Here is a 72,089-nt window from a genome sequence, read left to right as displayed (position 1 = left end):
AAAGAACGACTAGCCGTGTTTTTGACCCGACCATTACTTGGACGGACTACACTTCAGGAAAGGGAGGGAATGTGACCGAGCCCTGGTATCTGAGCTGCCTACATATCCTTGGTTATACAGGAATCAGGCCACGTGTAGTTCGGGAATGAGAGAGATGGTAGAGTGTACCGAGGTGAAGAGCCGATCGAGGTTCCGTTCCGTTGAGGTTCCGGTCCGCGGTCCTGTCATTACAACAAAAATGAAAACTGAAAAAGACTAACTAAGCCTATCAGCTACTAATTACAAGGATTCCTATCTTTAAGTCTTCTGAAGCTTGGTCTTGAGTCTTGAATGGTGCTTCATACAGACTTTGGATTTGAACCTTGATACTTGCTAGTTGTAGGCGCTAGTTCTTGAGCAGACCACATTTGTTCTCCACTTCCGTATTTCGGATTCATTCATTTTTCTCTTTTTTCTTTTTCTTCTTTTTTCTTTTTGTTTTTTTTGTGACTAGTTTTGTTGACCCTCTCAGACTGTTGACTCGCATTCTTGGGGCGAGATTCTTGTTGCTTCTATCTTGGATTGAGTGCTGGGGATTTTTGTTGTAATCCTTCTGCTCTCCAGTGGGTCACTGCTTGATTTTGAAAAATGTTTTCTCCATTCCGCAGGCGGGTCCCTGACAATCAAAACAAACAAAACAAACAAAATTTCTTAACCCAGTTTGTACTGGGAAGGTTTGTGAGTCGTTAGCAAAATTGTAACTCACTGACACTGCTGATGCAATGATGAGAGTAAACTAAAGACTAGGCTAGGATGTGCCTCTCCTCTGAGCAAAACCAAAACTCTTGCTAGAAAATGTGTCTGCTAAAATAAAAACCTCAATGACTCAAACTAGAAAGTGTGTCTTCTATGGTTGAATCAGAATGAGCTAAACTAGGAAGTGCGTCTCCTAAGGGTGAAAACTTCAGTGACTAGAACTAGGAAGTGCGTCTCCTATGAATAAAACCTCGATTAGGAAGTGCGTCTCCTACGGGTAAAACTAAACTTTGAAGAAGTGCGTCTCCTGTGGGTACAATAAACTTAGGAAGTGCGTCTCCTATGGGTACAATAAACTTAGGAAGTGCGTCTCCTATTGGGTACAATAAACTTAGGAAGTGCGTCTCCTATTGGGTGAAACTGTTCTTAGGAAGTGCGTCTCCTACTGGGTGAAACTATTCTTAGGAAGTGCGTCTCCTATTGGTACAATGGATCTAGGAAGTGCGTCTCCTATTGGTAAAACTTAGCTTAGGAAGTGCGTCTCCTATTGGTAAAACTTGGCTTAGGAAGTGCGTCTCCTATTGGTGAAATCAACTTAGGAAGTGCGTCTCCTATGATAAACTGAACTTAGGAAGTGCGTCACCTATGATAGAACTGAATTTTAGGAAGTGCGTCTCCTATTGGTACAACTATTCTTAGGAAGTGCGTCTCCTATTGGTGAAATTATTTTTAGGAAGTGCGTCTCCTATTGGTGAAATTATTTTTAGGAAGTACGTCTCCTATGGGTGAAATGAACTTAGGAAGTGCGTCTCCTATGGTGAAACTGAACTTTAGGAAGTGCGTCTCCTATGGTGAAACTGAACTTTACGAAGTGCGTCTCCTATAGTGAAACTGACTTAGGAAGTGCGTCTCCTATTGGTGAAACTGAAACTTAGGAAGTGCGTCTCCTATGGTGAAACTGATCTTAGGAAGTGCGTCTCCTACTGATGAAACTTGCTTAGGAAGTGCGTCTCCTACTGGTGAAATATTTCTTAGGAAGTGCGTCTCCTACTGATAAAACTTGCTTAGGAAGTGCGTCTCCTACTGGTGAAACTTGCTTAGGAAGTGCGTCTCCTACTGGTGAAACTTGCTTAGGAAGTGCGTCTCCTACTGGTTAAACTTGCTTAGGAAGTGCGTCTCCTACTGGTGAAACTTATCTTAGGAAGTGCGTCTCCTACTGATAAAACTTGCTTAGGAAGTGCGTTTCCTACTGGTGAAACTTATCTTAGGAAGTGCGTCTCCTACTGATAAAACTGAAACTTAGGAAGTGCGTCTCCTATTGGTGAAATAAACTTAGGAGGAAATGCATCTCCTATGGGTAAAGACGTGGAATGTATGCCTCTGTTATCTGGGCGGGCTCCCAATTTCAACACTTAAAAGTAAAGACTGAATGTATTCCTCTGTTATTATGGGCGGGCTCCCAACTCCAACACTTAAAATAAAAGACTGAATGTATGCCTCTGTTATCTGGGCGGGCTCCCAATTTCAACACTTGAAAGTAAAGACTGAATGTATTCCTCTGTTATTATGGGCGGGCTCCCAATTTCAACACCTAAAAGTAAAAAGACTAAATGTATGCCTCTCGTTATACAGGTGGGCGCCTGGTTTCAACACTTGAAAGTAAAGACTGAAATGTATTCCTCTCGTTATACAGGTGGGCGCCTGGTGGTAAAGATATGAAACATGATATGCCCGCATTATACTGGTGGGTGACCTAGAACAGAAATGAAAAGACAAAAATGTATTCCCGCATTATACTGGTGGGTGACCTAGAACAGAAATGAAAAGACAAAATGTATTCCTCTCGTTATTCAGGTGGGCGCCTGGCGAACAATAACTTTGAAAATAAGATCCTATTTGAGGGCGGATGAACCCGACATATCCTATTGAGGGCGGATGGACCCAACATATCCTGTTTGAGGGCAGATGAACCCGACATATCCTATTTGAGGGCGGATGAACCCGACAGATCCTATTTCAGGGCGGATGAACCCGACATATCCTATTTGAGGGCGGATGAACCCGACATATCCTATTTGAGGGCGGATGAACCCAACATATCCTATTTGAGGGCGGATGAACCCAACAGATCCTATTTGAGGGCGGATGAACCCGACAGATCCTATTTGAGGGCGGATGAACCCGACAGATCCTATTTGAGGGCGGATGAACCCAACAGATCCTATTTGAGGGCGGATGAACCCGACAGATCCTATTTGAGGGCGGATGAACCCAACATATCCTATTTGAGGGCGGATGAACCCAACATATCCTATTTGAGGGCGGATGAACCCGACAGATCCTATTTGAGGGCGGATGAACCCGACAGATCCTATTTGAGGGCGGATGAACCCGACAGATCCTATTTGAGGGCGGATGAACCCAAAATATCTTTAAGACTTGAAAATGTCTTACCTCGAATACTTGCTGGGGGTTGGGATGAATTTTCCTTTTCTACCTTCCCCATTTTTATTATTATTCTTTTTTTTTTTTATTCCTTTTTTGTTTTGTTTTTGCATAGCATCTTCCTTTAAAGACTACCTCCCTTGATTTACTTACCTGTTGGGGGGTAAAATGTTATCAGCTGGGGGTACCTGACTTCCAGAAAATTTTCTAAATGGAAGGAAAATTTTCTGCCACAGTTTGATAATATCCCTTGTGGCATGCGTTTCTGCCTCAATGCCATTTCCCTTACCTGTTTCAAATCAAACAAAATTGTTAGTTTAAAACATGGTGGTTGGTTGTGATACTCCTACTGGGATGGCTTTCCCTTGCTCTCTTCCTTTCTCTGTGCTCCACCACTTGTTGGGGATGATATTATGTGCTGGGGATGACCCCTTCCTGCTGGGGGATATCCCTCTTCTTTTGTGGCATAGCTTGGAAACTGGCATTTCCCCGACCTTTTAGTCTAGTATGGATTTCGCCAAATCATGCTCACTGCTTTCCTCGCTTTGTTCATGGGCCTTGGCTTTGAGGTTTATAACCTTGGGTTTGACAAGTATATCTCTCTTGACGCCCGTCAATCCTTTTGTCAATTCCCTTTGCTGGGGATATCTTTTTTGACACTGGCCTCGCGCTTGTTCCTCGCTGACTATACCATTTGGATATACTAGTCAGATCTCATCTTGGAAAGCTGATGGCATATTTTGAAGTCATTTCATACTTGTTCTGACCGGACAGACTCTATTGGGGCAAATTTTTTATGAAAGGAGAAAGATAACGGAAACAAAATAAAAGACAAAGGAAACGATGACTCTTTTACAAAAGAAACTATAAATAAAAATCTATCAAACGCAGATACCGACTCTAATGGCCATGACATGCGTATGTGGCCTATCCTTTACCGTCAATCATCTTTCAAGATCTTCAATTGGTGATTCCCCATCTGATTCTCAATCTTATTCGACTTGTAGTGCCCGAAGGATTTTCACTATCAAGTCTCTCTCATTTCTGGGTTCTTCTCTCAGCTTTCATCGCCTTATGGTGCCTGTGAAGGTTTTCACCAATAAGACTCTCTCGTTTTATATCTCTCTCCAGCTGGGGGGATTTGGAGTGTTGCCGGTATGACTCTTTCTGTTGGAGGTTAGAGTCCTTTCTGCTGTGGAACAAAATGTTATGTTCGCCGGTAAGACTCTTCGTTTGTCCGACTTGGCATTTTTTAAAGACTGATCAGAAGGTCTTTCTTTGGACCGTAACGTGGGTTTTGGATAGGGCTAGAAAAAAAAAGGTATTAAAGGCACAAAAATGCATTAATTTTGGGTTATTAATTACAACCTTCGGAATTAGATTTATTTACAACAACCGCAACCTCTGCCCCAGTTTCTTGCTTGGGGATATCTTAATTGTTTTTTATTCATTTTTTTTCAAAACTATGACCGAGCCGTGAAGCGCCTACGTATCCTCTTTGAGGAATCAGGTCAAACGTAGTTCCCAATTCCTCTTTTTTTCATTTGACTTTCTTTTTTTTTCTTTTTTGTTATCACTTTTCTTTTCGTTTCCCTTTTCTTTTCTCATTTCTCCTTTCTTTTTGTCGTTTTTTTCTTTCTCTTTTTTTTTCTTTTATTCTTCTTTTTCCATTTTGCTGTTTTCTTTTCTTTCTTTTCTCTTACCTGCCATGCTTGCGTATTTTATTCGTTGCTACTAATCCCGAACGAGGGGTATGAAAGAAAATAAATAAGGCTCAAAAGGGGTAACGAGGGGTAAAGTGTTTGGGTAGCAGAACAAAATGCCTTCGTCATTCCAGTCTTCAAAATATGCCAAGTGCAAACAACACGATTTAAATTTGTAGTCTCTTCTGATGGTGCTGGACTTGACAATTATATTCAACATATGTTTGTTCATTTGTCACTTCTAACGCACCGTTGGGCGACACTCTAACTCTCATTATCTTGAACAACCCTCATGCCAGCTTGGCGAATCTTGCTTTTAACGGTTTTTCTTTGTGCTCAACTTGCCCCCAGTTCCACATGACTCGGGCTCTGAATAATCTCAAACCGTTCTTATTTTCTTTAAATGGTCTGATCGTCTTTATAGGGTTTTATGATTAACTTTAAAGACTAGGCCCAAAGTGTGTGCGCATGTCATGTCACTAGAATCGGTGCTGAATAAAAATGACATAAGGACTAAACAAAAGATGACTGGATATAATATAAAACTGAATTTTTTTGCATTGGACTGAACAAATGGTTTTAAAAACAAAGCAAACCGGAATAAAATCCTAAAAAACTTGGACAAAACTTAAACAAAACCGCTATGACAAAACGGAAAGATAAGCGGAAAGACATTGACACAAAACAAATCCGAATTACAATCCTAATAATCCGAACAACGGAAATGACAACAAAATAGACCATCAAAGATCCTCTCCGGTTGACCCAAAATGGAGTGTCTTTCCAACTATCCAAGCACGGCATCTCCGGCTGACCCAAAATGGAGTATCTTCCAACTGCAAAGCATGACATTTTAGCCATTGAGCTCTATATCAACATTGCCAAGACCATCCCCAACTTCAGTATTATCAACATCAATCAACAAGTTCTCAAGATGATTCGCCTGCTCCCTGTCACTGTCGTCGATCACAATTGCCCCTTCCTGAATCATTCTTTCGATTTCCTTTTTCAAAGAACGACAATTTTCAATGCTATGTCCTTGGACATTAGAGTGGTACATGCATCGTACAGCAGGATTGAACCCTTTTACATATGGATCTGGAGTATAGCCAAGGAGCGGCTCAATCAGTCCTGAAAGCTTTAGCTTTTCAAACAAACTTGCGTAGGACTCCCCAATTGGCGTGAAATTGTTTCCTTGCCTTTGTTTTCCCCCATGCCCCTGTTTTCTAGGGTCGTTGGGTGCTTGAAAACGTTGTGAAGGCAAGAATGCATTACGTGGTGCTGGCTCTCGCCAGCGGGGGTGACCTGATGGTTGACCCTGCGACCGGACCTTGTTCGGAGGATAATATTGAGGCGGATTATATGGAGCTCGGGGGCAGGCTTGGGCATGATGGTCTGAAAAGAGTGGCTCTGATGGTGGATAGTAGGGCTGTGGAAGGTTGTATGGAGTGTGGGGCCTGGGCTGGTAGTGAGAGGAAGGACCTCTGAATTTGGACCTAGTACCTGCTTCGACTGATGCGACCTCGCGCGCACCTCCCGTGCCGCTCTGAATAGCCTGGGTCGTTGCCTTGAGCGCTGAGTAATTTAGGATCTTGTTAGACCTTAGGCCCTCCTCTATCATGACCCCTATCTTTACCACTTCATTGAAGGATTTCCCAACCGTTGTCACCAAGTGACCAAAGTAAGTTGGATCAAGTGTTTGCAAGAAGTAGTCCACCATTTCTCCCTCTTTCATGGGAGGATCAACTCTGGCCGCTTGTTCTCTCCAGCGGAAACCAAACTCACGAAAACTTTCCCCGGGCTTCTTTTCAGTCCTCAGCAATGTGAGACGGTCAGGGACTATCTCGAGATTGTACTGGAAATGACCTGCGAAAGCCTGCGCCAGATCATCCCAAGTATACCATCTGCTGGAATCCTGCCTGGTATACCATTCTAGTGCCGATCCACTCAGACTTTGGCCGAAATAAGCTATCAGCAGCTCATCTTTACCACCTGCCCCTCTCATTTTGCTACAGAATCCCCGCAAATGCGCCATGGGATCACCGTGCCCTTCATATAAATCAAATTTAGGCATCTTGAACCCAGCCGGGAGTTGGACGTCCGGGAAAGGGCATAGATCCTTGTAGGCCACGCTGACCTGGTTGCCCAAACCGTGCAGGTTCCTGAAGGACTGCTCCAGGCTTTTGAACTTTCTCAACACCTCATCCTGTTCAGGGGCTTTAAACGGTTTTTCGATCTCTGCCGGTACCTCCAAGTGTGGATTGTAAGCATGTGGTTCGGGGGCATGGAATGCAGGCTCAGGGGGATAGTATTGCGTATCGTGAGCCTGAAACAATGGCTCACTGGTCGTTCTGTGCAAGGGGGCTGATGTGGGTCCCACAAAAGTGGGAATATCGGGTGTGGGGAGAGGTTGATGGGGTGGTGGAGCCTGGGAATCATGAGGGCTTCTTTCTTGATGGTAACGGGGATTTGGGAGGCTTGTTGAAGGGCCGGAGTGAGGGTATTCCGGCATGTACCCCAATGGCTCAGGGCTCTTTTGTGCTTTGGCTAGAGCTAGCTGCATTGCATTCATATCTAGTCCCATCCTTTCTATCTTTCCCATCGCTTCCTTTAACAACTGGCTCATCGGCCTTTCTTCCTCAGTACTATTCTCTGAAGTAGTCATGCTTGTTGTTATCGGTCCTTTGGATCTAGTTTGGTAAGGGTGTGTTGCCAGAATTCTTTAACAACTAACTGTTTGAGATTCGGAAAACAACAAACTTGTTAGCGTTTAGAGTGTAACAGAATTGATAACAACACATTGAGGATGCAATGCCCCTAGGCAGTTAACCGTTTCTAACATGCTTTGCTTCAAACAACATGCGTCATCCCGGCTTGCTTATTTGCCCCTTTGAAGTACTTTGGGAACCCCTATATTTATTCTATTCGTATTTTCTTTTTCTTTTTTTTTTTTGTTGTGGTCGAATCTTATGGAGATTGCCTACGTATCATGCCCCCGCATGAATCAGACCTTGCGTAGTTCGGGCCAATAAAAATAAACAATAATGAACATTTTTTCTTTTCACTTTCATATTAAAACAAACTGGGTTTCAAAGGTTTAAAGATGACCTACAAACTTGAAAATCAAACAACCCACCTATTTTAATCAAAAGGTTTACAAACTTTAAAACAAATGGCCAACTTCCTTCTTCCATTTGCTAATTTTAACCAAATGGTTATTTTTGCGAATGTGGCCCCTTCCGAATTTCACATGAATTTTGAGGCCGGGGAGGATTATTTTGACACTTTACAAACTTGTCCATTCTTTTACGAAAATAACCTTTCGACAACTGAAAGATACTCTAAGCTATTTCGGCAAGAACGGTTTAAGACGCGGCCGAAGCTGGCTCGGCTATTTTTTCATTTTTTTTTTGACTAAACATCCAAACGGCATTCACCCGACCGTTGACTCTTTGTTTTTTTAAAATTATGATAAAAACTTGGTGTTGCAAAACACGGCCCTTCAGCGTCTCGGGGACGAAGCTTTCTTAAGGCTGTGTGGGTCCATATCTCAAAATGACCCAAAGGTGGCTGTTTATGCCAAGTCAGCCTTCCGGCGTCCCTTTCGGGAACATTCGGCTATTTATATCAAAACAGCATCACCTGACTTATTTATAACTCTTTTTTCATCGTTTTTCAAATTAGAAAGTCAATACTGCAAACACGACCTTTCAACGTCTCGGGGACGAAGATTTTTAGGCTGTGGGGGTCAACTGGACCAAGTCTTAAAAATGACCCAAAAGTGGCTGTTTATGCAAAGTCAGCCTTCCGGCGTCCCTTCCGGGAACATTCGGCTATGTCTTGATAAAACAGCGTCACCCGACTTCTTTATGAAATTAAAATTTGACATTACTAGACTTATTTATGACGAATTGAAAATCTTTGACATGTTTTTTTTGTTTTTCATTATTATTTGTTTTTGGATTTTTAGCAAAAAGGTGGGGTTGGACCCGATGAGGGTTGCCTACGTATCTCACATCCGGTGAGAATCAAACCCGCGTAGTTCGGGCAAATAAACTGTTTTTGAGAGGACCCTTTTCCATTTTCTATATTTTTTTTTATATTATTATTTTCACAACAATCAAATAGACTATTATTCTATTATTTTTATTTATAACAAACAAACGAATTAACGAAAAACATAAAACATTCCTTCTTTTTTGAGAAGGTGAGGTTGGACCCGATGAGGGTTGCCTACGTATCTCACATCCGGTGAGAATCAAACCCGCGTAGTTCGGTCTGATCATGAATAAGTAAATGAACTAACATTTTTTTTTTATTGAAATTTGTGAAAGAACTGCTTCAAAAGAAGAAATGAAGTATTTTTTTTTTGATTGATTTTCTTTTGAAAGAAAGACTTGTAAAAATTCCTTTTCTTTTGATTTGAACTTTGAGAATTTCAAAAGTAAAAGGAAGATATTTGTTTTTCTGAATTTGTTTTTATTCTAAAGAAAAAAGAAAATATTTTTTGGAATTTTACTTTTAATAAAAGAAATGCTTCTAAAAAGTATTTTTTGAATTTTGAATTTTCTTTTCAATTTGAAAGAAGAATCAAAATATTTTCGGATTTATTTTTTTATTTTTTTATTTTTATTTTTTTTTAAAAAAGAAAGCATTTTTATTATTTTTGTTTTATCAACAATGGAAAATAAAGATATTTATATTATTTTTGCGAGACATATCTTTTTGGAATTTTACTTTGAATTTTCTTGGCAAGACAAATACCCTTCGTAGCAAATAAAGATATATATATCTTTCGGAAATAAAAAAAAAATTTGGATTTATATATATATATATATATATTTGCGACAAATAATGAAAGACTCTTTTTCATTTTCATTTTCATGGCAAGACAAATTATTTTCCTTTTCTATTTTTTTGAAAAACAAGACAGAACAACGACTCTTTTTTTTTTCTATTTTTCCTTTGCTTTTAATAAAACAAACTAATAAGACATTCTTATTTTCTCAAAATTTCGGCAGAGTTTTGACAGTATTGGGGTATTGGTTTTTTTCAAAAATAAACAATCAATTCCCTAACCGCTATTTTTCGATTTCACAATATTCATAATATTCAAACACCGGTCAGCGAGACAAAATAAATGCACGGAAAACAAATAGGATGCATCAGGATGGTCTTTTCATATCAGGTTGCTAGTCCTAGACGGACCCAACCCCTGTGTTGAGTCCCCTAAGTCAAATGCAACGTGATGCAAATAAGCGTTCCTACTAGGGATCCGGCATGAAGTCACGTTATTCTATGTTCAAAACCTGGGTCGGTGTTCTAGACAGTGTACCCGAGCGGACAACTCGAGTTGAGGAAGGAGCTCCTTTCCGGGAACCAAAAGGCCAGCCGGCTTAGAAACTTTCCGAGCCTCTTTTATTTAGGGTATGACACTAACAGAATAGGGAGTCTCAACCAGTGAGCACATCCCCGGAGGTAAGAAGAGAAAGGTTTCGGCACAATTTATATACAGTTCAGATAATATCAAAGCGGTAAAAGCAGCATTTAGCACATTAGGCTCAAAACATGTAAAAATCAGATAAAGCCAAATATAACAATTTATCTAAGCTCGAATTCTTAACCCTGAACCAGTGGTTCTGGGTTTTATCCCCAGCAGAATCAGGTGTCACACCTCCTTTTTCCGCACCCGAGGGGCGCAGGGGAGTTTTTTCCAATTAAAGGACAATCGAAACGGGATTTATTTATTTATTTCAGAGTCGCCACTTGGGAGATTTAGGGTGTCCCAAGTCACCAATTTTAATCCCGAATCGAGGAAAATAATGACTCTATATTATAGTCTGCATACCAGAAATCCGGATAAGGAATTCTGTTAACCCGGGAGAAGGTGTTAGGCATTCCCGAGTTTCGTGGTTCTAGCACGGTCGCTCAACTGTTATATTTGGCTTATTTATCTGATTTTTAATACAATATGAACTTATGTGCAAATTTATCTTTTAACCGCTTTACTATTATTATTTTTAAAAGAAATGTGAACATCATTTAAAACACGTCTTTGGACTACGTCACATGAAATGCACCCATAATCCGGAACACATTTTATTTGATGTTTTGGGATCGGATTTGGGTCGCATGAAATGCACACCCGAGCTTAAGAAAGTAAATTATTAAAGACGCGCCTAAAGAGACTATCGCGTTATTATTTTGCGGAGGCCGCAAAATTCGCTAAACGACCCTCCTGAATTCTAAGTAATTTTGAACACGTATTTACTGAGGGCCCCGCAATTTGTGTTTTTATTCGGCGAGGCTCGTCTCATTCTTATTTTTTTTAAAAGGAATTTGCAACGTCATGGAAATGCATCTCATGCCACGTCACAGTCAATGTACCCGTGATTAGAGACACATTTCGATTTCGTTGAGATTTGGATTTGGGTCACATAAATGTGCACCCGAGTTTAAGGAGATAACATTATTAAAGGCGCGCCTAAAGCAACTAGCGCATTATTATTTTTGGGTAGGGCCGTGAAATTTGCTAACGGCCCGTCCCGGAATCTAAGTATTTAATACATATATTTTTGTGAGGGCCCCGCAATTTGTCCCTTTTATTTGGCGAGGCTCGTCTCATTTTATTCTTTATTATTATTTTTTATTATTATTATTTATTTTTATTTTTTATATATTTTTAAAAAAAGGATGCCATTTTTACGCCTTTAACAATGATAAACCTTACGGCTTCTTCCCAACTACAATCTCATAACTTGTCAAGATTTGATAAAAGAAGTTAAGCGAATGAGTGTTTCGGGCGTAGCAACAACAGGCACTAATACTAATTTTGTCCAAATAAACTAAGGCAATAATAACATAACACATTGAATGTAAATAATAACAATACTAATCTTGGGACTACTAATACAACTAAATCAAATGACATCAAGTAAACAATAATAACATAACACAAAAATGAACTAAAATGCATACGGTGAAACATAGGCAGAAAATTTTCATACCAATTTTTATATTGCATCTCAAACATTCAACGTAACGTTTCCCTTTGAGGTTTACTAACCTGAAAAAAACAGAAAATGGATAGAGCCACGGACCAACCCTCTACATCGACCTCGACGAACAACCTCGACGTACCGGACCTCGACGAACAAGAGACGACCTCAACGGACTGAAACAGAAAACTCGGACCAAGACTGTCGACGACCCGAGGCGTTGGCTGACTGCTGGTTCTATTCTTTTCGACGCCGCATATTGATACGAGAAGTTAAAGTAGAAGGGATCGCTTGGGCAAGGCGATGAGGCTGCAATGACGGGAAGCTGACGTGAGGGAGTCGGACGTTTGGTGATGTTGGTGGTTTTGGACGTGAAGTTGGTGGTTTTCGACAGTAGGGGTGTCGGCGTTAATGGAGGCGGGCGTTTGTGACAGTAGGTCGATGGGGATGGTGCGTGGGGGTGCCGGACTGACGATGCAGCGAGCAGCGGCTCGATGGAGCTGATGCGTGGGGGCTGCCGGTGGTTTTGGACGGTGGTGTTGGGTGGTTTTGACGATGCTGGACTGGTTCGTTAATGGAGTGTTGGTGGTGGGCTGTTCGGAGGTTGACGACGCAGTGGTCGACGAACTGGGCTGTAGTTTTGGACGTGGTTTTTGGGTGCGACAGTAGGGGTGGTGGTCGACGATGGCGGAGATGGTAACGACGATGGTGGTCGTTCGGAGGAGTTTGGGAGGAGACGGGGTTGGACGGGTTTGGGTTTGGGGTCGTTTTGGCGTTGGTTGCCGGTGGGTTTTGAAGCTGGGGGCAGTAGGGATCGTTTTTTTTTTGTTGGGTTTGCTTCTTCTTCTTTTGAAGAAGAAGATGATGATGAACAGTGTCGAACTTTTCCCAAAAATTCAAAAAGTCCCTGCTCCCCTGTTGGCTTTCGTCCGTGTTTTGTATTGGCATGCCCATGAAAATGAGCCCCACGCGTGGTGGGGTTCGAGGCATATGTCCCCCACGCGTGGTGGGGTTCCCCACGTGTCCTGGACACGGTTTATTATGGGCTAGGTCCGAAAATTAGGCCTAAAACCGGGTAGTTTGAACCCGAATATTATTCTTTTGCCCGGACCCGAGAAATAGAAACACGTTGCTTAACTAGTCCTATGTAAGCAAAATAACTACCAAAAATAAGACTAGTATTTAAACAAAACTATATCTTTTTAAATATTTTTCAAGGTTTAAAATAGCTACAAAATATTAATAAAACTATTTTTTGTAATTTTCATTTTTAAATATTAAGATAAAATATGAGGTAATATTTTTGTATTTTTTCAAAGTTAAAAATGCCTATAAAACTCTAATAGAATTATTATTTTTGTATTTTTTCGAAATTATATAAGGTATAAAAATAAAGTGCAATTTTTGTATTTTTCAAGTTTATGAGAAATACATAAACTAAAATTTATATATATATATTTTTTTGAAATTTTCTTTTTGCAACGAAATAAAGTAAAAAATAGTTAAAATAGCTATATTAGTCCTAAATTAGATATTTTAAGCTAAGAGCGTAAAAATTCCCGGGGAGGGTCAAAAATCACGTGCTTACAAAGAGTTGGAACGAGTTTATCAAATTGATGAACAACTTCTTGAAAATTGTATATCGTTGAAGACTTGAATACTTCAATTCACCAACTTCACAATTTTTCACAAATTGCAATAATAAAGTAAGCAATTATAGAAGAAAATTAGAGAGAGATTGTTGATTTTGTGAGTATAAATGAAAGAATGAGGGGGTATTTATAGTTGAGAATAGGAAAAAAGTGTAATTATAAAAAGTTTGGGGTTAAAACAAAGTTTGGTGGCCAAATGACTATTTTTTAAAAAGCCAAACGGCTAAATTGCAGGCCAACGACTAGTTTTTAAACTTCCAACCGTTGGACAATTTTTTTAAATTTTTTTTTTTAAAAAAATAGCCGTTAGGCCCGGTTGAACCGACTCGGGCTCGCGGTCTCAACCTGGAGGACCGCCCCACAGTGGGCTCCTAGCACCGTTTGGGACCGAACCGTTTGAACCGGCCCATTTGGCCCGTGGTCTCGCGGTCATGGGGCGGTCCCGGGCTAGGCCCGGCCCACAATACAACCTTAGTTCCATATAACTGTGTAGGGGGATCTACCGAAATCCCACATCCGTAATCCCAAAAGTAAACAGACAAGGGGGAGCTACCGGAATCCCACATCCGTAGTCCCAATGTAAATACACAGTAGCAGCAGGAAATATTCAGAAATGCCAAATTTCATATTAAAGCAAACAAGTAATTCTAACCTAGCATGCTGCACAGAATTCAGGTAAAACAGTTTGAGCAAATAAAACAATTAAATCACTTAGACATGCTTTCCTAAGCTAACAATAGGCTTAATAGTGCAAGTAATAAAAACAGGAAAGGAAACATACTAGTAATTACTTAATAAAAACCGTATTTCCAACAATTAGCACAAGTACGCACTTGTCACCTCACGTACAAGGCATTTCAATTATCAATAATACCAAATCCTAAGGGGAAAGGTCCCCCACACAAGGTTAGGCAAGCCACTTACCTCGAACCAGCTCAAAATCAACCCAAAACCACGCCTTTGCCACGAGTACTCGACTCCAAATGGCCCAAATTTATTCAATTCAATTGCATAATGTAAATAACACTTCAAGTAATTGATTCTACAATTAAATTCTAAGGTAATACGCGAAATTAGGTAAAATGACCAAAATGCCCGTCGGGCCCACGTCTCGGAATCGGGTAAAATTTACATTTCCAGAATTTTCACACTATCACGAGTTCATTCATACCAAAAGTACCAAAATCGGACTTCAAAGGGTCTCTCAAATCATCACTCAAAGGTTTCTAATTAGTCAAGCCCTAACCCCCAATTTACCACTGATTTTCCTTAATTTTTCATAAATTGATAAAAATTATCCCAATAACGAGTTTAGGGACCAAAGACCTTACCCCAATGAACTCCTCTGAAAATCCCTCTTGAAAAGTGCTCCCCAAGCTTCTTCCCGTTTGAAAAGAGGTGAAAAATGACTAAATTTCACGAAGGCAAGTATTTATATGTTTCTGCCCAGCGATTTCCGCATCTGCGGTCCCGCTTTTGCGGACCAATGGTCGCATCTGTGACAATCACTAACTCAGCCTGATTCCGCCCCTACGACTCCCCATTCGCAGATGTGGTACCGCTCCTGCGGAAATTCTACCGCTTCTGCGGCTCCTGCTGAACCTCCCCATTTCCACTTCTGCGATGTCAAATGTTGCTTCTGCGGCTCCTCACCTGCGGGACCCAACCGCAATCAGTAGCTTCAGCTGCTTCAAACCACTTCTAAATCCTTCCGTCAACCATCCAAAATCATCCCGAGACCCCTGGGACCTCAACCAAAAGCACAAACAAGTCTAATACCACTGCCCAAACTTATACCAATCCTTAAAACACCTAAAACAACATTGATGAAGGCTATAATTACACATTTTAGTTGATTATTACACTCTAATTTACTGCACTTTAGTTGAGTTTGCGCTTTAATCGCTAGTGTTTTGCACTAACGGTGTGTTTTATGCCTTGTAGGAGTGATTCCGAACTATATAGATATCATAGAATGAAATTAAGTAATTTGGAGCTTTGAAGTCTGAGTAAGAGCTCAAGGAATTATGCAGGGATCGCGTTCGGAGGTCAAATTTGATAATTAAGTACGAACGAAGACTCGAAGAGGCATATTGCGCACTGTCTAGTAAAATACACATAACCTTTTGCGCAGAACTCTATTTGGGCTCCATAATATATGGTTGTAAATATAACTCAAAGGGCTACAACTTTTATGTTTTACGTTTTTCCAAATTCCAAACGGAACAGGGTGAAAAACCGCGGTTACGGTAGGACCGCGACAGAGCAGAGCTACAGATTCAGAGGGCCTATTTGGCCGTGGTCCCGGTGTAACCGCGGTGGGACCGTGGCAGGACGCGTAAATTTCAGGGACCAAAGTGCAAAATACGGGATTTTAAGCCCTAAACCTATATTAAACCAAGGAAGCCGGCCAAGAAAGAGAGGAGGATAGATTTGAGACACAGATTCGACCTAAGGAGGCAAGAACGCATTGGGAGCAAGGCGGAGAATTCTTCCACGAGTTTTTCCTTCCTCTTCCTATTTTTCATTGTTGGTTATGACTTTTAGTATTGTAGTTTTACATACTATTATGAATAGCTAAATTGTTATCTAGAGTTTTGATAGAACCTTTTGTAGGATAAATTCTTGTTATGTTTTTATAAAATTGAGCCATAGCTTTTCTCTATTTGTTCAACTACGTTTATATTCTGGTTGATTGAAGAGCTCTCAATTAGCTGTGCCTATTTAGTATGCATAACTCGGGAGAGAGTGAATATTTAGGTAAGTGTTGAACAACATCACTCCCAAAGTATAAGAGGGGTCTATAACTGCAGGTTTAAAGGCGGGATTAGGAATAACGAAGCCTTGGGTGCGATCTGAAGTGAGCTGTATTAAAAGCCAGCTAGCGTAGCTCGGGAGAGTGTGTCTAGTAAATTGTCGTAATGACTCGGGAGATATTTACGGTAGTAAGAGTGCTCATGATCGGTAGAGAATACTTAGGCGAAATTATAGAAGACATAGCGGGAGCGATTCCGACAATTGGGGAAATCATAACTCTAGACCTCCTTAATCTTGTCTCTAACCCTTAGTATATTTAGTAGTTAATTTAGTATTTTAATTTGTTAGTTAATTAGTTAAACACAAAAATCTAAATATCTATAAGTTAGAAATTGTTCAACCTTGTCTTCTTGGTGACAGTGAACAGCTGTAGCTAAACCTTAGTTCTCTGTGGGATTCGACTCCGGACTTGTAAACCGGATTATATTTGCAACGACCGCATTGTCTTTTTTATAAGGCATAGTTGGGCATGATCAAATTTTGGCGCCGTTGCCGGGGAACTAACGGTGTAGATGTGGGTGTACATATTGCTAGGTTTCAAGTTTGAACTTTTATTTTTATTTTTTGTATTTGATTTTTTTTCTTTTATTTTTTGTCTTACTTGTTGATTTTTTTTTAAAAAAAAAAACATGACATCATGGAATTATGAAAGTTTTGATGTTGGTAATTCTACTTTTAATCCTCCTTATCCTACTTTTTAAACTCAATAAATCTTTAATATCTTAAGTAAATTTTAATTTTATTTATATTTTAACTTACTCCAAAATATAAATAGTCATAACTTATCTCAATTTACGTATCTTTATATTTTTATTTTTTCTATTATAATTTTTTAATTAATTTTTTACCTCCATACTTCTAGCTAATATAGAAGAAAATCTATGAGTTGATCAATATATAGATACAAATATATATACATATAAATATAAATATAGATATATAGATTAGATTTGTCGATAGATTAGATTTGTCTAAGATCTATTTAGATTATGTATAAGATTCATTAAACTACTTCCATTGATTATGTTTCCATTTATAATTTTTAATTATTAATGTTGTCCTAAAATTGCCAAGTGGCTTCATTTTAGCTTGCCATTTGGCTTAACCACAATGCATACTACTCTTCTTTTAATATAACTAGTATTAGTACCCGCGCGGTGCGCGGACACAAATCATGTTAAACTGTGATGTTGGTTATTTGAATCATGTGCAAATAACCTTAAAATATAAACCTCTCAGATAAAAATTATATAACATTATATTAATTATGAAGTAGGATATGAAATTATTGTTCAAATCTCGTAGTGCACAACCTATTTTGTTTTTTATTTGTAGCAACCTAACTAATTGATTTTAGTACTTGCACTTCGTTTTGCTGTCAGTATCAAAGAATACTAAACATATCATGTTGCGATCTGTCTTGTTTGAGCACATTAGATCATATTATTTTAACAAACTTCTTACTATCACTTTGTTTTTATCTAAAAGTTAAATATGTCTTATTCATCACATTATTTTTATGCAAATTCTTTTTTTTTCTTATAGTTATTGTATTATTTATTATTTAAAATTATTTTACTATCATATAATTTTTTATTATCTTAATTAATATCTTTCTTATTATTCTTTTAATAGTCTTTAATAACTATAAATATTTTATTCTTGAAATTTGGTATATTTTTATGCATTCAATTTTTTTAATCATTTAAACTTATTGTAATATTTTTAAATATAATTAAATTTTTTAATTTATTTATTTTTAAATTAATTTAATGTATAAGTATCCTCACACTATCTCTATTGTTTTACTACATTCTCTTCCCTACTATAAATTTTAATTATTTTTATATTAATTTTTTACCTTTAACCAGAATAATATCATATTTTATTTTAAATTGTAAAATTGAATTAGTCTAAAATATTAATACATATATTTGATGATTATGTTACAAATATATTGAGTTCTCTTATAACTATTTTTGTATTAGATGCAGTTATTTTTTTTTAACTTTAAGATACAAATTTAATTTTTAATTTTCATTAGTAAAATTACCTATATTAGAAAGTTATTTATATTATTAAAATTTTATTTTAATCATAGAAAAATAATTTCTTAATTGTTTGAACATATTATATATATGTAGTAATATGTTTATTGTCATTTTATTTCTTTACATAATATTTTAAAAAATAAAAACTTATGAAATAAAAAAAATCTCATCTCAAATTCAAATAATTCTTATCATTCTATTTTCTAAATTGGACCGCATTTTTAAAATATTATACTATATATTCAAACTTAAACTAACTGCACTCAATTCAGATATTAATTATAGAAAAATATTTTCTTTATTGTTTGAACACATTATATGTTAATGTTGTAGTAATATTTTCATTATCATTTTATTTCTTACGTAAATTTTCTTTCTTTTTTAGATTTAATACAAATTTAATCTTTAATTTTTATTAGTAAAATTACCTATATTAGAAATTTATTTTCTATTTTAATATTTTTTCATAAATAAGACTTCAATTTCGTGATATTATCCATAGTTTGGACATTCTAATTGTAGTTTTAACAAATTTCTAATTTCAAATTCAAATAGCCTTCCCCTTTCATTTCTAATAATAATTTTTTAATAATTTTGCTAATTTTTAATCTATTATATAGTCTTATTACGTTTTATGTGGCTTTTCATTAACTTATAATTTTTTTTAATATCATTATAATCTACTATTCTTTAATATAATATAGATAAATATATAATTTCTAATCATAAAATAAATATTTATTTTGTTTTAAAAATATTGCTCGAAAATTTTAAATTATTTAAATTTTAATAAGATTTTAAGCATTGTATATTTAATTTATTTTATTTTTTAAACTTATGATTTATAAATATCTCATATTATCTCTAATTTATTTCTATTATTCAATATTTTTAGTTTTTGATTTTATCCATTAGACTTGAGTTACGTGGACTTATCCATATTATGAATTTTCTTATCATAATATAAAAAACTTTCCCATCTCAAATTTAAATAAGTTTTACCCTTCTTCTCTATGATAAAAAATCTGAATTTTTATTTTTTCTCTATTTATTATTTATTTTTGATATTATATTATTAAATACCTAATATTATTACATTGTCATGTGGATTTTTATTAGCTTGTTTGAATTTAATATTTATTTCTACTACATTCATTCTAATATAATATAGATAAAAATTAAAAAACTTTCTCAAATTCAAATAAGTTTTATTATTCTATTTTCTATATTTGACTACATTTTTAAAGAATTATGTTATACTTTCAAACTTAAACTTACTGTACTCAATTCAAATATTAATAAAAAAATATTTTCTTAATTGTTTGAACACATTATATCTGAATGTTGTAGTAATATTTACGTATAAAATATTCGTTTGCCCGATTTATCAATATTAGTATGACTTTATTATTCTTATTTTTAAAATATTTTTTTACTGATTATTTAAATTTTTTCTTACCTTATAAATAATTTATATACTTTATTTAAGATCTTATTTTGCTGCTTGAATTTATTTAATTTTTAAACTCAATATATCTTTAATAACTTAAGTAAATTTTAATTTTATTTTATATTTTAACTTACTCTAATGTATAAATAGTCGTAGGTTATCTCAATTACGTCTTTCTATATTTTTTTATTTTTTTCGATTAGAATTTTTAATTAATTTTTACCTCCAATATCTCTAGCTAATAAAAAAAATAATCTATGGGTGAATCAATATAGATATAAATATACTTATAAATATAAATTTAAATGTAGATATATAGATTAAATTTGTCTAAGATCTATTTAGATTAAGTATAAGATTCATTAACTACTTCCATTAATTATGTTTCCATTTATGATTCAAATTTTTAATGTTGTCTTTAAATTGCCAAGTGGCTTCTTTTTAGCTTGTCACTTGGCTTAACCACATGCTATCTTTAATAACTTAAGTAAATTTTAATTTTATTTTATATTTTAACTTACTCTAATATATAAATAGTCGTAGGTTATCTCAATTACGTCTTTCTATATTTTTTTTATTTTTTTCGATTAGAATTTTTAATTAGTTTTTACCTCCAATATCTCTAGCTAATAAAAAATAATAATCTATGGGTGAATCAATATAGATATAAATATACTTATAAATATAAATTTAAAGTAGATATATAGATTAAATTTGTCTAAGATCTATTTAGATTAAGTATAAGATTCATTAACTATTTCCATTAATTATGTTTCCATTTATGATTCAAATTTTTAATGTTGTCTTTAAATTGCCAAGTGACTTCTTTTTAGCTTGTCACTTGGCTTAACCACATGCTTCACTACTCTCCTTTTAATATAATATAGATATAGATAATATAGATAATATAGATAATTCTAGGCTAGACTTTCTTCCTTTTAATAATATATAGATATAGATTAGGTAAGTTCCTATTCTTATAAAAAGAAAAATTATTTTTGGTAGTGGAGTTAATTACAGTTGTATTGTATGAATTGAGAAAGGACAAATTAGACTTCCAAGATCTTCAACTCCCACGTGTGTTGCGGGTGCAACAACCATTTTGGTTCAACCAATACTGCTAGACCGGTTATAGCCAGTCACAATCTATTACTTTCTCAAATTGCTAAAAAAGAAGCAGAAAATTCACATCACCACAATCTTCCTTCCTCTCCGATCTGTGTTCACCACACGCCTTCATCGCTTGTGGCGGCCTTCTGCAACCTCAAATCATCGGAATTCGGAAGTTACCAACTTTTCCGGTATCCCCAATTCCATTTCCAATTATTTAATTATCTTTTTTCTCTTTCATATTCCATTGTTCCAATACTTTCTGCTTTTTTTTTTTTTAGGGGGGGGGTTTGGTGGGTGTGTTTGTGTGTGTAGGAATTAGAATAAATTATAGGGATACTGATTTCTTCTGTATGCGTTTAGCTGAGATTAGTTTTTGGTTTTCTCTTTTTCCTTTTGTTATTTCAAATGATTTGGGATATTGGTGTATTTTGATTTTTGAGCTCAATTGTAGTTGATGGTATGACAACAGGGGGAAAAGAAATTAGTTAAAAAAGGTAAAAAGTAAAAAGGGGGGGGGGGGGGGGTGTGGGACAAATGACAATAGGGTCTTAACTCTTTTAGTGTTGAGGAAGTTGAACTTAATTGATTGTGCTACCATGATTTACTCCCACTTGCTGTTAAAAGGAAAAATATCGGCGGATTCATATAGCTGATCCCTACTTGTTTGGGACTGGGACATAATTGTGTAAAAGTTGCAAACTTGTGTGGACGAAGATTACACAGAGAGGAATAGATGTCTTAACATCTAGTAAAAGAGTTCAAAAGATACATGGAGCTTTACAATCTAGTTGATAAAGGGATTATCTTGAAGGAGCCTATTGCTGAACACCTCTGGGAATACCAAACTAGGTGTAAAAGACTGCTGGAACATTGACCTATATGCGTTTGCCCAGCAACTCGGTAGAATACGGAAAGCACCTGCATTTTCTAGTTTTAGGCATGATTTGATATATGATTGTCCAGTCCCATATAATGTGACTCATTCAGGTATCTAACTCTTCTCGCTATAACCGATAAAATCTCCTGACCCCATTTAAACACCCTCTCCCCACGCACGCGCAAAAGAAAAGGCGAAAAAAGGAAAGAAACAGTATTTGGAAAATAAAGGCATGTTTCTTACAAATTATTGGAACGATAAATATCAATCAACCATGTCTCAAAGCCAAACTAGTTGGCATTGGCAGTTTGAACAATTAAATAAGTATGTAAAGTCTCGTAAAGTTCCCCTTTCATTTGGATCTACCATGGTTTTGGGGTGTTTGGTGGAGAGAGATGCATAGCGTATTCAACTTATTGTATGTGAAGTCAAATGGATAAATAGGTTGAGATAATGAAGACTTGAAATGAGAAGAAAGATAGGAAAATTAGGATAATAAAACTAGCTTGAGACCTCAAAGCAAAAAGAGATGAAGTAAGTTGGCTGAAATGAAGAAATGAAGTAGATACAGCTTAATGGCTTGGAGCTATACTGAGAGAAGTTTCAATTAATTGAAAAATATACTCCAAATAAGTCTATGTAATCATAGTTATGCTGTCTGTGAGAAAAAAATTATGTTAACAACGGAGTGAAAATGGATGCATGAAATAAGTAAAGAAGAAGCAGCAGTCAGAATAGAGAAAAACCTCAGTGAAGAACTGGAAGACTAAATAATAAAATCTAGTTAAGGTGAATTTGTAATTTGCCCCAGAGTTGTTAAAGCCACGCTTAAAGCGCTCTTAATCCCTGAAGCGAGGCTCAAAAAATGTTGAGCGCTTCGCCTCGCTTAGCGGACACTTCAGTGTCGTCATCAAGGCTTTAAGGCATACTTTTTGATGTAAAAGAAGAATCTATGTTAAATTTTATTAATTTTGGCCAAGATCATGTTTTAGAGCTCAAGTCCAAACATATGGACTTATTTTCAAGAAGCACAAGAAGTCCAAGAAGCTCGAGATTGATTTCAAGAAGCCAAGATTCTTTCCTTCTTAAAATAGGATTTAATTTATTCCTTTTAGAATAAGGATTTTCCTTCTAATAGGATTCTAGTTTCTTTTCCTTATAGAATAGGGATTTTACTTTCCTTGTCTTTAGTTATTTTATTTCCTTATTAGAATAGGAATTGTAGTCATCAAAGAAGAGACCCTAGGTCTATATAAAGGGTTCTCATGCCTTTGTAGAGTAGAAATCACGTTTTTGAGGCTTGCCCTAGTTTTAAAATAGAGTGTTTTTCTCTATTTTGTCTTCTTTATCCTTGTTTTTGGTTCCAAGCAAGGTGGTGATAGTCTTTATCTTGTTTTCAATTGCGTGTGGTGTTTCTTTATCACGTTAATTGATTTCAAGTGGTGACTTTAGGAACTTTTCATTGAAGAACACGTTTCTTGATATAAATTCGTTATTTTGATATCCTAGAATCAGAACTTTTATTGAACCACTACAACTTCAATATTTATTTGTTTTGAACGAGTAAATAGTCTTTCTTATAGATCAAATTTTCATCTTTCACCTCGTTTTTTGAATCATCATATTCCGAGTTCTCAAACTTGAGATACGTTGTTTCTTGAAACCGGCCCACAAACCACGTTTTCGTTTCAAGATCTTGATCCTGGTCGATTGGTTCTTTGTTAACTCGAAGAATCACATCAATTTGGTATCAGAGCTATAACCTACAGGTCCAAAGGTTGAGAAATCATCATGTCTAAGATTCAACCAAGAGGAAGATTCTTGGTTCATGAAGATGAAGAAACGAGACAACATGAATCTCTTTTCTATACTAGATGTACCTCCCATGGAAAAGTTTGTTTGTTGATCATTGATCGTGGGAGTCACGTAAATATTGTTTCTGAAGAGATGGTTTCTAAACTCGTCTTGTCAACCAAACTTCATCCATATCCTTAAGCATTGAAGTTGAAGATGATGATGGTTTAGAGGTAACTTGTCAATGCCTAGTTTTTTTTTCTATTGGTAAGATCTATAAAGACAAGATTTGGTGTGACGTAGTGAATATGGATGCTTGTCACTTATTACTTGGAAGACCATGGGTGTATGATAGGTGTGCTAAATATGATGAAGACCTTAATACCTATTCTTTTACAGAGGATGGACGTAAGATTATTTTAGTACTGTTGAATCCCAAAGAAATTGCTAAAAAACTGAAGTTCAATGATGATTCTTTTCTGACCAAATTACAAATAATTAGTCCAATCAATAGAGGAAAGTCTTTGAACGTTAGTCCAATTAAGGAGGAGGAGCATGAACCGGATCTACAAGTTGAGGATTTACCTCCAAAGTTTGATGATGATCCGTTGGAGCATCCCATATGTGAGCTTAAATTTTCTCCTAATAGAGATGCTCAACATAATATTAATTTGATTGTCTTTCAAACGCGGCAGCATATTGCATTAATCCAGAAGTCCATGAAATTTTGCAAACACAAGAGGAAGGGTTGCTTAAAAAAGAGTCCATAATAGAAGGTTTGAGTTCATATTTTGTTCCAGTTTTTTCATGCCCCCAAAGGATGAATATATTCAAGAATATGTAAGAGATCTCAACACAAATTTCATTAATGATTATGATCTAGTTAAATATGAGAGCGTTATTGTTGATGAATTCTCAAGAAGATATACTTCAATCTCCAAGCTTGATCCAAAGGTACTTGAGTTTGATTCTTCTAAGGGTTTTCGTTGTGCTAAATCGAATTTTCTTAGCATATTCCATAAGTACCACATTGACATGGAGAAGTTAAGGATTCTCGAAGATCAAAAGAAAATAACTTATGGTTATGAATTGGTGTGTCAAAATCAATTTAAGAGGATTCATTGCAGAAATATTGGTACGAAGTTACTATTGAGAAAGTGAGATTTAGTTCGGCCACATGCTAAGCTTTGTTACAATACGATGAAGATCTTTGACAAGTTAGAAAAATGCAACTTAGAGCCCGGAGAATATGAGTTCAATCAAATAACGGTAATTGCCAATCTTGTGCCATTTGTGGAGCCTTTAGACTCGAGGACGAGTCTTTCTCAACTAGGGGAGAATGATGTAAAAGAAGAATCTATGTTAAATTTTATTAATTTTGGCCAAGATCATGTTTTAGAGCTTAAATCCAAACGTATGGACTTATTTTCAAGAAGCACAAGAAGTCCAAGAAGCTCGAGATTGATTTCAAGAAGCCAAGACTCTTTCCTTCTTAAAATAGGATTTAATTTATTCTTTTTAGAATAAGGATTTTCCTTCTAGTAGGATTCTAGTTTCTTTTCCTTGTAGAATAGGGATTTTACTTTCCTTGTCTTTAGTTATTTTATTTCCTTATTAGAATAGGAATTGTAGTCATCAAAGAAGAGACCCTAGGAGACCCTAGGTCTATATAAAGGGTTCTCATGCCTTTGTAGAGTAGAAATCAGTTTTTGAGGCTTGCCCTAGTTTTACAATAGAGTGTTTTTCTCTATTTTGTCTTCTTTATCCTTGTTTTTGGTTCCAAGCAAGGTGGTGATAGTCTTTATCTTGTTTTCAATTGCGTGTGGTGTTTCTTTATCACGTTAATTGATTTCAAGTGGTGACTTTAGGAACTTTTCATTCAAGAACACGTTTCTTGATATAAATTCGTTATTTTGATATCCTAGAATCAGAACTTTCATTGAACCACTACAGCTTCAATATTTACTTGTTTTGAACGAGTAAATAGTCTTTCTTATAGTTCAGATTGTCATCTTTCACCTCGTTTTTTGAATCATCATAATCCGAGTTCTCAAACTTGAGATACGTTGTTTCTTGAAACCGGCCCACAAACCACGTTTTCGTCTCAAGATCTTGATCCTGGTCGGTTGATTCTTTGTTAACTCGAAGAGTCACATCACTTTTCCTAGCCAATGAGCATAATCCTGAAGAGGCGATATGAAACGATTGATATTTCACTTTAGCGTAAAAAAATTTCAATTTCTTTTCCACATGTTTGTTATTCATGCTTATAATTATTCGTCTTGGACTACATATACATATTTGTATTTTTTGTCCCTTGCGCCTTTTTTCATTAAAGCTCATGCTTTATTTGCGCTCTCGTCTTAAAGCCCAATGGACCTTAGAGCTTTTTCGCGCCTTTTGCCTTTGATAACATTGATTTGCCACGAGTTTTTGGTAATTATAATCCAAATCCATGCTACTTCATTAGCTTAGATTTGGTCAAAGTCCTCTTTTTTCGAAAAGAAACTTATAGGGTTGATCTCAAATGTCTCAGGTAAGAAGTGGTTTTGGAATGGATTATAATTACTAAAAACTTGTGGGTAAATATTAAAACTCCCAAAATGCCTGTGTGTTGTTCTGCACAAACTCAGGTTGTTTAGTTCAAACAATCTAAGTGAATTTGAGTGGCAGATTCAGATTTCTGAAAAAAACTGAAGGAGGAAAAAAATATCAAAAGAAGTATCTTTGATATCTGGTATGGCATACTAATGCTAGTGACATCCTTTTCATGTTTTCCCCAGTTTAATAATGTTTTCAAAGGCTCATTTCAGGCGCTTAAGCCCTGAAGCTCAAAGAAGCTCAGAGTAGGCGCTTCACACCACTTAGGCTACCTTGAGTATAGGCGAGGCATTAAGGCGTGCGCCTAATTGTTATCTTGAATAGAATGATTCTAAACAATAAATATGATTAGCAAAAAGATATTAATTTTTAAGGAAATCATTATCGGCCATTCTTGTTCGTAGTGGTAGAGAGAATCTTCTTCATGCCACTAGGTCAAGAGTTTGAGCCTGGTATCTTGGCAAACAAAAAGTTGTTAAGGAAATCATTAAGAATGAAGTTGTTACTTTTTTCTTACATTACATATACATTTTTATTTTTTTCTTTGTTGTGCCTTTTCTAGCTAAAGCCCACACTTTAATTGCGCTTAAAGCCTTTTGATAAACTTGGAGCATTTTTTAACGCTTTTTGCCTTTGACAATGAATGCCCAGTTATAGGTGGCTGGAAGGACATATAAAGCAAGTCTAAGTCGAGGAAATCATATTTTCTGTTGTTTATTCTCCAGTTCATTTCTTGTTTCTTGCTTTGATGCTGAAGACTCTCCTCTTCTACTCTTTTTCTGTCCTTTCTTTCTCTGTCCTACTTTGCATCATTATGGTCTTGGAAATTGCTTAGTGCTAGTTATATATTATATCTGCTATCTTTCGTATTATGCTAACAGAGTTTTGCCGTGAGCGGCATCTTAATAAATTTGGACATAAATGCTACATCCTATTCCAAAAAGTGTACTCAACCCTCATACCCGTTCTAACAGTCTTCTTTGCCTATATATTCGTTCAGGATCAGAAGAAATGGAGTTCTTCTTCAGGACACAGTATGAGGAGACATCTGGTTGCTCCTTCAATGGGCAGGACATTCAAAGATGCCCATTCTTGAGGAACATCAATAAACCGACAAACTTTTCTTTCTTCTCTTCCCTGAACTTCCCCACACCTGTAAGTTGTGATTTCTTATTGTTGGTGCTTCAAGTCATATGGTTATCCATTTGCTGTAGTACTTTTTAAACATAAACATCCTAGTATTTTTATTATTTGCTTTTGCTTATGCTGTTGTTGCTTCTAATGCTTGTGTGTCTCACGCTTAATCTCTATTACCTTTCAGGTAAAGGGGGGTAAAGGTCCAATTTTTGAAGATGGCCCCAACTTCGATATGGCATTTAAAGTCTTCCATGGAAAAGATGGTGTTGTCCCACTTTCTGGAAGATCTCAACCTTCCAATGACAACACGGAAGCAGAGTCTGCTCCTCAATTTCATCCGTTAGCGACAAAAGCTGCCACCATAAGTTTGTCAGCATTTGGACCAGGAGGTCCTTTTAGTTTTGATTCTTTCTCTCGGAAATGGAATTCACAGAAGAAGAAGCCTGAGTCATCCAAAAAGAAAAAACCTTCTTCTCAGGTTTGTTTGCTGGAATTAACAAGGATATGTGGTATTGAAGAAGCCAAGAATGTTATATTGTAGTTAAAAGCAGCAGTTATTATCATGATTCTAAATTCCTGTTATTGACTATATACTTGAAGACTGAAATGTTCGAAAAATGAATTGGTTAGTTTGCCTGTAAATGGGATTTCTGAAATTTATTCTGTCTTGTGGAGTCCAAATTGTGATGTTCAAAAGATGAAAGGAAATGAAAAGAATGGTTAGATGATAAAACTATTGCTACTAGAGATAGCACTGAATATTCTCGATCTATTGATACTTAAACATGAAAGTTATTCACTTTCTGTATCTTAATTGTCTTGTCAAATGATATTGTCATTCTTTTTAATTGTTCATATTATGTTGACTGGCTTTTACTGGTTTAGTTACTCTGTTGAACCCTTTTGTTTTTCACTGAGGTTCTATCTATCATATGTCAGAAGGAGATGGCACGAAACATTGTAATCTCCTTGGAAACTGATAAGTCAACATTATTTTCTCTTTGATTCTTTAAATTATCATTATAGAGTACTTGCACTTGTTGATTGTTTTGGGTGGTATATTTGTTTTATCTTTGGGAGTATCAATGTTCAAATCTAATGCTTGGTGTGAAATGGATTTCTTTAGGATAAAATGATGACCTTAAAACAGTGTACGTAGAGTTGCACAGCATTGGGAAAAAGAAAATTGTCTGTCTGTATGGCCCTTTTGGATTATTTTCTAATCAACAGGAGGGACTTCATTAAATTAACTGTGGGTTGTCAACTATAAGTCTATAATGTTGGATTGACATTAACTAAATGGTTGTCATAGAAAATGTGTATAGTAAGTTGTTGAATTTGATAAACTCTTCTTGAATATCACGTCACAATTTATTTTGATAGGTCTTCTTGTTTCTGAAAGTGAAATTCAATGGTATATAATTTTTTCAAAGAAATTGACGAGTATTCTCCTTGGTGAAGTGCTACTTTATCACATTCTTATCTGCAAAAATGGCATCTTATAAACTTCGGCTTATCTTTAATTCATCATTTTTTTGTTCTTCAGAACAATTCCTCTAAGCACGAGGCAATGGGGAACGAGTGGTTGGAGACAGGGAACTGTCCTATCGCCAAATCTTATAGAGCTGTGAGCGGTGTCCTCCCACTTGTGGCAACAGCATTTCAGCTGCCTCCTGGAATGAAGCTCAAATGCCCACCTGCAATTGTTGCAGCCAGGGCTGCCCTTGCCAGGACTGCCTTTGTGAAGACTCTGCGGCCACAACCACTGTCTTCAAAGATGCTTGTTATTGGAGCCTTGGGTATGGCAGCCAATATTCCACTAGGCATATGGAGAGAGCACACTGAGAAGTTCTCACCATCTTGGTTTGCTGCTGTCCATGCTGCTGTTCCTTTTATAGCTATGCTGAGGAAGTCGGTTGTGATGCCCAAAACAGCTATGGCATTAACCATTGCTGCTTCAATCTTGGGACAGGTCATTGGCTCAAGAGCAGAGCGACTTCGAATGAAAGCAAAAGCCGAGAGTCTTAAATTGGTAGCGCAGACTGGCTCAGATGGGATTATTGCAGGTCTCAACTCGATCCAGGTCAATAGTATGCCCGACCGGTGCTCATGTGGCAAACAGGGGATGATTAAAGACCAATCCTCGAATGAACCCGGCAACCCTATCACTTCATCTGCCAGTCTTTGTTTCTAAAGGAGGTTTATAGAACTGGTAAATAAGCAGTAGAACTATAAGCTGCATATAAAAAGTGGCAGAGACCAAGGGATTTAACTGTAATATGCATTATTACATATTTAGTTAGGCCCTCTATGTAAAGGAGAAATATTAGCATGACCTATTTGGTCAGGTGTTGCAGAAGAATCCACAAACACAATGTACTATTGTATGGAACCACTATAATATATTTACCAATCATATTCCCACTGCTCTCCAGTTGATCTCCATTGGGTTCTTTATTGTGTTGAATGTAAATTACCATGTTGTTCACTAAAGTGGTAAGCGTGGGTGGAGAAATAGAAGGAGCACTTTGCTATGAAGAAGTGAAGACTTTCTGTCATACTTCAGGAACTACCATACAAGTTGTGTGAAGAAAGGAGCTCATCTGCAGTCTAATATCCAAGTCCTTTCAGCAGATTGGTGGCATACACGTTTCAGTTTGTCTTTTATCGCGTGACAACTAGCAACTTATTAACTAGAATATGTTGTCAACAAATCTCTCTGTAAATTAAGCTTCTCAAGACTACAACATTTTCTCATCTAACTTCAATAAATACATTATAAGTTAAAAGTTTAAGTGGATCATTCTGCCATAGACGGTGTCCAACTTAAATAAGAAACTTAGCATAGGCAAATGTGACATTGACCTCTTTACTTCCTTCAAAATTTCAATTTCCAATAGTATCTTCCTCTATACTACTTTTTGGTTTTTCTCTTTGCTACATATCAACTAATCGAGCTACCTATATAATTGTTCGGTTGCCTAAATTCGATTTTGGTGGTTAATTTGACTAATTTTATAATGATAACCCATCAAAATTCAAAAAATTAGAACATGCATTATCGAAGTAGATGAAAAATATCATCAAATTATTTTGAAGTCAAATATAAAATTCGGCTTTCAAATTCAATTTATGATAATTAACCCGGCAAAATACAAAGGTCGGTTGGCCGAAACTAATTACATTTGCTAGTCAAAAAGTAAGTGTGATATATATATATATATATATTATTTTTGGGAGCAGCTAAAAATATATATTTCTCTAATTAATCTAAGGATGGAGGGAATGTTTAGTCGTGGGGATGGAATAAAAGAAACTAGTTTCAACAAACAAAAGGTTATCAAGATTTGGGCCAACGTTGGACCTTAAAAGTAATTGGGTCGCTTAGACAGCCCAAAATAAAAGGCCCAAAACAATAAAGTCAGACAAGTGAAAATTCCATTTGCCCATCAAATTAAACCCCAAGCACCTTCTCAGGCTAAAAGGAACACCAAGTTTTGGCAAACTTGAGTATCCCTCTCTCTTTTTTTTCCTATCTAATCTAATAGTTTTTCTGATTTGAAATATGTTTGGGAAGTTAATGACTTTTTTTCAATTTTATTTATGCTGTATCGAGATATTTAGAATTTAGGGTTAGGCCCCATTTGATTTGAGTGTTTTTGAGATTTTTTTCTCACAGAAAAATCACCTTAATTTGGATTTATTGGAACGAGTTTTTTTCTTGATTCTTGATAGTTTTAGGCTTGTTTTTTTTTTTTTAATTTACTTTATATTCATAACTTTCTTGGCTTACTTTTTCTGCTCTCTCTTAGAAAAACAAGTGAAAGTACAAACCTCTTTGTTCTCTAGGTATATAACAACATTCTTCGACTTGTTCTTTCTTTTCTTCTTCTTCGTAAGCGAAATTTTAGTTCTTGAAACTTGCATTCCAGCATAGAAGAAAGAAATTAAAGAAAGGTAGAGAAACCAAAAGGGTCGCTAAATGCTTGAAGAAACAGAGAAGTTTATGTTTATCTTAGTTTGGTGTAAAAATCTAATCTTTTTTTCTATTTTTGGTGATGAAATGGAACTGGGTTTGTAATGTGGTACCCGATTTTATTATAACTGGATCATCGAATTTTTCTTTGTGGTTTTTTTCCTTCTAATAGATGCATTGGGTTTTGGAGGTACTAATTTTTTCTTTTTTGATGATATCAATGCTAAAAAAAATGCATTGGTGTTTATTTGGGTCTGCATGTGGTTGAAGATAAAATCTAAGTGTTGGATTGACTTGTTTTTGGTTTTCGTTTCAGAAAGATGTGTTTTTTTTTTACTTTGCAGGTAAATTTAGCTCAGCATTTTTACAACTGTGATTGAATTTTTATCTTAACTAAGTCTTATGTTTGTCTTTTTTTTTAAAAAAAAAGTTTCTTGTTAATGGGTTTTCTTCTTTTGTTAATGGGTTTTAACTTTCATTTCAAAGTGTTATGTTTTTTATTTATCTTTTTGTGACTATGGTTGAGGTTGGATAGTGGTTTCCCCAGTAAATTTCATTAATGAGTGGTTATATTAGTGTTGTGAAAGTCAGAATTTTGAAATTCTCTTAACTGATAAAAAAAAGTCAAAAATTTGAAATAAATAGATGCCTTTTAAGTTGTGGGACTAGTTGGTATTTGGCATCTTTTAGTCTCTTGTTTTTGGATATTAACCAGCTTATGTTAATTGCAAATGGATGTTGGCGCATGCATTTGTGTAAATATCTGTGATATTTTATATTGATGTTAAAGCCCTTTTTGTTTTGCTATTTTTTAAATTGTGGTCGCCGAGGGTCTATCGGAAACAACTTCTCTGACCTTTCCGGGTAGGGGTAGGGCTGCGAACAATTTACTGGGTTTGTTGTCGTTGTTGTCTATATTCATCTAATTAATGGATTTATTTTCACATCTGAATGCAAAGCAGGAGTACTTTACTGAAGCTAAAAATAGGTTGGAAAAGTTATCAGAAACTCATTCATCAGTGGAGAATTCTCAGAGGTGATAATGTAAGCTCATTAATCACTGTTTCCCTAGCTGATTGACCTCTAATACCCTAGGGATTTTTCTAATTATTGCCTTTTTTTTGTTTTGTTTCCAATGCTCAGGTCATAACTATCAGTGGAAAAGATAAAGGCGAGACTGGTACCATTAAACGTGTCATACGTTCCCAAAACCGTGTAATCATTGAGGGCAAAAACCTGGTTAGCATTTTTCTTGGCACATGCTTTATATCCTTTAAACGTGTCTTGTGGTAATTTACCCTGTTTGTCAAACATATTTTGTCATAATTTAGTTCTTTTTCACTTTTTTTTTTTTTGCATTGTTTCCAAAATCCTGTTTTTATCTGCTTACTTGTTATTATGTATTAAGGAGTCCTATTGTCGAATTGATACTAATGAGTGAGAGAAGATTTAACGTCAATTTGAGAATCTTAACTCATAAAGTTCACTTAATTCCAACTTTGAAGTTGCAACTTGCAAACAGATTTCAAGTCTTACAACTGTTTTTGTTTCTCCTCTTCTGTGTCTCGTCATCTTGGATAGTTACGCTTATCTTTGGTTATATTTTTTCAATGCAAGGGTTATGCAAGAGGTTTTTCAATGCTTATGCTTATCTTCGAGTTATTTTATTGCATGTAAATGAAATGTGGAACCATAAACTGAATTCGAGTATTTTTTGGATTCTTTATTTTATTTTTTAATTTTATTAAGTTCAACTAATTTCATTTATACAGTACAACGTATATATCAAATAAATAATTTAGATTTGAAAAATTGTCCTTAAAAATATTGAATGAATTAATCATAAATTATGAGATTTAAAAAAAAAAATTGCCTTTGAAAGAAGATATTAATGGTAGAGAAAATGAAAAGAGATTGTCTCTCAAGTTTGAAGACATTTCTATCTAATCTTACACCATCTTCAGAAATTTTGGAAAGTACAATCTACAATGAAAATTATGATGCTCTTAATTCCCTTTTTGTCTTTTGTTGGTATAATGATTAAAATATTACTTAGATCACCTATTCATGTTCCATTCCCCCACCATGAGTACCTGATTTTAGCTTAGTACTTCGGAAGTCTGAGAACCTGGTTGTTTTGGCTTGAATCGAGAATTTTGACAGTTTGACCTTTGGGTCATCTAAAGCTTCACTGGTTGTCTTCTGGGAATGATTTAACATTATGAGCTTCTTAGTAAGTTTCCAAGTATAAAATGGCTGTCTCAAAAATAAAATCCATGCTTAATGATCAAAAAAATAGTGCAAGAGGCTAGTTTAGTATGTTTAGTCGCCCGCACAATGTAAAAAGGGCCAAGGAGGATCCTATCCTAAAGTAGAAGGAGGCGGAGTAGGAGCTATAATTGATTGTTGAGTCCCTAGTGTTGTATAGCATCTATTTTAGTTTATGAATATATCTACAGTATCAGGATATTCAAAATTAAGTATGTGCCATATTTTATGGTGAAGCCATCATAACCATGTTTCTCTTACGTTCGGATATATGCTCAAAGTGGAGGGGTTGTGTATTTAGAACTGAGGACTTATTTGATGAACTAGAAAGTTTGTTGTTAGAGTTTCCTTTGCGTTGCCTTTCCAAATCTTGGCTCTTACATGAATGTTTTCTTTCTAATAGTTGTGGTCCAATATATGGTGTCTTGTGAATTTACATAGAAAATTGACAAGTTGTTCGGACAATCTGATAGTTGTTTTTTTATGGTATGCGTCACACCTCTTTTTTTTCTACACCCCGTAAAGGGTATAAGGGAGTTTTTCCAATTAAAGGACAATCGAAACGGGATTATTTACATTAAATTCAGAGTCGCCACTTGGGATAATTTATAGTGTCCCAAGTCACCGGTTAGAATCCCGAATCGAGGAAAATATTGACTCTGTATTACAGTCCGCGAGTCAGAAATCCAGGTAAGGAATTCTGTTAATCCGGGAGAAGGTGTTAGGCATTCCCGAATTCCGTGGTTCTAGCGCGGTCGCTTAACAATTTATACTTGGCTTAAATTATTTAATTACGTGTTTAGAAACTACATGCATTTTACCTTTACCGCTTTTAACTACGTGATTTGCTCGTACTTAAAGAATTATCGAGTTACGCATACGTATACTCGTGTGGTTTGGCGTGTCAAGAGTCATGTCACGCGTACGTGTACACAATTCACAACACTTAGTTTATTTTTAAAAAAACTTAGTCAAAGTCGCGCGGACGTGCGTACCTTAATTTATTTTGAAAATCGTAATTATGTCACGCGAACATGTACACAATCACGATTATTGATTTATTAAGATCATACCTAAAAAAGCATACTATCGATTTGGTTCTGATGTAAATATGTGAATGCAAGATTTTCATGGATCAACAGTGAGCCTTCCTCATTCTCACATTTTAGGATTAAAATTTCAAAAAATTAAATACTTGCAGTCTTAAGAACTATGTTAACAGAAAACAAAAATATTACCACACAAAGCGACAAATTTTGCTAACATAGAAAACTGAGCAAAACGAAAAATGAAACTTTATCTTTTGATATTAAAACAAAACTTCAAACAAGCTACCTAGAGCACTTTATGAATTATATATCTTAAGCACATAATCTTTCTCTAGCACATAATCTTTCTTCTCCCTCTTTTTTTAAAAAATAAAACATTCCTTCCAAATTAACACTTAGAAATTTCCAACTTTCATGGCTAGGTAGTTAAAAATTATAAATGTTTAATCAGAGAAGAAAAACTTTTCTTTATGTAAAAGAAACTTGCTACAATCTTATAAAGAAAGTTTATTATAGTTTATAGTCTATTCACAAGAATGATTAGAAAAAGTTAACCTATTTGTGACTTAAGGATACTATAGCACTATTTTTGTCCATAATTAACAACTCTTTATTACTGTTTTAAAAGTTTGGCCGTAATTGCGCGAACACATACTCCGGTTTATTTTTAGAAATCTTGATTGTATTACGCGGACGTATACACAATCACAATTGTGTTTTTCAACGGCCCTAAAGGCTTTTCTACGAATATTAATCATTTTTATATCTAGGTTATGAAACTAATGCGGGGGCCATGCAATTTGTCACTTTCTATTATCTATATAGTCCACCTCCACTATTTGAAAGAAATTAGTTGTCTACACGTTAAGGGATTGGGCTTTTACTCATGGTATACTGCTTGTTCAAGTAAAAAGGAGTAGCCCACGTTGGATTGCTGAAAGGCCCAAATAAATAAAGCCCCATTAACTAACATTGATGCGGGCCTGGTATACGAGTCGCTGGGCTCCAAGTGAGCCCAATATCAAAATCTTAGAGATATCATGGACCATTCCCTATTTCGAACTTGGCCTAGTGATTAAAGGCCCACAATACTGAAACTCAGATTCGACTTTCAAGGCTTGGGCCAACAACGAGCCCAACTGCAAATTGATGACTCCTGAAGCTCAAACATACTAACTCTAACATTAACTTTAACTTCTACTAAATAATTTGAGAAACTTACAAAATGAACATAATTAATGTCTCTATTATATAGATGGCTAAATTAATATTTATACCCTAACACCAATTAACACCAGAATATTGATGATAAAGCTTTCAACATCTTAATTTAAGATAAAGAATTCAAAGGCTTCCTATTAAACTGACCAAAACTCCATATGAGCTAACAACATACACGAAATAGGATAGTAAATACTAACATATCCTCAACTTGAAACAGTAAAGCGTCAATCCAAACCAGCAGAGTGATATTATGACTTAAACATAATAGAAATGAATACATGCTCCTCTCAACAGTAATGAATACAAAGGCTGCCTTACACATTGATCAACAAATGAACTAGCTATTCAGCCTTGCAAACATATATAACTTCCGGATCTTAACCAGCATTTATCATGACCTTTCATACACTTTTAGCAACCAGCATAATGAATTACAAATTGTTACTAACACATCATTCCTTATTCAAAACAGAACCGTAGGAGACATAGGAAAATTAAATTGAATCAGATGACTTTTAAAAATGCAGAAACATCAAGCATACGATTATATTATTACAAACATCAACTTGAGTACACCAAACTTCATGTCCATCTCCTTTTCACACATTAGAAGGTGAGATGAATACCTGGAAATGAGAGTAAAGAGGGGGTAAGGTGCAGCAGTAGCATCAACAGGACTCAGCATTAAAAATAAACCAAAGGAAACCAGTTTTTTTTTTAGCCAAATTCAGCCCAGTAGAAGGATCAACTGATACTTAATAATCAAAAACAGTCAGAACTTGAACCAAACACTTGAAAATCAGCACATTCAAATCATTTCAACCTATGATTATTCAGGAATTGTTTCACAAATGAAAAGCCTCAAAATCTCGGAAATTTTAATGGAACAGTTAGTATATATTTTTTCAGTATTTCAGAATCTCTCCTCTCTCTCTCTCTCTCTCTTTTGTATCCTTTTTCTATATCCTTCTTCTGATTTTCAGCTCCCTTAAATGGGCATTCAATTAGTGCATTTTCCACTACAACTTATCTTCTCCATTTTAAATTATCCACTCAAATTAGTGCTTTTAGTTAATTCAATAATGTAAATACTACCCTACCACTATTAGAAGCTTCTCAATTAGTGACCACTTGCATAAAACTTATAATAGTCAATTCTTATTAATACAATGTTAAACAAGAAATTATACCAAACTAGTGAACTAAAATTATTCTGACTAAGTGATTAAACGAGATACGATTTCAAAGTTTTCTGATATACCAATTATACGAAACAAATCTACAAAACCAATCTTAAAGAAACAAACAGTGAACAGAATAATCTATATCAGAATACTGATCGAATTTCAATTGAAATTGACCAGGAAAAGAAAAAGAGATGAGGAAGACGAATATCAGAATAACACTAATGTAAATAAACAAAGACTAAGAAAGAACTCACCGGACAGGCTAGAACTTGGATTTGGCTTTGATACTCTGACTCACCCCAAACTGATGCTAATCATTTGTTCTTTATCAAGAACAAATGAACAACATCGGTTTTGTAGTGAATCGATCTTCTAATCACAAAAACTAGAGGCTTGGATCGATGCATGTCATCAGGCTCAACGGAAACTGATTTTGAACTTTTAAGGTTTGAACTTAGATTTAAAATTCGACGAGTTCCGGTCAGATTCGAAGGAAACCAATGATGGATTTGGTATGAGGGAGTTATGGGGGTTGTGTGGTGTTAATTTGGGGTCGATTGGGTAGCTAGGGTTCGGGGATTTTGGGACCGGACAGCCTCGATTGAAGATTCGAGAAGTACTAGGGTGATTCGAGGGAAACCGATCGGGGATTTGGAAAGAGGGGGTTGGGGTGGTTCTGGGGTATGATTTTGGAGGTGAACGGAGCCGGCGCCGCCACCGGAAGGCGGTGGGGAATGGTGGCGGCTGGTCTCTAGGGTTTGGGTGAGGAAGATGAGCGATGAGCTGGGGGGGATTCTGAGGGGGTGGGGTCTGTTTGGACAAATATATACTGGGGGTGAAATTGGATCCAGGCCGTTCGATCAAACGAGATCAACGGCTTGGATCATCTGTCTAAATGGAGCGACGTCGTTTGAGTGAATTAGAGACCGGATCGGTCTCAGATGAAACGGGTCGGATACGGGTGATGGGGTGCGTTCTAAACCGTTGGATGAACAATTTTTAACGACCCAGATTGAAGCATATCCAAACGACGTCGTTTGGTTTAGTATGGTGATGGGCTGGGTATTGGGGCGGGTTTGGACCGGACTGGGGGAGGGGGGGTTTCAGGTGTATTTGATTTGGGCCTCTTGAATTAAATTGAATTTGGCCCAAATTTGACTTCCTTCTCTTTCATTAATTCTTTTTCCTTTCTTTTCTTCCTTTTTTTTTCAAAAATTAAAACTTAAAAATTATAAAAGACCTAAATTAGCTTAAAAATATTAATTAACTTTAAATAATACCTATCACAAATAATTAAACACTAAATTAAAAGAAAATCACACAATTTGACCAAAATACAAAAAATATGTTATTTTTTGCGAATTTTCATTTTTGTAAAACACTTAATTATTAATTAATTCCAAAAATGTAAAAAAATCAAATCTTAAATGCAAATGCTATATTTTTTGTATTTTTAATGCATTAATAAAATTAAACATGCACACAACTATATGCAAACAATCAGGAAAATCGCACAATAATTCCTAAAAGATAACACATAATTAAAGACAAGACCTAATTTTGGGAATTATTTTGGAGCAGTTCAGCTGAGGCAAAAATCACGTGCTCACAGTATGATGTTGTTTGCAACTTAAAAAAATAAAATATCCCTACTTTTAAAGCAAAAGGCATGTTGCAATTTGAAGGTACAACTCACTATATATGAAGATTACTAGATTTATAGCCTTAATGAAAATATTGAAAAGAAAAGAGATGTTTTGATGCTATAAAGTCTAATGCAAATGAGCTGTTTCCTTCTAAAACAATGTCTAATGCAGCTGAGCTGTCTGAATTTTTTGCATAATAATAATAGTTCTACATATAGAAACCTTGAGCCACTAAACAATAGACGGTTTGTGAATATAATAATAAGTAAAGTAATAGGTAAAGAAAAAAGGAATAATTTTATATCATAAAGTGTTGGTTAGTCAGTTAACAGCATATACTAGTGTTAGGTTAGTAGATGTAGCAATTCCTAGCAAGAAAAGCTTTAAATTGAAAAGCTCATACTGGATAGAGAAGGATCTTGAGGAGTTAACAGTCCTATATGATCCTATCAACTTTCATGCCACGATTTCACGTTACCTCTGAATTTGGATTATTTCTGTCTGGGTTCAAGTGGTGATAGTATCAGCCTTTGTTGTGATTTCTTTTGCATTAAGTTTTAGTGGTGGTGTTGGAGAATGGGTGTAGACTGAAGAATGTTTAGGTTCTAATTTTCCAACGGTATACGACTGTAATCTGAGAACATAAAAATAATTTCAATGTAGTAAATCCTCATTGGTGACCGTAATATAAAGAATATGAGATAGACTGATGACACCTTTGTCAAACTATGTGGGAGGAATCGACATCAAGATTGTTAGATTGAACAAGAAACTGAGTTGCTCAAGGTGGTTTTGTTGAGATATAGCTAGTTGTAGGAGTCTGCTCACTAGTAAGAACTTCAAGACAACCTCTACACGGATTGGATTATTAGTGAACAGCAAGCAAGAATCAGTTGGTGGTGTTTTAGACAAGTAGTTGCGTTGAACTCCACTTACTTAGGGGTCGTTTGGTAGGGTGCATAAGAATAATGTTGAATAGGGTGTATTAGTAATGCTGGTATTAGTTATGCTTGCATTAGTTATGCTGGTATTAGTTATGCTGACATATTTCTTATCCATTGTTTGGTTTGATGTATTAAAGCATTGCACAGTTTCTAAAAGAATTATTTGTTTATAAAAATGCCCTCAAAACTAGTCCACACTCTAACTTTTTAAAAGAAACATATGTTGAGAAATGCTTTTATATGAAAAAGTTTAAAAAAAATTATTTTATTTGTCTACCTATATTGTAAAATAAAATTAAATATTTATTTATAAAAAAAGAAATATGTTAAGTATTTATTTATTTACTAGGGATATAATTTTATTTCTCACTATTTGGATTATTTTGAACTTGCATTAATATACTAACTAGCATATTTTAATCAAGCATAAATTTTGAAAGACAATTTTGTCTTTAACTAAGCTAATGCATGCATTAAAACCCATTGCATTGCTAATACCATTGTTTTCTATGCATTAGTTATGCATAGGATAATACCAAATAGGATGTATAACTAATGCTTGCATAACTAATGCATATGTTCAAAATGTAAACCAAACAATGTATTATTAATACGCAAAGCTAATGCATGCATTAGCTTATCTAATGCATCCTACCAAACGACCCCTTAGTGATAGCTGTATTAAGGAAGGGAGCTGTTAATTGACTAAGAAGCGCTTCAAGCTATTCTTTTTATGTAAACAATATATTTAGACTGTTGGTGTAAGAGGGATTCTTTATCTAACATGACCAAAATATTTTGGCCGTAGTTAGACTTTCTAAAGCTTTGGCAGAGGAAAAATCACTTACTTTGTTACATATTTCGGTACCCACTTGGTACTGTTTATAAATAAAATTATGTTATTTTATCAAAAACATAATCAGTATGTAAAACAAGGCTACCCCTTACTGTATTATATGCCCTTTTGCAGGTCAAGAAACATATTAAACAAGGGCAAGGCCATGAAGGTGGAATATTTACAGTTGAAGCCCCGCTACATGTATCCAATGTTCAGGTTGTGGATCCAGTCACAGGGTATGGATGTATTTATTTTTCTCTTACCATTTGTCTTTTGCTCTTAGAACATGGTGGTAGCTCATGTCTTCTTCCACAGGAAACCAACAAAGGTCGGAATTAGATACCTAGAGGATGGCTCCAAAGTAAGAGTCTCAAGAGGTATAGGAGCGTCAGGTTCTATTATTCCCTGGCCCGAGATCTTAAAAATAAGGACCACACCAAGGCCTACAATTGGTAATTATCAAATTCTTTCACCTTCGCCCGAATATGCTTCTAGATGAGTATTCTGTTGCATCTTAAATGTAGTATATGCCGTATGTTTCTTCTCTTTTTTTTTTTTTGAAGAGTTGGGGGTGGGGGAGGTTTCTTAAAAAGGTATTTCTGTTTGTAGCCTTAGAGGCATAATCTGATTTCAACTGGAAGAAGAAATTAAAGCTTAAAACCTTAAAGAGCTAAGAATCAATTGTAGACACAACTTTATGATGCAACCTTACTGTAGGATAGGTTTCATTTAAGACAAATTGTTGAAATATGTGTGACACATTATGGTGCAGTTTTAAGAAGTGTAATCTAAAATTAGATTGTAAGTCAAATTTAGATGAAGCGTGGATCTGGGGAGATCAATGATATGGTTTATTCTTCTGTTACTTTCCTGTGGGAGTACTGTTTGGGAATATGGAAGGTTGAAGCTGGGAACGGCTTGGGGATTGTGTGCTGAGTGATGATGGATGGTTCCTGAGGTGTGCGACTTAAGTATTCTTTTTGCTGGGAGTTGATGGTGCTTGTTTGACATTGTTGCTTACCGCGTTCCTTCTTTTGACTTCAAGGAAAATTTTCATACAGTTGGTTCTACCAAATTTAAGATGTTTGATTACTCTTCCAGGGTCAATTTTTGTGTGTATTCGGCTAACGTCTGATCCTCTTTCTTCTGGATGTTCTCCTTTTCTTTGTGCAGCTGGTCCCAAGGATACTCCAATGGAGGTGGTCATGGAGAGAACATATGATCCAAAAACAGGAAAATGCATGCCAGATCTCTGAGAAAATTATCTGTATTTACACATCTCAATGTGATGAAGGTGGTGCAGATGCTTGTTACCTGCATTACTTTTGTGAAAGCTGGCATAATATGGTTATTTGTTTCAGTCAGAATCTCAATGTAAACTGTTTGGCTTTAGACCAAGAGAATTTGCTACTCATTAAAATCGAGTACGCACCGAGAATTGAAAAATTGATAGGATGATCACAACCCCGATTCTACAGATATATTTGTTCCTGGTTTTAACAGATAAATATCTCAACCACGAGAATTATGGTGTACTTAAACAATCTTTGAGTTGTTTGAATTTTGTCATTCCTGGCATTTCAAACTCAGATGACAACTTCTCGCATTATGGCTCCACTGAACTATTTTTCATTAATCAAGACGAATGAGATTCCCTGCCAAGTACTTTATCAAAGAATGAGATTCCTTACAAATAGAAAAAGGAAGATCTTCTCAGTACAGCCTCTAGGCAAAGACTGGAGCTATATCCTCACACTAAAGTTTGGACGGGTCACAATTAAAAATAGAGTCTCAGCCATTACAGTTCAGAAAAAGAACGATGAGTCAAAAAACAGTCCTAAGATAAACATTAATTAGCAGTTCCAACTTAGGAGCATAGCCACTTCTTACGGTTTGGCCAAGCTTCTTGGCGGCCAAAAGTACTTTTTTCCCCAAAAAAGTATTTTTTAAAAAAATTGAGTTGTTTGGCCAATGCAGAAAAATACTTTTTACCAGCAGCAGAAGCAGTTCTTTTGCTTTTGGGAAGAAGCATAAAATTCTAGTTTCTTCCAAGAAGCAGAAGCAGAAAATTAATTTATTCAAGACACAACTATCTTCACCATAAATTTATATTTTCCAAATTATCCCTTACTAATTTAAGTTTTTTCTTTTTATTTTTGTTTCTAGTTTTTACCATCCTATTAAAATTAAATCATATATATGAATCATATTGTAACTTTTCAAAAAGTTTATTGACTTTTCTAGTTTTTGATCTTTTCTTTGTGTAATGTCTCGTAACTTTCCAAATTATCTTCTTCTTTTGTCACACTAAAGCAAATTATCTGCATCTTCTTTGGATTATCAATTCTCTTCCTACAAATAATTATTTATAATTTCTTCTATTATATGCTATTAGTTCCCGAATCTTTAAAATAGCTATCAAATCTGATTTGTGAAAATGACCTACAAATAGGTAATAAATTTACAATTGCATTGCATAATCTATCTATATATTATTAAAAGAAGAAGAAAATGCATCCATATTTAGTCAAGTGGCAGCCTCACAATAGGTCACTTGGCATTTTAGGACAAAGTTAGTAAGGTTAGGTAATAATTAGTTTCTTTTTGAATTTAAATTTTAAATAAATAAATTATATATTATGTATTGTTAATAATTAGTTACTCCCTTTAAATTAGAATGTAAACATACTTAACTATTTCTTTTACGATTTTTTATATATTTAAAATTATTTTTATTTTATGCTCGATGCCATTTTTCAAGTTTGACACTCAAAATCATCTAGTTACAACTACCATGGCTATACATAATTTCATCCGACAACATTCTTTTACCGATAAAGAATTCAACTATTATGCTAATGAAGACATTACTGCAGAGATTGACGAAGGAGATAAGCCTTCTTATATTCCTTTAGAAATGCGAGACAAGTCTTCTACTAATATGGAAGCGTTGTGTGATAGAAGTAGAGATGAAATTGTTGAGAAATATTATCATGTGTGAGTGACTGTACTTATTATTTCATGATGGATTATCAATATATAGTAATTTGTGGAATAGACTTCTAATTCAAATTGAATGATGTATTTTGATTATTCAAATCATCATGTAACAATAAGTAATTATACTATATAATAATATATGCTTTGGTATAACTATATATGTAAAATTAATTTAAATCTTTAATATATTTGTTTACTTTATATTTTATATTTTAATTAAATAAAATAAAAAATAATAAAAGTCTCTTACAATAAATATTTAAGTTTATTTTTCTCTTTAAAATAATTATAAGACCTTGGTACTATCTTTTTTGGTAATTTGACACTCAAAAGCACTTTTTGAAATGATTGGCCAAACACAAATTATTTACCAAATGTTGCAAAAAGTACTTCTTAAATGAATTGGCCAAACACAAACAATTTTTTTTCAAAAATACTTTTTAAAAAGTATTTCTGAAAAAAAATACTTTTCAAAATAAGCAGATTTTGGCAGCTTGACCAAACGGGCTCTAAGAGGAACTACACGAAGCAGGATCTTCTATTCTTGACGTATACATAAATCTATATGCAAATACAGGAAAGATACTTGAAGTAATCTCAGGTATCACATCCGATCAATCATTCATTGAGAATAAATCTGACAGAAACAACAATTTATTTGCATAAATCATATGATTCAGAAAGCTTCTAAAGGCACTTTATTCTGTGTTTCAACGCCCTTTAAGTTCAATATAGAATGATTTATTTACACAGATAAAATGGGTTCAATTGACCACAATGCTTCACAATAACATATAAGGAGACACGAGAAGAAATAATCATTGGAACAGTGAAGAGGTAGCTTAGGCTGATCGAAATGATTGTTACAAGGTAATGTACCTAATAAACATTGCTGACGCAAATAACTTCCCGCCCACCTATATCCTGTCAGTTTTAACCAGCAATCACGCCCTCTGTAATTCATATCTCATATTCTTCCTACTATAGTAACCATCAAAGGTGGCTTTTACAAACATTGAAAATGTGGAGAACAACAGCACCAGCATTTCTTAAACACCTACAAAGTAACATAAAGTTGTAGCTTGAAGTCCCCAGTTGGTGGTCAATATTATCACTCTCAACTAAACTAGCAAGATGTTCAGTCCCTTTTTGCATTACGGCAATCAAAACTCCAGCACTGGCACAGTTCCTTAACCCTTTTTATGTCACAAAGAAAAATAATAATTTTTGTACTAGAAGTTAATACACAAATTCTTTGGTCTATCGACCTTTTGCACCTTTCAGATGCAGCCACAGAGCAAGTTTATCGCCTACTACTTAACAGAAACTATTTTGTCGGATAATAGGAATGTGAGACCCTTGAGGATTTAATAAAATCAGAATTATACGTTAAAAGAAATACACTGTTCATCTTGGTCTTCTCACTGTCATAATAATTGGTCAATACCAGAATCACTTTTGAGTGCTATCGAATATGAAGCTTATTACCCAATTATTAGGTATTCAAGGACATGAATACAGATGACACATCACAGATGAAAAAAGATAAATAAGTAACATTAATATAGCAGTCTACACTATAACACAGGAATTTTGCTCTAAAAAGGACGAAACCACAAAGACGGATTACCTAAAAAGAACAATAAAAGAGATCAAGAAAAACTTAAACAGGAAATAATTTACAGGGAAGAGCAAAAACATGTCGCTCCTCAAAACTGAAGACAACTTTAAGCCCAGGCATCCAGGAACACTAGCGCAAAATTTCAGCCCCAAGTAGTCACTGTATAGAAAGAAGGCAAAATGCAAGCGTCAAGAAGCTTTCTCTAAAGCAGAAGATGATCCATGAAGGTACTACCTACCGTAGAGAAGGCATCTACCCGCACAGGACAACTTTATATGCTCAAAGGTTGATCAAAATCCACCAACACGTTGCCTTGGAGGATTCCCATATCTTCCAGGAGTCATGTTATTGGCAGCGGGTGCACTGCTTACACCTGGGCAATCTCTTGCCCAATGTCCAAGCTGATGGCATTTATAACACTCAACGGAAGCACCACCACTGCTCATTCCTGAAGCAGGAGTCATGTTAGTGGCAGGGGGTGCATTGCTTACACCTGGGCAATCTCTTGCCCAATGTCCAAACTGATGGCATTTATAGCACTCACCGGAAGCACCATCACTGCTCATTCCTGAAGTTACCCTATTGCCAAAGCCACCTCCATATGCCTGGCCCTGACCACTCATGATGCTTGGACAGTTTGAAGCACTATGGCCTGTTCCACCACAACTATTACAGCTCATATACATGCCTGTAGAACCAGGTGGAGCAAACTGCGAGCCAGTAAACTGATTTCCGTATTGACCTTGCTGATTTCCCTGCAGTCCACTTTCTCTGCTGATACTGCTATTGCTGCCACCATAATTTGCAACAGGATTCATCGGTTCTATGGTTCTACTCCCAAATCCAGCATTATTATACACTGAAGTTGGAGTTGCATTATCTGTCTTAGGAGGCAGAGTACTGGATTCCTGCCCATTGTTCTTGTCTATCAAATCCAACAGAAACCGGATCTCTGATTGGAAGTTCAGCTTCTCTGCTTTGACCACTGTTGACTTAACGCGCTGTTCATCGCTAAACATCTCTTCTTTCACTTTCAATTTGAAGATAAATTTGTTAAATAAGACATTACGCATGATATCTGTAAATCTATCATCATCCTGCCCCTCATATTTTAGGAAATACAGTTCTTTTGCAGAGACACCCATGATCTGGTCACCACATTCCTGAAATGCAGTAACCCAGGTTAAGCCAGTATGGTCCTGAATCTGGAACTGAAGAATGTACCTATATTCGCATTCATCAACAGTCTGATCACACCTGTCACACCGCCATTTCCCATCCCCATTATTTGTCACTTTTTTGTTGCACTGTCGATCTCCTATCATGAGGGGACAGGCAGGATAGCAAAAGTTCTCACCCTTTATAAATGTAACAGTGGCACTTATTGTGATCCAATCTGGCTTCTCGGAAGTGCCCAATCGTTCATCTTTGATTTGAGATATAGTTTTTCGCACATCTGTCCGACCAATGCTGCTCACTTCTCGGGAAAGAGATACTGATGGCATGTTCTTTCCCTCCCTCTCGAACCATGCCTTCAGTTTTAGAGCTTCAGGAAAATCCGGTTCTGTAAACAACTTGCTTGTAGATATAGTACCTACAGATTTTCCATTAAAATCATTTACTCTACCAGCTTTGACTGCCAAAACAGGGGAAGCTCCAGAATCACACATACTTTGAAGTGTTTGACCTTCTGCATTGCAGAAATTTCCCCACAAAGTTAATTCAACACTTTTGCCAGACATGTCCTTCAGCTGGAGAACTCTTTTCTGAGTTTCTGTACCATTTTTCCTCATTATTGAGCTAGATGGACTTATTGAAGACACCACACCAATCACATCTACCACACTATTGTTCTCCAAGGCCTCAATATCACTGATTGGCCGAAAATGAAATTGTTGTTGAGGAATAGTCCTGTCATCCTCAAAACAAGGTTGAACCACTGATGTGCTCTCGAGCATAATTTCATGGTCATTTGGAAGGTGATTGTAAGATTTCTGAGCTGGTCTCAAGCTACCCTTGGAAATCAAATACACTCTACCTGGCTCAATCTGGTGGTAAAATTGGTCAGCTACAGAGTTAAAGCATGTTACTCTTATTTCTCCTCCATCAGAATCAAGAAGATCAAAAGAGAATACTTTTCCATCACCCCTTTGATTGTTGTAGTGTCTGAGTTCTGCCTTAGCAGTAACCCTGGCCTTGATAGTCCATCGACCCTGATATGGATTGAGAGCAGCAATTGGAACAATCCTCGGCGGTGCTTCGTTCTTGGCTATAGGTCCTCTGTTTGAGTACAACGGTGGTGGCTGCTGATAAGAAGACTGAGGATGCTGCTGATAAGAAGGCTGAGGTGGCCGCACATAATTATTCATCGGAGCCCGTGAAATCGCTGGACCAGATTCTGCTTTGGGGTAAAGGGGTGCACTTGTTGAACTATATCTTTCAGAGTCAATATTACCAGCAGAGGAAGTATTATAACCAATGCTACGGGTTGACTCGGGAGATCGCATCCCACCAGGCATATTTGATCTTGGAGCTGAGCTTGAAGTAGCTGAAACAGCAGTAAAGGATTGAGGGCTGCCACTTAAACCACCTAATTGATTGGTGGAAGGCTGAAGTGGGGCAGCTGGCCCTGGCACTGAAGGACTAATACCATTTGGGAGATAATGCTTTGGTTCTCCAATGGTATCACATGTCTCCAGTAAAATATCTAATTCAATGACAATGATGATCCTGTTTGAAGAATTAGACAAGAAAAATCAATAAACAAACACTTAAAGCTACAAGTATGATTCTCAAAGACACTTACAAAAAATGAAGTGTGTGTATATATAGTTTCTTATTGGAAAGTGTAGCTGGAAATTACTGGCATGGTGGGGTTGCAGGTAAGCTGTTTGCTAATTTTGTTTGAAAGAGCCAATCTCAGAAAGCTCATCATACAAAAGTGTCATCCACTCACCTTAGAGGAAAAATTTACAATTAGGGTCTAACTATACACAACATATAAGATGTGCTTCAAATCACAGCAGTGTCACTAGAGGAGAAGCCAATCTACGAACCTAAAAAGTTGCAACACCAACTGCAGGAGCAAAGCATATACACAGAAGTTTACCATATACACATTTAAGGAACCCTGTTATAATAGGAAAAAGTTTACCACATACACAAAAGTTTAAACCCAAGTTGAGCCTATTCTTAATTAGGTTTATAAAGCAATCCTAGGTAACTTAGCTATAAGCAAGCACGCAATAACAGCCCCTAATAACGATCAACAAAAAAGAAAAAGTCCACCACTCTCCCAGGATTTTTTGGTTTATAAGGTATAGAAGATAAAAACAAATTCACAGACACAAATTATTGAACATAATCACCTTTTTTTCTCCCATTGCTTTGACCGTCCTAAACAATACGGGAGTTCGTGCTAAAATTTGCAAACAGCTAATTAAATAACAAGTATAAGCAATTGACTTTCTCAAGCCTAATAATCATATATATATCCAAGAAACATACACAGTTCTTGTGGCGAAGCATCTTAATGAAAAAACTCACTCAAGGTGCACATATGCAATCCGAAATTTCAAGCATTTATATCATATAAATTGACAAAATTGAAGGAAAATCAGAGAAATTACATTCGATTTTGGATGTTATTACAAACGAACTGATTCATCTGAATAATAGATCCTTTTTGAATCTGTTGAGACCGAATAAGATCGTTTTTTTGCGTAGCTAACATCCCTTGCTGAAGAAACTCCCCGTCCGATAAAAGGATCCGGTACCGTTCGTTATTGTTATTCTGATTCTGAGTGTTCACTAACCGAATATCTGTGATTTGTAACACCGGTTTAAAATCCTCCGCATGTGCTTCGCGGTTCGTTAGAATCGCTATCGCGCCTTCCGTCAAGTTTATCGGCGGCATTTTTTCCGGCGAAATTACACTTTTTTTCTCGAGAAACTGACAGAGAAAGAGAAAGAGTGAGTTGAAAGTGAAGCGGAAGAGCTTTTCAAAACCCTAAAAAAGGAAGCGGGATAGAATAGAACTGAGCGGGCGCGAAACTGAAATAAAAGGGGGAAGACGTTCTTTTTTTGTGATGTGGGTAATGACAGGATTGGCCTTTTATTCGCTGCTTGAGGCTTCTGAGAGAAGCTTGGAAGTTTTGATCGGAGGTTCTACAGAGTAGAGTAATTACTAATTGCAAAGGAAGCCACAAGTTTTTTTAAGTTTAGCGATGTAGACTATCAGGTTTTAAAAAGAAGAAATGAACCACAAAAGTAATTAAAGCAAAACAGGTCGTGGAACGTGCTGGCACTTCAACTAATTTCACGAGGCACCCATTATTTTCTACTAGCACAAGTTAATATACTTTTAGTCTACTAGTATACTTTAATTTAGGCTTATATTTAACAATAGTAGACATTTGATTTAGGTTTTATATTTAGAAAATACTAGTATACTACTCCCTCCGTCCCACTTATTGAAGCTACTATTGTTTACCTAGGCACAAATTTTAAGAAAAAAATGAATTTTTTTAAAACTTATGATCTAACATAAATATTTGATATTTGTCTGATTATAAATGATCTCATTAAAGGTAAATAAAAAATTAAAAGTGAATTATTTTTAAATATAAAAATATAATATTTTTTAAGAATAAATTAAACAGGAAAGTGTGCAATATATGGGAATATATACAACAACAAATAGTAACGCCTTAAGAAAGGATAAAATTGTTTTGGACGAAGTGTTGTTTACTATTAATTACGTTACAACTCTTTTATTTATATTTGTCTGTTTGTTTTGGTCATCTCATTTCTCTTCTTCAAACACTAGCCCCGGTGCTTAACTCAAATTAGGGGTTGAAGAAGAATAGACAAACATGATGTATTGTGTCCATGGTGTTTGTGTTTTTCAGTGGTGGATAAGAATAAAAGAAGAGGCCATGTAGTAGGTGTGACAAACGATGATATTGCGGTATTTCAGTGATAGAGACGATGGATAGAAGATTAAGAATGAGCATAAAGTTTCAAAATTTTCTGCAATTAATTTGTATGAGTTTTGAGCCTAAAAATCACAATTTAAGTAAAGCCCGGTCCACATGGGGCCTACACAAGTGCAATAAAATTATGAAAATACTTGGGAATAATTATTTCATCAATAGATAAGTGTTAGATTAATGAAAGAATTGTTATTATCCTGCCTGTATTTGTAAATAATGATTCTGGAAATTAGAACGTTAGCTTATAAACGTAAATATAAATAAAACATAAGTTAATTCGAGCCCACTGAATTCACAGTGTTTCCTTAAGGAATTTAATCCCCTCCTAGTACCCAAGGTTATAGATTATTTCCTCCCAGGATAAAACGAATTACACACTGGTGTAGCGGTACTTCAAACCCCAGTGTTTCAGCGAACACAAAGTTCGACAGCAAATCACACTTATGGATGCTTTGTTTGTAGTTAAAAATAATGCAGAATAAGGAGGACAACTCAGAAGTCGAATGGAAATTATGAAAGGAAGGAATGCAAAGTATAGCCAATGTTGAATTCTTACTGAAGAGAATATCAGATTGCAATTCGTTTTTCAAGTGTATACGCAGTGTATATAGAGTGTATATCCAGTGTATACAGAGTGTATATTAAGTGTATACAGAGTGTTTCGAGTGTTTTTTCCGATGTGTTCTTCTTTCTCTACAACTTCTGCTCTATTTATAGCAGTCATGTGAGAGAAATCTGCCCCCTCCATGGTGCAACAAGCATTAGGCTATCATGAAGGAAGCACTTACATGGTGGAATGTACACTTGCTTGGTGGGAGGAGCACTTGCACCATTGTGGGAGGTGCACTAGGCTGCTTATTGTTTAGTGTTGCAACACAATACACGGATTGGAAAACATCCGTTACAAACACGGATTATATCACGTTAATATTCACTATTAACAAATAAATTTGGTCCAAAAAATTAATCAATCGATCGATCATTTGACCAAATCCGAATCCAAATCCCATTTCCCATTCACTCTAATTCTAAGACTATTTCATCTTAAACAAAAACTCAACAATCCCCCACATAAATGGGGAATGACTATATCACGGAAGTATGCATGAAAAACTTGTGTGATTTGCAAACAATGATTAATTGCATCTGGATAAGTAGGTTTCCCTTTGAACTTTCCATAGTGAACTTATGTCGGATATACTCGGTCAATCGGTAGATTTGATATCTTTGAACCGTCGAACTTTAGTGTATACCTAGACAACCATAAGTCACACAATCAATCCCTTAACCGTCTTTGGTTCTCATTGTTGTGTTCGTTTCAGCCATGAACACTGCCTGGTTTCATAAGTGCATAGAGAATTGGCCTTGCAAAATTCTCCTTGAAGCGGCTAACACTTCACACTTACATAGGTGATTCCTAAACGTGTCATCCCGTAGATACACTATTTGATATACCCTGTATCAAATTTAGAAATCATTAAAAAGCCTTAATGTTTTATCCTTGGTACTGAACATTGTCTCATCACGAGAATGGACTAAAATTTTTGTTGACAATGTTGAATTGTCATTAATGACTTTGTTTGATCTCCTTGAACCTAGATCTTGGGATCTCCAGTCTTCTAGGTAGAGTTACCGCCACAATGACTTGTTCTCGGCCATAGTCCCATTCCCCTCGATGATTTCTCAACTACCTCTCTAGTTAGGCCTTTTGTAAGTGGATCCGACACATTACCACTTGACTTTACATAGTCAATCGTGATAATTCCTCTAGAGAGAAGTTGCCTAACGGTTTTATGTCTTCGTCGTATATGACGAGATTTACCGTTATACATAACGCTCCCAGCCCTTCCAATTGCCGCTTGGCTATCACAATGTATGCATATTGGTGCCAACGGTTTGGGCCAAAATGGAATATCTTCCAAGAAATTCCGGAGCCATTCAGCTTCTTCACCGGCTTTATCTAAGGCTATGAACTCAGCCTCCATTGTAGAGCGGGCAATACATGTTTGTTTGGACGACTTCCAAGATACCGCTCCTCCACCATAGTGAATACATATCCACTTGTGGACTTCGAATCAGTTGAACCGGTGATCCAATTTGCACCACAATATCCTTCAATCACCGCAGGATATTTACTGTAGTGCAAATCAAAGTTTTGGGTATGTTCAAAGTATCCCAAAACTAGTTGCATTGCCATCCAATGAGATTGACCTGGATTGCTCGTGTATCGACTTAGTTTACTTATAGCACAAGCTATATCTGGTCGTGTATAATTCATGATGTACATTAAGCATCCCAACACACGAGCATAATCCAATTGTGATATGCTTTGGCCTTTATTCTTTGCTAGTGTAAGATTTACGTCAATTGGAGTCTTTACAACTTTAAAGCCCAAGTGCTTGAATTTTTCAAGTACTGTCTTAATATAATGAGATTGTGACAATGCCAGACCTTGAGGAGTCTTTTGGATCTTAATCCCCAGAATTAAATCTGCAATTCCCAAGTCCTTCATATCAAACTTGCTAGTTAGCATACGCTTAGTAGCATTTATGTTGGCAATGTTATTACTCATTATCAGCATACATCCACATATAGGCAAACAATGACTATGTGATTTGGAACATTTTTAATGTACACACATTTATCATGTTCATTTATCTTAAAACCATTTGACAACATTGTTTGGTCAAATTTCGCATGCCATTGTTTGGGTGCTTGTTTTAGTCCGTAAAGGGATTTAACAAGTCTACATACCTTATTTTCTTTACCTGGAACCACAAACCCTTCAGGTTGTTCCATGTAAATTTCTTCCTCCAACTCTCCATTTAAGAAGGCTGTTTTAACATCCATTTGATGAATTTCAAGACCATACACTGCAGCTAATGCTACTAACATCCGTATGGACTTAATCCTTGTAACTGGGGAGTATGTATCAAAGTAGTCAAAACATTCTCGTTGTCTATACCCTTTGACAACAAGTCTTGCCTTAAATTTATCAATAGTGCCATCATCTTTCATTTTTCTCTTAAAAATCCATTTAGAACCCAAAGGTTTATTTCCAGGAGGAAGATCAACCAATTCTCATGTATGGTTGTTCAATATGGATTCTATTTCACTATTGACTGCCTATTTCCAGAACAATGATTCCGAAGAAGACATAGCTTCTTTAAATGTTCGAGGCTCATTTTCCAATAAGAAAGTCACAAAATCTGGTCCAAACAAAGTAGACGTTCTTTGACGTTTACTACGTCTTGGATCCCCCTGATTAAATGTACTTTCTTTTGTTTCTTCCCGAGGTCATTTAGATCCTTCACCAATCGACTCGCATTCCTTTTTATACGGATATATATATTCAAAGAACTCAACATTATCTGATTCTATAACCGTATTATTATGAATGTCGGGATTTTCTGATTTATGAACCAGAAATCGATATGATTTACTATTAGTCGTATATCCTATGAAAACACAATCAACTGTTTTCGGTCCTATTTTTACCCTTTTGGGTTTAGGAACTTGCACTTTTGCCAAACACCCCCACACTTTAAAATAATTCAAGTTGGGCTTCCTTCCTTTCCATTTTTCATATGGAGTGGATTGTGTTTTGCTATGGGGTACTCGATTTAGTATTCGGCTGGCCGTAAGAACGGCTTCCCCCTACCAGTTTTGTGGAAAACCAAAACTTATCAACAATGCGTTCATCATCTCCTTTAATGAACGATTATTTCTTTCCGCAATCCCATTGGATTGGGGCATGTAAGGGGCTGTTGTTTGATGAATAATTCCATATTCTAAACATATTTGTTCAAAAGGAGATTCATATTCACCACCCCTATCACTTCTTATCATTTTGATTTTCTTGTTAAGTTGCGTTTCAACTTCATTTTTGTATTGCTTGAATGCGTCTATTGCTTCATCTTTACTATTAAGTAAGTAAACATAGCAATATCGAGTACTATCATCAATAAAAGTTATGAAATACTTCTTTCCACCGCGAGATGGTATTGAATTCATGTCACAAATATCTGTGTGAATTAAGTTTAAAGGATTTGAATTCCTTTCAACCGACTTATAAGGATGTTTAACATTAGATTCCACACATATTTGACATTTTGATTTTTCGCATTCAAACTTAGGCAATACTTCCAGGTTAATCATTTTTCGCAAGGTTTTATAATTGACATAACCCAAACGTACATGCCATAAATTATTTGACTCAAGTAAGTAAGAAGAAGCTGAAGTTTTATTATTAGTTTCAACAACTATTACATTCAGCTTGAAAAGGCCCTCAGTAAGGTAACCTTTTCCTACAAACATTTCATTCTTACTAATCACTACCTTGTCAGATACAAAAACGCACTTAAAACCGTGCTTTACAAGAAGTCCAGTAGAGACTAAGTTCTTCCTAATCTCGGGAACATGAAGGACGTTGTTCAAAGTCATGACCTTGCCAGAAGTCATCTTGAGAAATATCTTACCGTATCCTTCAATGTTTGATGTAATAGCATTTCCCATAGAGAGCGTCTCTTCGGGTCCAGCAGAAGCATATGTAGAAAATGCTTCCCTCACAGCACAAACATGGCGAGTGGCTCCAGAATCAATCCACCACTCCTTTGGGTTTCCTACCAGGTTGCATTCAGAAAGCATGGCGCACAAGTCATCAACATCATCATGCTTTTCTACCATGTTTGCTTGACCCCTTTGCTTGTCTTTCTTCCGAGCACGACACTCCGTAGATTTGTGTCCGGTTTTCCCACAGTTGTAGCAGTTTCCACTGAACCGCTTCTTGCTTGGGTTGTATTTCGAACCAGAAGCCTTCTTTCTCTTTTTGTTATCTTCAACAATATTTGCTCCCATTATTGTTGAATTTCCACGGCCTCTCCTTTCAGCAGCTTTATTGTCCTCTTCGATTCTCAATCGAACAATGAAATCTTCAAGGGACATCTCCTTTCGTTTGTGTTTCAAATAATTTTTAAAGTCCTTCCACAATGGAGGCAACTTCTCAATTATTGCTGCTACTTGGAATGCCTCATTGATGACAAGACCTTCAATGAAAATTCCGTTAGTAAAATTACTAAAAATTTTACTTTCAACATTAGCATTCATTTGAAATATACCTTCAGCAAGCAGATCATGAATAATCACTTGTAACTCCTGGACTTGGGTAATAACAGACTTGCTATTTACCATTTTGTAGTCTAAAAATTTTGCAGCGACGAATTTCTTCATCCCGGCATCTTCAGTTTTGTATTTCTTTTCAAGCGCATTCCACAATTTTTTTGACGTCTCCACGCCACTGTATACATTATACAGATTATCCTCCAGTCCGCTAAGAATATAATTCCTGCACAAGAAGTCAGAATGCTTCCACGTCTCAATCACGAGAAAGCTTTCATTCTCTGGAGTTTCATCTGGAAGATCAGGAACATCTTCCTTGATGAACTTATGTAGACATAACGTAGTCAAGTAGAAGAACATCTTTTGCTGCCAGCGCTTGAAATTCATCCCGGAAAATTTTCCGGGTTTCTCTGCCGGTGCCAACGCCGGAGTTCGACTTGTCGATGCATTGGCAGTCATCATCGGAACAACTTGATTTCCGTCATTCGCCATTTTTACTGTAAAAATGACACAAACAAATGTTTAATAAACGTTTAAAACTGGAGTAAAAAATCACGTAGATTTTAATCTCCAACAAAACGCCACGAAGGCTTTACTCTCTAAATGGGAGTACACAAAACCACAAAGGTTTTAAGTTTCCAGAATAATAAAAGTAACACAAATACAGAAATTAAAATTATTAAATTCCTTAAGCTTGTTATTATCCTACCTGTATTTGTAAATAATGATTCTGGAAATTAGAACGTTAGCTTATAAACGTAAATATAAATAAAACAGAAGTTAATTCGAGCCCACTGAATTCACAGTGTTTCCTTAAGGAATTTAATCCCCTCTTAGTACCCAAGGTTATAGATTATTTCCTCCCAGGATAGAACGAATTACACACTGGTGTAGCGGTACTTCAAACCCCAATGTTTCAGCGAACACAAAATTCGGCAGCAAATCACACTTATGGATGCTTTGTTTGTAGTTAAAAACAATGCAGAATAAGGAGGACAACTCAAAAGTCGCATGGAAATTCTGAGAGGAAGGAATTCAAAGTATAGCCAATGTTGAATTCTTACTGAAGAGAATATCAGATTGCAATTCGTTTTTCCAGTGTATACGCAGTGTATACAGCGTGTATATCCAGTATATACAGAGTGTATATCCAGTGTATACAGAGCGTATATTAAGTGTATACAGAGTGTTTCGAGTGTTTTTTCTGATGTGTTCTTCTTTCTCTACAACTTCTGCTCTATTTATAGCAGTCATGTGAGAGAAATCCGCCCCCTCCATGGTGCAACAAGCACTAGGCTATCATGGAGGAAGAACTTACATGGTGGAATGTACACTTGCTTGGTGGGAGGAGCACTTGCACCATTGTGGGAGGTGCACTAGGTTGCTTATTGCTTAGTGTTGCAACACAATACACGGATTGGAAAACATCCGTTACAAACACGGATTATATCACGTTAATATTCACTATTAACAAATAAATTTGGTCCAAAAAATTAATCAATCGATTGATCCTTTGACCAAATCCAAATTCAAATCCCATTTCTCATTCACTCTAATTTTAAGACTATTTCATCTTAAACAAAAACTCAACAAGAATGAGAGAATATTGTACGAAATAAAGGGTTAAACTAAAAGATCATAGATCAAGCCTAGACGAGCTTAAGAGAGTAACTAATGTGAGGATCTACTCGAGGGAAATAGAGCCGTTAGGATACTTAGACATCACCACAATATAAGTTGGATGGATTTAGCTTGGATAGACAAGCACATAACTCATGACTGTTGGACCAAAGATGAAGTCGAAGGAAGACTAAGGCAATCGTGCCCTCTATCCGTTGCCACGGTTCAGCTGTGTCATTTTCCATAGAAGACGATGGGGAAAGCCTTAGCCCAACTGTGGTCTTCTCTCAATTGTGGATCTCAACTATTACCACGGTTTAGTTGTGGTCGTCAACTATTGCAATGGCTGAGCCAGGTCTATATATACACCCCAAGTCGGGGAAAGAGAAAAGGAAGAGGATTTTGAAGCTCTAGAGGTTCTAGTGAGAGAAAGAGGTATCCTACCACTATTGATGCTTGCCAAGGTTAGTACTTATGGATATTTATGTTAGATTTCATCACATAAATGCAAGTATTTGTCTCCATTTATATTGAATTTTTAGACTTTTAAAGAATCACTAAGAACAGTCAAGAGAGAAGATCTCTAGGGTTTCTTCGAAAAGGTAATGTCACAACTCCTCCATTATTTATGTCAATAAAATAGGTCTTGAGAGATTATAAAAATAAGAAAAACATGGTTTGGTTGAGCCATTTAGTGAATCACAGAGTTTACGAAAACTTCACCATTGTTGGAATGGGTGAAGAAGTAGGTGAATAGTAACAGTAGATATTGAAATATAAGTTTGGCATAAATAGACATTTTTTGTGTAGATATCGGCCTTTTGGCGACATTTGAGTATTTAAATCAAATTGAAGCTTTTTGTAGTATTATTTTAGAGTTTGGGCTTGAGGTAAATTTATTAAACTTACTCATCTCGAGGGATTTCTCTAAAGCATGATTTGAATCTAACACGTGAGTTGTTTGTAAATGTGCGCCTGCACTTGTGAGGGCAAGTGGGTGTGGATGTCACCATGTGTCTTTGAGTTGTGTTGAATATGAAATATCATTATTTTCTAATAAAAATCTTATTTGTAAATACTTGTTGGTAAATAATACTTGAGGCAAATATTTCAGACTTGATATATGTAATAGCACTTGTTGTATCTTTAAGAAAATTGATGTTAAATCGCTAAAGAGTTTAACATGAAAATAGTTATTTATCTGATTTTGTTTGAACGATTTGGATTGGCTGTAAACGTAATGATTTAATAAATATTTGAAATATTAAATATTTTGAAGTTAACTTGTGAAGACCATCGAGGTTGGTACGAATGTTTAGTTTGTTACCATGAAACTACACGCGCCGGTGTAGGGTCATATTCCAAGGCTAACCGAAATTTGTGGAATAAAGTCCCCCGTCGTGAAGGCAAATGATCACTACTTAAAGTAATAAGGTTAATTCGACTCATATTGTACTACGAAAGCCGTCCGGACGAGTAGGATCAAATACTTGTAGCTAGGTTGATCACCTAGTGGTTGTTTATTATGGTGGTATCGCTATAATACTCCTAGTGAAATGTAAAAGAGAATTTTCTTATGCGTAGGCATAAGAAACAAAAAGTAATTTCATGACTTAATAAAATTAAACTATTTTGTGTGTTTTTTATTTAAATCATGGATTAATATAAATATTTTAAAAGTTTATGTCAAGGTTTACATTTCACTTGTATTTTCATTTAAAATGATAAAAAACACGAGTGATATAACTATTTATCATTTTATATCAAATACTAGTTACATTACTTCTGTAAAACATTATCCTAGGAAATTGAGTTAGAGAGAGAGTCTATAACACTTATTGAGTATTGTAATAGTATACTCAGTCCTCGTGGGCCCCTCTCTAGGGCTCTACCTACTATACATATTTCAGGGTGAGGCATGGTACGTGATGAGCAGACATGACTCAGATGACTCTCTTTCCGAGGTATATAATAAAGCACCGCTTTTATTCTATGGTAGGTGCCATATTTTTTCTTACTTTATTTTAGTCGAAAATTGTTCCAGGTATTTATCTCTATTCTCGTGCCTTAGAAATTCCATATAGTTAAAATGTTGGGGGAGTTAAACTCGAAAGTTATTCATGTGCAACGGCCAACGATTATCTTTATGTATTAAAAATTATGCTTCATATGCGATTTTAATCATTCAAATTATTGTCTTTAAAAAAAGGTGTGTGCATCTATTAGGCATATATATAGGTATTCTTGTACGACTTGATCCACTCAAGTCGGATAGTGTGTCAGATACCAGTTACATGATTTTGTATCATGACAATAAGAGTCGGATGACGAGAGCAAAATTTGTTAATGGACTTGGGGAGGAGAAAATGTGGTGGGAGTCAAGTGGCGTATGCAAGAATTATTATGAGCTGTGCCAAAGATTGAAGAAATGAACAAACAAATAAATCACTACAATAACAAGAAGTGTCATCATATACATACATACATACATAATACATACATACATAATCAGTATATTTTATTTCTCATCTGTATATGCATATAGTACATAATTTGACGGAAAAGTATCACCTGATACCGTTTGGATTAAGGTGTATATGCCCCTTGGTGGAACCTATAATAGATGTTGATGGCAACTTGATGATATAGCCATAGATAAGTCACTAATGATAAAAATGGATTTGCAATAGCTAAGAGTTGATTTTTAAGAGTGGTGATTGGTGACCGCGGGGTCAAGGATTCCTATGCGATTTTTTAAGAATGATGTTTGGCAACTTTGGGGTCAAGGATTCCTATAAAAAATCAAAAAAATGGTTTCTCTTTCTGTGTACCGTGGGTGTGTAAATTTTCGAGTGTATTGTGTGTCTATATGAGTGTATTTTAGGATGTGCATCTACGTGAATTGAGTGTCGGTTGAGTGAATGAGAGAATGGGGGTTTGGGGGGGGGGGGGGAAAGGGGGAGGGGGGGAGAGGAAGAGCAGACAGGTGATATCTAGTGTTACGAATGCGACGATGGATGTAACGTTTGAAAAGGTATAGTATTTAGTAATTAAATCTTTAAAGTGAATATTTTCTGTTTGCTAAAAAAAAAAGACGCTTAGATTTCTCATATGATTTAGTTAGCTGGTAGAAAACAATGACCAAGAGATTACTTCTTAAATAATAAATGGTAAAAAGGTGAGAGACACAGAAAAATAAACAATAAACTCGAGTGAAAGTGTCACGATCCAATTCCCAGTTTCCCACTATAGGTCGTGATGGTACCCAGCGTCGTCGCTAGGCAAGCCAATGGTGAACTATCCATGTAATTGTTTATTTTAATATTTTTAAAGTAATTGATTTTATTTAATAAGAGAATAATTAATAGGTGATTGTAGTAATGTAAAGCATAAAATAACAAAAGAGTAAAATAGTGAATTTAATACTTAAATCCATAAAATGTCTACTAGAATATTCCCAAAATCCGGTGTCATAAGTGCATGAATAAACCAGTAGAATGTAAAAAACCTCCTATACTACTGTCTAGAGTAAGATAAACAGAAAATAAATACAACAAGAAGAGACTTTGGGCGCGGCAGAACGGGCATAGAGAGCGGCTCGCCACTAATTCTCTAGGTAGCGGGGGTACGCGCCTGAATGACCACCATATGCACCTGCCTCAGATCCTGCACAATTAGTGCATATAACGACTCGGCTGGTCGTTTCGAGAGTTGTAGCCTCGTTCCCCCATTTTCTGCTTTTTTGTGTTTTACAGTTGTTATATGACTTACCGGATTGGTTGGTTCGGGTCCAGAGAGATTTCTGAGTGAATTGAGACACTTAGTCTCTTAATTGAAAGCTTAAGTTGGAAAAGTTTATCGAATATCGACTTATATGTAAACAACCTCGGATTTGAATTTTGATGGTTCTGCTAGCTCCGTTAGGTGATTTTGGACTTAGGAGCGCGTCCGGAATGTGATTCGGAGGCTCGTAGTAGAATTAGGCTTGAAATGGCGAAAGTTGAAATTTTGGAAAGTTTGACCGGGAGTGGACTTTTTGATAGCGGGGTCGGATTGGATTTCCGAAAGTTGGAGTAGGTTTGTAGTGTTATTTATGACTTGTGTACAAAATTTGAGGTCATTCAGACGTTTCAGCGTCGTTTGTAGAATTTGGAAATTCCAAAGTTCATTAGGCTTGAATCTGTGTGTAATTTGTATTTTTGATGTTCTTTGAGGTGATTTGAGGATTCGACTAAGTTATTATTGGGTTATCAAACTTGTTGGTATGTTTGGCTGAGGTCCCGGAGGCCTCGGGTTGATTCCGGATGGTTAACGAATCAAAAGTTAAAGTTGAGTGATTGCTGAAGGTGAACTCTGCTGGTATAAACGCACCTGCAGAGCTTTGATCGCAGTTGCAAGCTGAGGAGCGCAGATGCGGCCAGGCTTGGGGAGGACTATGGTCGCAGGTGCAAAGATTTTTTCGCACCTGCGTGGTCGCAAGAGCGGAGTGATGGGCGCAGAAGCAGACATTTCCGCAGGTGCGATGGGCTTCCACACCTGCGGTTGCGCAAATGCGTGAGAGAGGACCACATAAGTGGAGGCCCATCTCTAGTGGTTCACCGTAGAAGCAGAACTTTGGTCGCTTCTGCGACACCGCAGATGCGGTTAAGTGTCCGCAGAAGCGGAAGTGCTGGACATAAAGTTAAATACAAGGGTTCGCGATTTTGGCTTCATTTCAAACATTTTGAGCTCGGGTTTGGCGATTTTTGAGAGGATTTTCGAGGAGATTCTTGAGGTAAGTCCCTTGTTCTCGTTTTTGATCAATAATCTTGTTTCCCCTTTGATTTTTTCACCTAATTGATGTGTATTTAAGGTGTAAATTGGAGGTTTGAGGCTAGGGATTTGGAGAATGAATTTTAGGATTTTGAATGATCAAATGGTGTAAGATCTTGGTAAATTTGGTATGGTTAGACTCATGAGTGAATGGGCTTTCGGGTTTTGCGACTTTTGCCAGATTTTGAGACGTGGGTCCGGAGGCCGGGTTTGAGCCGATTTCGGATTTTGAGCTATAATTTTGTATTTTTCTTGTGGAATCGATTCCTTTAGCCCGTATTGATTGTATTGTACTGTTTGTGGTTAGATTCGGGACATTTGGAGGCCGACTCGCAAGGCAAAGATATTTTGGAGTAGACTTTTGCTCGGATTGGGGTAAGTAACAGTTTTAAATCTGGTCATGAGGGGATGAAACCCCGGATATTGTGTTACGTGATTATTTTGGAGGCGACACACATGCTAGGTGACATGCATATGGGCGTGCACCGAGGGAATTGTGACTTGGTCCGTTCCGTGAAACTTTAAAGTTGAATAACTTGTTGTTAGCTATATGCTCTCCCTGTGTTATAGAAATTTGATTGCAATTCAAGTTGGAAATCATGCTTAGGCTATATGATGTCATTGCTGGGACCCGCAGAGGTCATGTACTTGTTGAATTAGCTGCTATTTACGGTCTTGTACTCAGTCACAATTTTACTTGTGTATAATATCTCCGTCTCTTCTTGTTTCTTGTTGATACATGTTATTATCTATGTTTGGGATGATTTGTATAATTTATGAGAGCCCAAGAGACTGGAGAGGTTGGTGACTGAGTTAGGGCCTGAGTGCCGAGCTATGAGCTATATGTATGTATATGGATCGGGTCGCATGCCACAACTCTCTCTCTCTCTCTATATATATATATATATATATATATATATATATATATATATATATATATATATATATATATATATATATTTATTTATGGATCGGGTTGCACGCTGCAATGAGCCTTATAGCTATTTATATATTATGGATCGGGCTGCACGTCACATCGATATAGCGCTTGGGTTGATGGAGTCTCTTCGGAGTCTGTACACCCCCAGTGAGCGCAGATACCTATTGAGTGTGAGTGTTGAGGGTTGAGAGCAGAGTGTTTGTGCTATTAAGAAAGATTGAGTGACTGTTGGCCAGAGAGGCCGTACTTGTTTTCATTTGTTGCTGCACTTAGCTGATATATGTCACTGTTTTGAAATTTCTGGAAGATATTGTGTTCAGCTTTACATGAACTTGGTAATGTGTAACTGATTTGACATAAATTGCCGGAATTGAAAGCCTGTCTACTTTCTTGATGAGAATTACTGAAATGAACTATAACTGTGTAGCTCATCACTATCTTTGAGTTCCTTGTTTATTATTGTTACTTACTGAGTAGTGGGGGTACGTGCCTGAATGGCCTCCAGATACACCTGCCTCAGATCCTACACGATTAGTGCAGAAGTGTAGCGTGAGTACATAAACAACATGTACCCAATAAATATCTAGTCTAACCTCGAAGAAGTAGTGACAAGGGGTCGACATTGCCACTTACTAAGGGTCAATAAATAAAGTGCACAAATTATAAATAGGTAGGGAATACATCAATAATAACAAATTAATGAACAATAAATAAGTGGTTCGTTAACTAAATATCAGTTAGAGTCTCCAACTATCACATACTAATTTCAACAAATATGATCCATCAAGTAATTATAAATTCTCAAGTCATGGAAGAAATATCAAGTATAATCGGATTCCGAGCAATATCACACATGATTTATGCCGAGCTCGTACGACCCGATTCAGAATAATGTGTAAACTGCCGAGGGTCGACCGACGAGAACCATAGATGCATCTATTATACCGTCGAGGCATTCGTCCCAATCCACAAGAAGAGAGAATACTCTACAAACTCCGATTAATGGCTACTACAAGAATAATACCCAAGGAGGCATAATTTTCACTAATGGTCAAGTAACCCACCAAAGCCCAAAGTAATGAAGTTCGATCTTTACAAATCCTTTATCCAATATCAAATGTAATTTATGTAATTAAACTAATAGAAGTAATACATGGTAGAGTCCTAAAACTATCTAGACATAAGCATGATTTTTAGCTACATGCGGACTCTCGTCACATCGTGCGCACGTAGCACCCACAATTATTAGCAAAATAATCATTTATAGCACCTACGAGGAAAATTTCCTCTTATAAGGTTAGGTAAGAGACTTACCCCATTTTCAAGTTCTCTTCCCGGTCCATAATTTACACTAAAGCCTCAAATTGGTGCCACACAATCCGAAACTAGCCAAATTATTGTATAAATCATTCACTATATGCTCAAAAGTTCATAATTTAACTATTAGAGTAATTACCCAACCCAAATTGAAAGATTCCTAAAATTCACCCCCGGGGTCCATGTGCCTGGAGTTCCAGAAATTTTTACAAATAAAAGTTACCCATAACCTTACGAACCCAAATATATAATTTCTACTCAATTCCATAATCATCTTCGTGGTCTAATCTCATTTTTATCAAAACCATAGTTTTCAACAATCTCCTAAATTTTTTACATTTTACACGTTAAAATCTACCTATAATCTATGTATTAAACTCACATTGGGAAGGAATTACTTACCTTCAATAGCTAGGTGAAAACCCTCTCCAAGAAGCTCCAAAATCGACCAGGGCAATAAGAAATGAGAGAAAATGGCCTAAGTCCTGTTTTTAAAACAAGTCTCTACCCAGGCATTCCTTCTTCGACATCGTGAAAGAGGCCTCTCGATCACGAAGGCAAGCTGCCCAGGCTCCAGAAAATGAACATCGCGAACGTGAGGTCCCTCTCGCGAATGTGAAGGCTTGACCCGCCTGAGCTTCATGAACGCGGGGTCCCCTTCGCGAATGCGAAGAGTAACGGAGCTGACCCCCTCATAGGCCCTTTTCCCCTATGCGAACGTGGGCCATTTCACGCGAACGTGAAGGCCACAGGTCCTGGACCTTCACAAACACGGACTGGGGGTCGCGAACGCGAAGAGAAACTACCCAGTCCTCCAATTTCCTTCTCAGTGATCACGAAACAACCCTCACGATCACGAAAAAGGAAACTAGAACCAGCAACAACAAATTTTTGGACTTAGCTCCGAGTGGTCCGAAACTCACCCGAGCCATCCGAGACCCCGTCCAAATGCACCAACAAGTCCATAAACATAATACAAACTTGCTCAAACTCTAGGAACACGTAAAACAACATCAAAACTAAGAATCACACTCCAAAACCAAATTGAATCAAATTATGAACTTCAAGCTTTTCACTTACTCCGAACGCGCTGAATCATACTTAAACTACTCGGAATAACACCTAATTTTGCATACATGTCATAAACCACCGTATGGAACTATTCCCAGGCTCGAAATCCCAAATAGACCTTGATAATACCAAAGTCCACTCCAAACCAAATTTAAATAACTTGAAAACCTTCAATACGCCAACTTTCAACAATAACCGACGAAACGCTCCCGGATCATCCGAAAACCGATTCGAACACATGCCAAAGTCCAAAATCATCATATAAATCTATTGGAATAGTCAAATCCCGATTCCGAGGTCATTTACTAAAATGTTGACTCAAGTCAAACTTGGCCATCTTAGGCCACTATTAAGGAACTAAGTGTTCCGATTTCAACCCGAACCCTTTCCAAACCCAAGTCAACCATCCCCGCAAGTCATAAAATAGTAAAGGCACATATGTGGAGTCTTAATTAGGGAAATGGGGGACGTAGAAAGTAAAATAATCGGTCCGGTCATTACATTCTCCAACTCTTAAACAAACGTTCGTCCTCGAACGGGTTTAGAATCATATTTGGAGTGCTGAATAAGTGTGGATATCTGCTCTGCATGCCCTCATCGGTCTCCCAAGTCACCTCCTTGACTGGTTGACCTCTCCACTGGACCTTTATCGCAGAAATTTTTTTAGACCTCAACTGGCAAACCTGTCTGTCAATAATGGCAACTGGCTCATCCTCATAACCCAAGCTCTCATCTAGCTGAACCGTGCTGTAATCTAACACATGTGATATGTCGGCATGATACTTTCAGAGCATAGACAAGTGGAAAACCAGATAAACTCCAGATAGACTGGGAGGCAAAGCAAGCTCATAAGCAACCTCTCCAACTCGACTCAACACCTCAAATGGGCCAATAAACCTTGGGCTCAACTTGCCCTTCTTCCCAAACCTCATGATTCCCTTCATCAGCGAGACTTTCAAGAGAACCTTCTCGCCCACCATAAATGATAAATCACACGCCTTCTGATCCGTGTAACTCTTTTATCTGGACTATGCTGTGCAGAGTCGCTCCTAATTAAACTTTACCTTCTCCAAGGCATCCTTCACTAAATCAGTACCATATAACCTACCCCCGCCGGCTCAAACCATCCGATGGTCAAACGATGTCGCCGATTATATAAAGCCTCAAATGGAGCCATCCCAATATTTTACTGATAACTGTTGTTATAAGCAAACTCGACCATGTAAGCACGTGATTTTTGACCATCCCCGAGAATTTTCACATTTTTAGCGTGAATATGTGAAATTGGGTCTAGTATAGCTATTTTAGCTATTTTTACTTTATTTCGTTGCAAAAAGAAAAATTTCAAAAATATATATATATAAATCTTAGTTTATGTATCTCTCATAAACTTGAAAAATACAAAAATTGCACTTTATTTTGTACTTTATATAATTTCGAAAATTACAAAAAACATATAGTTTTATTAATATTCTATAGTCATTTTTAACTTTGAAAAATACAAAAATATTATCTCATATTTTATCTTAATATTTAAAAACGAAAATTACAAAAAATATAGTTTTATTAATATTTTGTAGCTATTTTAAATCTTGAAAAAATATTCAAAAAGATATAGTTTTGTTTAAATACTAGTCTTATTTTTTGTAGTTATTTTGCTTACATAGGACTAGTTAAGCAACGTGTTCCTATTTCTTGGGTCCGGGCAAAAGAATAATATTCGGGTTCAAACTACCCAGTTTTAGGCCTAATTTTCAGACCTAGCCCATAATAAACCGTGTCCAGGACACGTGGGGAACCCCACCACGCGTGGGGGACATATGCCTCGAACCCCACCACGCCTGGGGCTCATTTTCATGGGCATTGCATTACAAAAACACGGACAGAATTTGAAAAGAGAGGGGGGACCAACGAAAAGGGACTTGGGAAATTTTAAAAGGAGGAAAAAGCCAACAAAAAGGAGGACTTTTTTGGGAAAAGTTGAAAAAACGGGACTTTTGAGATTTGGAAAACTATACTACTGTTCCTCTTTCTTCTTAAGAAAAAAGAGGGAACGAACAGAAGGACTGGGGAATATTTTTGAAAGAGGGTACTGTTTCATCTTCTTCTTCACATAAAGAAGAAACAGGAACCCTACTGAACTAAGCTCCCTCATCCCTTCCGGTCACCTCCACGCCCAAAACCTCCATCGTCGACCCTACGTCCACCAAGCCTCCGATCGCCCGTCACCTTCCCCGGCACCCCCACTGCCCATAACCACCAGTTCCCCTCCCTCGTCACCTACTGTTCCTCCGTCTTCCTCCTGGAGAAAAACCCGGAAAAACCCTACTGCCCCCCCCCCCCAGCGTCGAGAACCCACGAGGACACTTCTCCATCTCCGTCAACAACCAAACAGACCTCCATAGCTGCTCCTCTCATCACCTCCAACGACCCCTTTGTTGCAGCTTCTCGCAGCAGTTGCTACGTCGAAAAATACAGCAGCTGTTGCTGCGCCGCTGCGTTGCTGAGTAGCTCAGCCATTGCTTCAATCCGGTGAGGTTGTTTTGTTCGTCGAGGTCCGGTACGTCGAGGCGCTGTCCGAGGTTCCGTCGTCGTTCTTCGTTCAGAAAGGTCCGGCTTAAATTCCGTCGGAATCGTGTTTGTCGCTCTGAGTTGGTCGAGGTGCTAAGGTTAGTAAGCCTCGATATATTGGATAAAGAAATTTTACGTTCAATGTTCGAAGTTGCAATATATCAATTGATATGATAATTTTCTGCTCATGTTTTCATCGTATGCATTTTTGCTCATTTTGCGTTATGTGATTCTTGTTTATGTGATGTCATGTAATTAAGTTTGACTAGTTGTTCTATGACACAAGTTTGACGTTAATTTGTTCGTCCTTTACTTCACTTAGTTCATTCAAAAATTTTATTATTAGTACATCTTATTACTACTCCCAAAATACTCATTCGCTAAAACTCTTTTTATTAAACTTCTCACAAGTTATGAGATTTTAGTTGTAAAGAAGTCGTAAGTTTTAGTATTGTTAAAGGCGTAGAAATGACATCCTTTAAAAATAAATAAATAATTATAAAAAAAAATGATGAATGAATAAAAAATAATAATAAAAATAAATAAAATGAGACGAGCCTCGCCGGGAAAAATGTACAGATTGCGGGGCCCTCACAAAATATATGTATTAAATACTTAGATTCCGGGACGGGCCGTTTAGCAAATTTCACGGCCCTACCAAAAAATAATAATGCGCTAGTTGCTTTAGGCGCGCCTTTAATAATGTTATCTCCCTAAACTCGGGTGCACATTTATGTGACCCAAATCCAAATCTCAACGAAATCGAAATGTGTCTCTAATCACGGGTACATTGACTGTGACGAGGTCCGAGATGCATTTCCATGACGTTGCAAATTCTTTAAAAAATAAAAATAAAAATGAGATGAGCCTCGCCGAATAAAAATACAAATTGCGGGGCCCTCAGTAAATACTTGTTTAAAATTACTTAGAATTCAGGAGGGTCGTTTAGCGGATTTCACGGCCTCCGCAAAATAATAACGCGATAGTCTCTTTAGGCGCGTGTTTAATAGTTTACTTTCTTAAGCTCGGGTGTGCATTTCATGCGACCCAAATCCGATCCCAAAACATCAAATAAAATGTGTTCCGGATTATGGGTGCATTTCATGTGACGTAGTCCAAAGACGTGTTTTAAATGATGTTCACATTTCTTTTAAAAACAATAATAGTAAAGCGGTTAAAAGATAAATTTGCACATAAGTTCATACTTGTATAAAATCAGATAATCAAGCCGAATATAACAATTGAGTGACCGTGCTAGAACCACGGAGCTCGGGAATGCCTAACACCTTCTCCCGGGTTAACAGAATTCCTTATCCGGATTTCTGGTACGCAGACTGTAATATAGAGTCATTCTTTTCCTCGATTCGGGATTAAAATTGGTGACTTGGGACACCCTAAATCTCCCAAGTGGCGACTCTGAAATAATTAAACCAATCCCGTTTCGATTGTCCTTTAATTGGAAAAAACTCCCCTGCGCCCTCGGGCGCGGAAAAAGGAGGTGTGACAGCTCTGGCGACTCTGCTGGGGACGAAAACCCAGAACCACTGGTTCAGGGTTAAGAATTCGAGCTTAGAATAATTGTTATTATTTGGCTTTATTTATTATCTGATTATTACATGTTTTGAGCCTAATGTGCTAAATGCTGCTTTTACCGCTTTGATATTATTTGAACTGTATATAAATTGTGCCGAAACCTTTCTCTTCTTACCTCCGGGGATGTGCTTACTGGTTGAGACTCCCTATTCTGTTAGTGTCATACCCTAAATAAAAGAGGCTCGGAAAATTTCTAAGCCGGCTAGCCTTTTGGTTCCCGGAAAGGAGCTCCTTCCTCAGCTCGAGTTGTCTGCTCGGGTACACTGTCTAGAACACCGACCCAGGTTCTTGAACCTAGTATAACAAAGCCACATGCCTGATCCCTAGTAGGAACGTTTATTTGCATCATGTGCATTTGACTTAGGGGACTCAATATAGGGGTTGGGTCCGTCTAGGACAAGCAACCTGAAAATAATAGACAATCTTTCGGCATCCCATGTGCTACATGTTGTATTTAGTCAAGGGCGTATGGGTCATTTGGTCATTTCCAACATGATGTTATTTTAATCAAAGCATGGGGAACATTTGTGGAATCCAAGAAGCCTTGGAATTCCCTATGTCCCCCACGCTTGCTTTTTGGGAAAGCACATGGGGAACATTTGTGGAATCCAAGAAGTCTTGGAATTCCCATATGTCCCCCACGCTTCATATGTTGGGAAAAGCGCATGGGGAGCATTTGCGGAATCCAAGAAGTCTTGGAAATCATTATGTCTCCCATGCCACATTTTTGAAAGAAATAATAAATATAAAAAAATAAAAATACAAATAAAAACAAAGCATGAAAATTCAAAAAGATTTTGTATGTTGTCATCATTTTCCACATATAAGAAAATCGTGAAAAAACAAGGAGAAAATAACAGCATAGAAGTCCGAGTAGAGTCGAAACTCAGCCGAAATTTTGAGAAAATGAAAAGAAATGTCTTATTGGTTTGTTATATTAAAAACAAAGGAAAAATAGAGAAAAAAAATCATCATTGTTCTGTCTTGTTTTTTCAGAAATATATAAAAGAAAATAGTTTGTTTTGCCATGAAAATGAAAATGGAAAAGAGTCTGGTTTTTGAAATGTTTTATTTTGTTTGTCTGTGAATATGCCAAAAATAAAAACAAAAAGAGTCGGGCGTTGAACGTGATTTTATTATTTGTTCCAAAATAAATATATATATAATCGAAAAAAAAATCGAAAGAAATTTCAAAATTCAAAAAATATTTTTTTTTAAGCATTTCTTTTGTTAAAGGTAAAAATTCCAAAAAAAAAAAAACATTTTCCTTTTTCTTTAGAATAAGAAAAACAAATGAAAAAAAAAGAAGGAATGTTTTATGTTTTACGTTAGTTAGTTTGTTTGTTATGAATGAAAAATAATAGTCTATTTGATTGTTGTGGGAGAAATAATAAAAACAAAAAAATATAGAAAATGGAAAAGGGTCCTCTCAAAAATAGTTTATTCGCCCGAACTACGCGGGTTTGATTCTCACCGGATGTGAGATACGTAGGCAACCCTCATCGGGTCCAACCCCACCTTTTGCTGAAATAGCCAAAAATCAAAAATTTTAATCTTGTCATAAATAAGTCGGGTGATGTCCAACCCACCTTTTGCTAAAATAGCCAAAAAAAAAACAAATAAATAAAAAATATATGTCAAATTTTAATTTTGTCATAAAGAAGTCAGGTGACGCTGTTTTATCAAGACATAGCCGAATGTTCCCGAAAGGGACGCCGGAAGGTTGACTTTGCATAAACAGCCACCTTTGGGTCATTTTTAAGACTTGGTCCAGTTGACCCCCACAGCCTAAAAATCTTCGTCCCCGATACGTTGAAAGGCCGTGTTTGCAATATTGACTTTTCTAATTCAAAAACGATAAAAAGAGTCATAAATAAGTCAGGTGATGTTGTTTTGTCATAAATAGCCGAATGTTCTCGAAAGGGACGCCGGAAGGCTGACTTTGCATAAATAGCCACCTTTGGGTCATTTTGAGTTGACCCACACAGCCTTAAAAAAGCTTCGTCCCCGAGACGCTGAAGGGCCGTGTTTTGCAACACCAAGTTTTATTATAATTTCAAAAAAAAAAGTCGACGGTCAGGTGAATACATACCGTTTGAATTTTGTCATAATAAGCCGAGCCAGCTTCGGCCGCGTCTTAAACCGTTCTTGCCGAAGTAGCCTTAGAGTATCTGTCAATTGTCGAAAGGTTATTTTCGTAAAAGAACGGACAAGTTTGTAAAAGTGTCATAAAATAATCCTCCCCGGCCTCAAAATTCATGTGAAATTTGGAAGGGGCCACATCGGCAAAAAAATAACCATTTGATTGCATTTGTCGAACAGAGAAAGGGAGTTAGCCTTTTGTTTTTGAGTTTATAAATCTTTTGATTAAAATAGGCGGGTTGTTTGATTTTCAAGTTGGTAGGTCATCTTTAAACCTTTGAAACCTAGTTTGTTTTAATATGAAAAGTGAAAAGAAAAATGTTCATTATTGTTTATCTTTTATTGAGTCCGAACTACGCAAGGTCTGATTCATGCGGGGTCATGATACATAGGCAATCTCCATAAGATTCGACCACAACAAAAAAAAAATGAAAAAAGAGAATGAAAAAGAGAAAGAAAAAAAATGAAAAGAGCAAAATGAAAAAAGAAAAGAGAAAGAAAAAAAGGAAAAAAAAACATCGAAAAAAAAAGAAACAAAAACAAAAAGATGTTGTCAATAATGAGGACCGACTGAGTCCATTCTAACCTGTTTGTTTTGCAAATAAGTTAAGGTGGTTGGTTTGTGGTAAGCCGGACAATGACACCCAGAATCCTTTACTTGCACATCATGGTGCGCACTATGCTGGGATCAGGCCGATAACAGAAGCACTCAAGTCCTATTGGGAATTTGCTGACAGAGGACGATGATATTAAAGCTGGTAATAGTCTTGGCAGTATTGATGCGA

The 72,089-nt window shown here is 36.3% G+C and overlaps 3 protein-coding genes across 4 annotated transcripts; 2 read left to right on the top strand and 1 right to left on the bottom strand.

Annotated features, from left to right (window-relative positions):
- The first annotated feature begins 20,994 nt into the window (after positions 1 to 20,994).
- Positions 20,995 to 29,807, top strand: LOC107794861 (uncharacterized). Its single transcript, XM_075253043.1, has 4 exons — positions 20,995 to 21,152; positions 27,237 to 27,391; positions 27,558 to 27,851; positions 28,920 to 29,807. Exons 2-4 carry the CDS (start codon positions 27,248 to 27,250, stop codon positions 29,565 to 29,567), a joined length of 1,086 nt encoding a protein of 361 aa, XP_075109144.1. The 5' UTR covers positions 20,995 to 21,152; positions 27,237 to 27,247; the 3' UTR covers positions 29,568 to 29,807.
- Positions 29,808 to 30,889: 1,082 nt separating this feature from the next.
- LOC107769620 (uncharacterized) lies at positions 30,890 to 42,096 on the top strand. Its single transcript, XM_075253031.1, has 6 exons — positions 30,890 to 32,213; positions 32,312 to 32,393; positions 32,493 to 32,588; positions 40,638 to 40,741; positions 40,821 to 40,957; positions 41,679 to 42,096. The coding sequence occupies exons 1-6, from the start codon at positions 32,131 to 32,133 to the stop codon at positions 41,759 to 41,761; spliced, it is 585 nt and encodes a 194-aa protein (XP_075109132.1). The 5' UTR covers positions 30,890 to 32,130; the 3' UTR covers positions 41,762 to 42,096.
- Positions 42,097 to 45,041: 2,945 nt separating this feature from the next.
- Positions 45,042 to 49,262, bottom strand: LOC107815417 (replication protein A 70 kDa DNA-binding subunit A). Of its 2 annotated transcripts, XR_001654730.2 has the most exons (3): positions 48,756 to 49,262; positions 45,365 to 47,856; positions 45,042 to 45,285 (listed from the first exon to the last, which is right to left on the bottom strand). XR_001654730.2 is itself a non-coding variant. In XM_075253037.1 (2 exons), the coding sequence occupies exons 1-2, from the start codon at positions 49,040 to 49,042 to the stop codon at positions 45,417 to 45,419; spliced, it is 2,727 nt and encodes a 908-aa protein (XP_075109138.1). In that variant the 5' UTR covers positions 49,043 to 49,262; the 3' UTR covers positions 45,042 to 45,416. The 2 variants fall into 2 exon arrangements, 1 of the variants encoding a protein (XP_075109138.1); XM_075253037.1 differs by having other exon boundaries at positions 45,042 to 47,856.
- Positions 49,263 to 72,089: the final 22,827 nt, after the last annotated feature.

The sequence above is a fragment of the Nicotiana tabacum genome, chromosome 1 (assembly GCF_000715075.1).
Source record: "Nicotiana tabacum cultivar K326 chromosome 1, ASM71507v2, whole genome shotgun sequence".
Lineage (NCBI taxonomy): Eukaryota > Viridiplantae > Streptophyta > Magnoliopsida > Solanales > Solanaceae > Nicotiana > Nicotiana tabacum.
Note: the sequence above shows the minus strand (reverse complement) of the source record. Positions and strands in the feature narration are given on the sequence as shown.

Excerpts from the sequence above, each read along its gene's own strand:
- LOC107815417 (XM_075253037.1), bottom strand. The coding sequence starts at position 49,042 with ATGCCGCCGATAAACTTGACGGAAGGCGCGATAGCGATTCTAACGAAC. Across the intron at positions 47,857-48,755 it reads AATAACATCCAAAATCGAAT|GATCATCATTGTCATTGAAT; the intron begins GTAATTTCTCTG and ends TTCTTCAAACAG.
- LOC107794861 (XM_075253043.1), top strand. The coding sequence starts at position 27,248 with ATGGAGTTCTTCTTCAGGACACAGTATGAGGAGACATCTGGTTGCTCC. Across the intron at positions 27,392-27,557 it reads CCCTGAACTTCCCCACACCT|GTAAAGGGGGGTAAAGGTCC; the intron begins GTAAGTTGTGAT and ends ATTACCTTTCAG. Across the intron at positions 27,852-28,919 it reads AGAAAAAACCTTCTTCTCAG|AACAATTCCTCTAAGCACGA; the intron begins GTTTGTTTGCTG and ends TTTGTTCTTCAG.
- LOC107769620 (XM_075253031.1), top strand. The coding sequence starts at position 32,131 with ATGTTAAAGCCCTTTTTGTTTTGCTATTTTTTAAATTGTGGTCGCCGA. Across the intron at positions 32,214-32,311 it reads AACTTCTCTGACCTTTCCGG|GAGTACTTTACTGAAGCTAA; the intron begins GTAGGGGTAGGG and ends AATGCAAAGCAG. Across the intron at positions 40,958-41,678 it reads CACACCAAGGCCTACAATTG|CTGGTCCCAAGGATACTCCA; the intron begins GTAATTATCAAA and ends TTCTTTGTGCAG.